General features: G+C 38.7%; 1 non-coding gene across 1 annotated transcript; it reads right to left on the bottom strand.

Annotated features, from left to right (window-relative positions):
* Positions 1-52,279: 52,279 nt before the first annotated feature.
* On the bottom strand, positions 52,280-52,386 carry LOC133091646 (U6 spliceosomal RNA). Its single transcript, XR_009700972.1, has one exon. It is a non-coding gene; the product is annotated as a U6 spliceosomal RNA (small nuclear RNA).
* Positions 52,387-72,089: the final 19,703 nt, after the last annotated feature.

Below are 72,089 nucleotides of genomic sequence, written 5' to 3'. Positions count from 1 at the left end.
ACAGAGAAGAGGGCCATGTGAAAACAGAGGCAGAGGTAGAGTTTTGCAGCCACAAGTCAAGGATGTCAACAGCCCCTAGAAGGTGGAAGAGCCAAGAAGGCTTCTCCTCAGAGCCTCTGGAGGGACTCTAGTCCTACCAACACCTTGATTTCAGACTTCTGGCCTCCAGAACTGTGAGAGAATAAATTTCTACAGTTTTAAGCCATCAGGTTTGTGGTAATTTGTTACAGCAGCCATAGTAAACTGAGTCTTTCATAGACCTACATTCCTGTAGGTTCCCTTACCTACTCTGCATTTAGACATGACTTCAAATATTAATGGCAGTTGAAATAACTGCATTTGTTAATAACTCATTTCCACCTTATATGACTCTCCTTGGATCTGCTGATCAGGATGAGATAACCCCCCAAACTTGATTAGACTCCCAGTAAAGCAAAGGTCATCTGTGAAGTCCTGTGCTGGTGGATAAATGTACAATCCTACTTATACATTTTGAAATACAGAAAATCAATATCAGGCCACCATTTTGGTTTTTTCAGAGTTGAGGAGGAAGGGGATATCAGGCTGGAAGGATTGTTCTGGGGCTTCCATGGTTTCAGAAGGTCTTAGCCCTGATAGAAAGGAAACTCTACTTTCTCCTTATAGAAGGAGTACTGTCATTTACTTATATTACCACTTTTAACTTGGGACTCTTTCAAGTTGCATTTTTATTAGCAGGCTATATCACAGGGTGCACAAGGAAACTCATGTTGGGCTCAGAGCCTGGGTCAATGCTTGACAGGTAGTGGGCACTCCATAAATATTTTGTTAAATGACAGAGGAATGGATAAAGAAGATGTGGTACATATGTACAATGGAATATTACTCAGCCATAAAAAGGAACAAAATTGGGTCATTTGTAGAGATGTGGATGGACCTAGAGACTGTCATACAGAGTGAAGTAAGTCAGAAAGAGAAAAACAAATATCGTATATTAACGCATATACGTAGAATCTAGAAAAATGGCACAGATGAACCGGTTTGCAAGGCAGAAATAGAGACACAGATGTAGAGAACAAAGGTATGGACACCAAGGCAGGAAAGCAGGAGAGGGGGTGGTGGTGGGATGAATTGGGAGATTGGGATTGACATATATACACTAATATGTATAAAATAGATAACTAATAAGAACCTGCTGAATAAAAAATAAAATAAAATTCAAAAAAAATAAAAAAAATTAATTAAAAAAACGAAATTGATTACATTTGTTTCTGAATCTATTTTCAGTATTCTCCACACATTTGTTCTCTCTTACATGAGACCATTGCTGTTATTTCTCTTCTAAATCAAGAAATCAAAGACAGGCAGAGTACTATGGAAATTGAGAAGAGGACAGAATTACTTTTACCCGGAGAGACCAAGACTTGCCTGAACTTACAGGGCACTGGGTTTTTCCTTCTTGTATGGCTCTGAATGGGCTCTGCTTTGTAGTAAAGACTTGAGTGTGTGTATATATCTGATCTCATAAATCCCTTGAATGCAAGGACGTATCTCATAGCACGTTCATAACCTCCCTCCTTGCACCCAGAACATCCATCAAAGTGCCTTCATGCGGAAGAGGCTGAAAACCCCTTTCTGAGTAAAAGCTTCCAGGTCCTCCTGATTTTCTCATCTAGAGATGGTTCAGGGGCTCTGGCTGCCAGCTGGATAGGGTGGTAGATGATGCAGGGAAGCAACAAATATCTGTGGCCTCATCATGTTACATTTCTCTTTTATAAACTTTCCATTTCTGTCAGCATTATTCTTGGAGGCTTTCCTCCTCGGTGGTTACAAACTAAGATGCTACTGCCTGACCTGGGCTGCTGTGTGGGTCATTTGAGATCTCCTCCCAAGAACAAATTGGAATGCCCTGAATTTTGTCTGTTGGTCCCAACCATAATTTATTTAAACCCAGCCAGTTGCAGTTTATTTATCTCAGTTGGCCCATTCTGTGGGATGCACACCCCTGTGTGTTCTTGCTCTGTTTTCAGTCTCACATGCAAAGATGTTTGGCAATTGAGTTTATCACTCTTTAAATTTGAGTCCTGCCCCTGTTAGGAACCGATGCTTTTCAGCTATGGTTGGACTACATTGTTTTAAGGATTTAGGGGGAACAGCACACTTTTCACATAAGTTTATTTTTATATTGGTATTTTACTCCTGAATTTTGAAGGAGCTTTGTCAATTTCTGGGGGAAAAAATTTGGTTTTCTTTCTTCTTTTCTTTATTTTTTTCTTTTCTCTTTTAGAATTTGGTTGGTCTTCTTGGATTGCATTCCATCAGATTTTTGTTTCAGGATTTTTCTGAAATTGTTCTATCCTTTTTCCTTAGGAAATGCTCTGCTTTTTTAAAAAAATTTTTATTTTATATTGGAGCATAGTTGTTTAACAATGTTGTGTTAGCTTCAGGTGTACAGCAAAGTGATTCAGTCATACATATACATGTATCTATTCTTTTTCATATTCTTTTCCCATTTAGGTTGTTACATAATATTGAGCAGAGTTCCCTGTGCTATACAGTAGGTCCTTGTTGGTTATCCATTTTAAATATAGCAGTGTGTACATATCAATCCCAGACTCCCTAACTATCCCTTCCCCCAGTAACCATAAGTTCGTTCCCTAAGTCTGTGAGTCTCTTTCTGTCTTGAAAATAAGTTGATTTGTGTCATTTTTTTTTAGATTCCACATATAAGTGATATCACATGATATTTGTCTTTGTCTGACTTACTTCACTTAGTATGGTAATCTCCAAGCCCATCTATGTTGCTGCAAATGGCAGAATGCTTGTTTTTACACACTGCAAAAATGCAGGCCATTTTGGTGATAATATGCACTAGGAAATTATCCTGTTGTGAGAAAACTGGTCTCTGGAGGGCATTGCAAGCTTTACACCCCACACACCTTGTGGCTATTGCTTTCTACTTAAAGTACTGTTAGTGGTTGGATTACATAGAAAATGCTTCATTCAACTGTAAATGTGGTTATACCTAGGTTCCCATTGGGTCTACCAAGCTTATCTCCCCATCTCATGATCTTTAACTTGATTACCTCTATAAAGACCCTTTTGTCATGTAAGGTAACATTCCCAGGTTCTGGAGATTAAGATGTGGACATCTTTGAGGCCATGATTCAGTCTTGCAATTTGAAAATAGAAATTGAGAAATGTCTAGCTAGACCATAGGTTGCTTTACAGAAGGCTGACCCATGGATGCAATGAGAGGCACAAAGTGACTTTGACCCAGGTGTTGGCTTCTCAGTTTTAAAATGGCCCTAGCAGTGGAAATGCACAGCCCAGGTGAATCATTCGATGTTTGCGCTGCCTGGTTGATCAACTTGCAATAAATTAAGAAACGAAAACAAAACACTTTTTACTTCTGAGTACTCAGTACATATTTATTCAATTCAATTAAGTAAATGAAGACTTGAGAATTTAACTATTACTTTAAAAAATAAATAAGTTTATTATTTATTATTAGAGGAGATAACTAGTGTGCATTTAAATCATGCATAAGAAAAACTTCTTAAGCTACACTCCACAGTTTAAATATTTGTACCATGCAAACATTGCTGTAACCCTGATTGACCAAGACTCATATTTTTATTATAGCCCCCAAAGAGAAACCTAAATCCAAGATCCATTCATGAGTAATGTCGATTTCATGGGGCAGCAGATATCACATAGCAAATTGTAAATGGATTTCCCAATGCCTCTTCTTTCACAAAATCCATTCCTATGGACTTCCCTTTCCCCCTTTTGTCCTCAATCCCTTTCACAACCAGCTCCCCTAGTCTGCTCCAGGACCAGCTAGGGAGTGGGTGAGTGTTTCAACAGCCCTTTGGTGAGAAGGTGAGGTCCTTAAGGGGAAATCACTGATGCTTTTTTCTAAGGAATGATGTTTTTTCTGGGTAGGATAAATAAACTTTGACCTAGAGCTAAATTTTGTGGGGTGCAGAACAAATTTTGGAGACTCAGTGGTGGAGAGAAGGGGGGCTGGGCTTTGGGGGTGAACTTGGAGGTCTCGGCAGCACTCATTCGGAAGCTAGTCTTGATTTACAGTTTCTATATGCAGCCAAGTTACCTATTTATTCGGAGGTCCTGGTCCACCTCTCCAGGACACCTCTTATGGTCACAGAAGTGTCTGACCCGGTATGAGATATATCCCTGGGTGCCTCTTGAGGTAACTCTGTAGTGTTATGCCTCTCTTCATGGGGCAGACCCTTCCTTGCAGTCTCCTCAACTATAATTCAGCTCCAAAGGGCTGTAATTTCTGCTTGGATTTCTGTGATACTGAGAGAGTTTTTAATCAGTTACATAAGACTTGAGGGTGAACTGCTTCCTTGAGATTAAACATATCAATATCACGATTTAGTTGTGTCCAGCAGAGTGGACTGGTGCCCAGGGTGACCTCTGGCTTCTTCTTCATCAGGACAGAACTGGACATGAGCAGCTCTTATCCCTCTGGGGGCCGCGAGTCCTTCTGTGGGACTCAGGGCATTAACAGTGGGGTTCACTTTGAATTCACCCAGAGGTGGCCTAGTATAAGGGTGATGGGTGTGGACATGGCCAGTCTCCCTCACTTCCAAGCTCTGATCACATGGCAGGCATTCAGGTCTCTTCCACCCTGCGTTAATTTACTATTATTGATTCCATGACACATTCCCACAAGCTTAGCAACCTAAAACAATATAATTTTGTTAACTTACAGTTCCGGAGGCTTAAACGAGTCAGCAGGGCTGCAGTCCTTCTGGAGATTCTAGGAAAGAATTCATTTCCTTGCCTTTTCTGTCTTCTCAGTTTGGCCCGTATTCCTTGGCTTGTGGCCTTGCATCACTCTGACCCCTGCTTTCATTGTGACATCTCCTTCTCTGATTCTGACGCTCCTACCTCCCTAATTATAAGCACCCTTGGGATTACATTGGGTCTACCAAGCTTATCTCCCCATCTCATGATCTTTAACTTGCTTACCTCTATAAAGTCCCTTTTGTCATGTAAGGTGACATTCCCAGGTTCTGGAGATTAAGATGTGGACATCTTTGAGGCCATGATTCAGCCAATCACACACCCCTTCTTCAGCTTCCCATGGTCTACGCCATGAGAGGTCTTCAGTACTGCTGAGTCTAATCTCTGGCAAAACCAAGGCATCTCTGCCTGAGTCCTTCTCATTTCTTGAAGTTTTCAGGCTCACCTTAACTTTTCTATCATTAGCAGTGGAGTCTCCTGTGCCAAGCCTACAAGAAAATAACCATCTTCTCCAGAAACAAAACAGCAAGACGGGTACGTCCATTTCCCTGCCTCCCAAGGGGTTATCTCAGAAACGCTTCCCTTTCGTGACAGTGCATCCTGCCGTGTGAGGGAAACATTCGCTAAAACTTTTTGAGCCAAGCCCTTGACAGGCTGTTGCCTTCTTTCCTCTTCTCTGACAATTCTTAAAATACTTAACCAGCATATCTGTGGTTAGAGATATGTAGGTATTGCCTGTCTGGGAAAACTTGATGACTCCGGGGCAGACCACTTAAGGGTCCCAGTAGCCCCTGACATTCTCCCAATCCACTCATTGCCACTCTTGCAGGCTTCTGTTAGGGTAGGTCAGCCAAGGTTCAAACATCTTTTCTCCTGGAGCTGATGTTCTCTTGCTTGAAAACAACTTCCATTTCTGGTGCATCACTATTTCTTGTGCAGACAACATGACCTTTCCTATCTCCTGTCTCTGTGTGTCAGCCACGTTTCTGATGGACGTTCCAGACTTTGGGTGATGGTCTGAGACAAGAGTGTTAAAAATATCTCTCCATGCATTCCCCTTCTCAGTTATCTCCCAGAAAGGGTGTATAGTCACAGAGAAATTATTTTCAACAACTTGACTCAGTACTTTATCCCTTTTTTCCGACCCCATTTTATCTTCTAAAGACTTTGAGTCACTCATTCTTAACATCGTCCAACTGTATTAAAAAAATGTACACTGTATAGCCATTGTTTCCAACTCAGATGACTCTCACTGCAGTGATTTTTAATTAGTCAGTGATAGAGAATCATACTGCCGAGGACCCCTAAATCCAGGTCTTGAGCTCTCTCATGGAACTTCCATGAACTGCCTCCCAATGCAGGCTACACGTATGTTTTTCTCTCTTTCATTTGTTCAATTAAATGCTGAGCACTCATTTGCCTTTTTAGTGGGCAAGACTGTATGTCACTTTTGAACCATCTCGCACAAATATGGATGCAATTCCCTGATGGGTAGGGCTTCTGTCAAGTTGCCAGGCCTAAGTGAGGAAAAGATTAGGGTCTCATTAGCTCACAAAACTTGTCATGTCTCAAAGCTACAGTTGTTTTCTGAGTTGCAATGATTCCTTGCTGGCCCAGATGCCGTCACAGACCTCCTTGTTCCGAGGAAGCAAGGACCCCTTGGTAGTGCCAACTCAGCCCTGACATCTCTAGGCTTGGGATCCTGTGATTGGCTTGTGGTGGTCAGCTCCTGACTCCCCAGCCTTGCGGGCGTTCCCAAGAGGGTGAGGTCTCCTTACAAACCCATAACCATCACCAGCTTTATTTCCAGAAGGTCTTCTGAGGAGGACCAGATGCTTGTGCTTTCCAAACTTGGATCTGATTTTACACTCTTTCCGCAATCAACCTTCTGCCCAGCTTCTCGAGAAAAGTTGTGATTCTAAGTGGTGCTTTGCTCATCTCAATAGTGGCTACCAAAGTGATGCTAAAGTGCGTGCAGCTACTCATCTAGGTGAGCTACTCTTAGTGGTTCTAAGTTGATGTCCCGACAACTCTTTTATAGAGCAAAAGTTTATGACACATGTAAATTTGTTCAATGAGGAGGCTTGAACCCCTTTCTCTTCATCTCTTCCCTGCTCAGTAATTAACTCCTTAATGAGCAATATTTGCTCAGTTCTATCACTTTCTAGTAACTTTGAATTATCAGAAAAACTATGTCTGGTTTTAAAGACTCAGTCTTGATCACTGAGAAATTTCAGTCGCATATTTCACTTAAAACTCTCCTTCCTCTCCCTTCTCACACTTAGAGATCCTAGGAGGCTTGGGGCAGTGAAGGAGGGTGGTGTCTGATCTCCAACACCCACTTTCCCTTTCCCTGGGCTTTCCTGCAGAGCAGGGAGGAGGGAAAGGGGAAATGGTGCTCCTTATCTGTCTGCATGTATGAGGCTGCAATCTTCCTTGGTTGAATATAACTTCTACTCTAACTCATTGTCTTTTTGGGCAATGAGGGAAGGTGGTGGCCAGGTGTCCCGTGCCTTGGAGACTACTGGTGAGATTCAGCTACCTCTAACTGATTACTAGCTAGCAGCATCATACTGCAGACCTCTTAACAGGGATCCTTTCTGTCTTTAGGCTACCTTCATCCCTAGCAAGCCTGTATCACACTATCTCCCACCCTTCAGAATCTTATCTACCATCTCAATCTCCTAACAATTTGCAGGATCTGTCTTCCACATCACTCAAGAACAAGGAATGGAAGAACAACCTTGCTCCTTCTCCATGTGGTCATACCTTACACAATTTCTCACTAATGCACGTTTCCCTGAAGGAATAATGGGTGAAGGTTAGTAAGCATAATGGCCAAGCAGACAACTAACCATGGAATTAAATGTGTTTCCCTTCTTGTGGATAACTCTTAAGTTATTTATAAGTAGATGACATGAGTCTTCCTCCCTAGACTATGGAAAGTGGAATAGCTTCTCTATGTGAACTCTGCATTAAAGATGCTAAAATTATATACAGTGAAACTTTAATAACTCATCCTCTCTACTATCCTGCCCTACTGCTTTTTATTTATTGTATCTTTAACTGCATAGTGGTATTTATCTATCCTTTCATGTTATTAAGTATCTTAGTCTTTATTTTATTGGGTCTGGATACTTTGTCTTCCTGAGATCTTTACCACTTTCAAATAATAAAAGGATATCCTTATTTGTTTCCCTAACTTAAATTTCCTAACTTAAAATTTAGATATTTAATCCAAATGGAATTTATTTTTCTGTATGGTGTGACATAAGGATTGAAACATATTTTATCCATTATGACTTCATGAAATTCTGAATCTTTTGCAAGATTTGCTATTTTCACTAAAGTGGATTTGTCTAATTTTTACATTTTAGTTTGCACAATACTCAGGATCTGCCTATCAGCTAAGAAGAGCTAACGCTGACAGAGAAACTGACATAATTGGAGGACAAGTGGATTAAAAAAGGGAGATAAGAGAGTTTATTTCTCAGTCTCAGCACTTTAGTCAATACTTTTGGTTATGATGATGTCTTTCTTCTATATGTAATCTTTTAAATGCCTACTTGGGTAAGGAGGACCCTGTACCATAACACACGAGCGATGAAGCAAGTGAAATTTGCAAAGTAAAAAGTGCTGTTGCTTCACAATCAGTTTCGTTGGGTGAAAAGTACCACAGACTTTGCTTCTGAAGTCATGCGGGTGCCATGAAACCTCTCCAATATTTGGAGCAGAGGAGACAGGCGTGTTGCACAACATGGTCCTAAGATTCTCTAAAATCTCCAATATTCAGTCTATTATTCAGTGACTTCCCCAAGTGGAAAAAAAATAAGGCTCTTTAACCTCAGGCAATAAAATGAATCATACAGATAGAAAACATATATCTTGGCAGAGAAGAAACTTTGGTATATATGTACTATGTTAAAGAAATTATGTTAAAGCTACTACTACATTTTTATGTTCAATCAGTAAATACCAGTTGAGGGCTTCCCTGGTGGCGCAGTGGTTGAGAATCTGCCTGCTAATGCAGGGGACACGGGTTCGAGCCCTGGTCTGGGAAGATCCCACATGCCGCGGAGCAGCTGGGCCCGTGAGCCACAATTGCTGAGCCTGTGCGTCTGGAGCCTGTGCTCCGCAACAAGAGAGGCCGCGACAGTGAGAGGCCCGCGCACCGCGATGAAGAGTGGCCCCCGCTTGCCGCAACTAGAGAAAGCCCTCGCACAGAAACGAAGACCCAACACAGCCATAAATAAATAAATTAAAAAAAAAAAAACCAGTTGAGTTTACCTCAACTGGTAAACCAGTTGCATCACCAAAGCTTTGCATCATCAAATTGCAAAGCTAAATAGAGAGGAGAATTCAGAGGTAAATAATAAATAGTCATCATTTTATAGCGTTCTCTTTTCACAAAGAGCTTTTTTTTTACTTGATATGAAGACAGAACCTTTATTTATGAAACATCAAATGACTCTGCAGGAAAATAAATGTTGTGAGAGTGATGATCATTAAAGGCAGTAATGACAAAGAGCAGCTTCATAGAGGAGGTGAAAAGTCAGTGAGCTCTAAAGAACCAGAATGCATAGAAAAAGGAGGAAAGGCTATTTCAAAAGGGAGGAATGTGAACAAAACAAGCAGATGGAAATTCACAGGTGTCATCTTTTTATTTGATTTGACTTTTCAAAAGTCAGAGGTGAGGTAAAAATGCCATATTTTGCTGCAAAATTGGCATGAAAAATAGGACTTTTTGTTCTATAAGCATAATGAATATCTATGAAGATTCCTTTTTTTCCAACTTTGCTCTAAAGAATATTTGTTCTCTAAACAGAAGCTGTCTGATTTGCTCAGCAGTGTAATAGATCCTCATCTGCTTTATTTTTAGTACCTTCTCCAGCTTTACAGAGAATGAAAATAATATAGGAAACACACAAAATGTAATCTTAAAGGCACAGTTCTTAGAAATTTAAAAGTTACAGACTGCTCCAAAGAATAGATCATCTCTGAATATACTATGTGACAGACAAGTCCATTCAACATCAGGTATTAGTGAAAGAGGCTTAAACAGAAAGCAACAGAGTTGAAATAATTATAGAGTCAGCAGTTCATAAAAAGAGATTCCATGTTTATTTACCATGCATAATAATGCTTTGAATGCACACCTGAGTTGGTCTGATCAGCAAAGTTCCTTTTGGTTTTTTTTTTAAAATTAATTAATTAATTTATTTTTAACATCTTTATTGGAGTATAATTGCTTTACAATGGTGTGTTAGTTTCTGCTTTATAACAAAGTGAATCAGCTATACTGATCCTTTTGGTTTTAAACTATTCTTTTTTTTAAAAAAATTAATTAATTAATTTATTTACTGGCTGTGTTGGGTCTTCGTTTCTGTGCGAGGGCTTTCTCTAGTTGTGGCAAGCGGGGGCCACTCTTCATCGCGGTGCGCGGGCCTCTCACTATCGCGGCCTCTCTTGTTGCGGAGCACAGGCTCCAGACGCGCAGGCTCAGTAGTTGTGGCTCACGGGCCTAGTTGCTCCACGGCATGTGGGATCTTCCCAGACCAGGGCTCGAACCCGTGTCCCCTGCATTGGCAGGCAGATTCTCAACCACTGCGCCACCAGGGAAGCCCGATCCTTTTGGTTTTGAATGGCATGTTTTCTTTGCTCTTCGCATCTCAGTGAGTTTCTACCTTGACGATGCATCCTTTCCCCACTTTCAGATCTCCTCACAACTAAGCAAGCCCTTTGCAACATCCTGGCTTTTATACTATTATCCTTTCCTCCCTTTCCCCTCCCAGCTGCCCAGACATCTCCCCACCTATTTTTTGTCTCCTCCAATACCCTCTGACCACATGCCAATTCTAATTCTTGGAACCACTTCCCAATTAATGTACAGCAATTTCCCCTACCCCAGCTCCATTTAGAGAGTCTCTGGGGAAAAAAATGCCCTGCAAAGCATTCCAGCCCCAAGAATGCTGCGTGGCAACCCTTTTTCTGTACTGGTTTATGCCATTAGGATGAAATAATGGGGGAGGCATGAATAATTCTTTTTCCTGGGTGCCCTAGGAACACTTAAGGTGCCATGTCATTCATGCAAGATTACCATGGAAGAATTCTCTCTCCTGAGCTGTTTTGTCCACCGCAGGACACATCAGTTCCGAGAATGGCCCTGGGCCTCACAATTCCAATGTAAGTTCTCCCTTTGGATATACCTGCTTTGTTCACTTTTCTAAAACCAGCAGCCTCTTACTATTTTTCCCCTCAAGTGCAATATCCAGGCACAGAGGTTAATGGTGGGAGCTTACAGCTGTTCTGTTGGGCTCATCCTTGAGTATGTACACATACAAAGCATCCATGGGTGCTAATGAAATCACTGGAGGCCTGGGCCTTTATTTCAACTTTTAAACCTTTTGTGAGGTTTGGCCCGCTAAGCTTGGGTTTTATAATGTCCCCTTAAACAAAACTGAATCCACACTCTGCTGGCAATTCCCACAAAATCTCTTACCCTGGTCAGAAAGGTTCCAGGGGGGAATAAAATGTGTAGTAGAAATTCTCAATGTCTCTCATTTGGGAAGGTAGAACCATTTGTGTTTTTCTTATTCAGAATGAGTGACTAGAAAATCAAAAATTGTTTTTTTAGTCCACAAAGCAGTAAGTTTTCAGTTTAAACTATCCCAAAACACACTGTTTCTGTAAACCTTGAAATGTTTTGTAAGTGAATGCCAAATAATTAAATAAGTGAAGTGTTCCTGTGCTCTGCATTACTCTTCCCTTCTGGACGGGCACCAGTGAATCTGTACAAAGGGACCAGTTGCGGCAGTGGAGGGGAGGGGCAGTAAGTTAGGGTTGTCATTTCTCTACCAGCCACTCTCTCATCTATATCATCATCTTTACTTCTTCATTCAAGAGCTCCTGTTCCTCTACTTCCTGCACTGTTGGTGGGAATGTAAATTGGTGCAGCCACTATGGAGAACAGTATGGAGGTTCCTTAAAAAACTAAAATTAGAGTTGCCATATGGCCCAGCAATCCCACTTCTGGGCATATATCTGGAAAAGACGAAAACTCTAATTCAGAAAGGTACATGCACCCCAATGTTCGTAGCAGCGCTATTTACAATAGTCAAGACATGGAAGCAACCTAAATGTCCATCAACAGATGAATGGATAAAGAAGATGTGGTACATATAGACAATGGAATATTAGTCAGCCATAAAAAAGAATGAAATAATGCCATTTGCAGCAACATGGATGGACCTAGAGATTATCATACTAAGTGAAGTAAGTCAGACAGAGAAAGACAAATACTATATGATATGTGGAATAAAAAAAAAAAAAAGACATAAATGAACTTATTTCCAAAACAGAAAGAGACTCACAGACACAGAAAGCAAAGTTATCAGTTTGGGATTAATATATACACACTACTATACATAAAATAGATAAACAACAAGGACCTACTATAAAGCACAGGGAACTATATTTAATATCTTGTAATAACCTATAATGGAAAAGAATTTAAAAAAGAATATATCATATATATATGTAAAATATATATATATAATATATGTAAAAAATATATATATATAAAACTGAATCACTTTGCTGTACACCTGAAGCAGTGTAAGTCAACCATACTTCAGTTTTTTAAAAAAACCTTAAAATTAATTAATTAATTTAAAAAAAGAGCTCCTGTCCTTCTGAAATACAGGCCATGCAGCTATAATTGCCTCCTATGTTTCTTCATCGCTGCGGTCTGTTGACCTCCTGGTCAGTTGTACTCACTGAATACTTTAAGACCTGATCCACTTACTTCTTCTATGACAATTCTTAAACTACTTAGCCAGCGTATGCTGTTGTTCTGTAGGTTATTAAGTTGCTACGTATGCTAGAGCTATGTAGGTATTGCTCATCTGGAGAAACATGACCTCCAGGTGATCTCTTTCTACTCCTGCGTGGCAATGCCATGTAGAAAGTGCATTTGGAAACTCAGCCTTGCCTCCTTAATTCCAATGGCCTTTTAGTCTTTTGATCACTCACCATCCCTAGGCTCACATCCTAGATCTGGTTATCACCAAACGGAATATCGCCTCGAGTCATAGGTACCTGAAATTTCTCTTATCTTAAAAATAAAATCCCTCCCTTGATTCTCTAGTTATACTTCAGACTTTACTTTGCATCTAAATCCCTCTAAACAGTGTTCTACACTTGCTGTGTTCCTTTCATCGCTCCTTGTAATTCTTAAATCTGCTGTGACATGACATCTGTCCCCGCTATGCTGCTGAAAGCGTTCTCACTGTAGTACCTCCATGGCTTGATCACAAAGCCAATGGGTTTGGCTTTTTTGGAAAATTCCACAGCATTTTGTACTACAGAACACCTCTCCTTTGTCTTGCACATGTGACAGAATATTTGTTTGTTTCTGCACACATCTCTCTCTGTTATTTTTCTTTGCCTCCTTCCTGGACTTTCTTAAATGTTGTTTTCCCCAGGGTTCCATCTTGGATTTTCTTCATTTCATTTTCACTATGCTTTCTCTGGATGATGTATGTACTCTGATCCCAGCTTTCAGCTAATTCATGTTTGTATGCCAATGAATCCCAAATCTATATCCTTAGCATTGTTTTCAAGTTTCAGACTCATAATAAATATTACCATCTTCTAGATATTGTCACCTAACTGTCACACAGACCTAAATCTCAACATGTGCAGAAGAGAACTCATCATCTTCCCTCAAAATGCCCCTCATGCTCCTGTGTGTTCTAGCGGGTCAGTGGTCACAGCCAGGGACAAAAGCTAAAAGCATAGGCTTATCTTTATTTCTCCCTCTTCTTCATTCCCTACTTCCAGGACATAGAAAGTCTTTAGCCTGGCTCACAGTAACTGGTCAGTATACTTTGTCAGTCGACATAAAAACAAATTTCTAGTTTAGTTTTTTTTTTAAGAAAACACAATTAATTTGGAATGCTTAAATGCAAACATGTGTCAGTTTTAATAAATAGTTTAACCATAGATTTACCTAAAACAAGTAGCAAATAGTATATGTGGAGCTGATATTAATTTATACCCTTCCTCCCTAGGGAAGTCGTGAGACATTATAATTCTAAGGAGGTGTGCTGTCTTCTGAGGTGTGCTTTTCCACAGAAATGTCCCCTCCATTTTCTTGTCTGGAATTGACTTCAGACTATGGGTGCTCTACTGTATCAGCTTCTTGCCTCTCTCTGTTCTATAAGGTCTTTGCCAACTTGTGGTGCTGACGAAGGGGGATTTTATATCCTTCTTAATTTCCCCCCTGGAAAAAGAGACACTTTTAGGCTAAGCCTGGTTGCTGTGGGCTGAAAAATACTTCTTCAGAATGTAGAAGTCATGGGCTCTGTGTGTTTCTGAAGCCAGGCTGCCAACACTCCCACTGGCTACAGATGCTTGGGGAGAAGACAGGGTTGCTGTGAATGGCCACATGTTCCCCACTAATCAATTTTTAACTTTCTACTCTGGCCGTTCTTTTTCACCCTGTTACCAATCACAGGATTAAATCATGAGGTCTTTAGAAACAAAACTGCAGGACTATACTTTAGTACATTTGCATGTTATTCCACAGTATTTTTTTTTTTAAACATTTAACACATATATTTTTTAAAGTATTTGTTTATTTATTTATTTATGGCTGTGTCGGGTCTTCGTTTCTGTGCGAGGGCTTTCTCTAGTTGTGGCAAGTGGGGGCCACTCTTTTTTTTTTTTTTTTTTTAAACATCTTTATTGAAGTATAATTGCTTTACAATGGTGTGCTAGCTTCTGCTTTACAGCAAAGTGAATCAGTTACACATACACATATGTTGCCATATCTCTTCCCTCTTGCATCTCCCTCCCTCCCACCCTCCCTATCCCACCCCTCTAGGTGGTCACAAAGCACCGAGCTGATCTCCCTGTGCTATGCGGCTGCTTCCCACTAGCTATCTATTTTACATTTGGTAGTGTATATATGTCCATGACACTCTCTCACCCTGTCACATCTCACCCCTCCCCCTCCCCATATCCTCAAGTCCATTCTCTAGTAGGTCTGTGTCTTTATTCCCATCTTGCCACTAGGTTCTTCATGACCTCTTTTTTTTTTTTTCCCTTAGATTCCATATATATGTGTTAGCATACTGTATTTGTTTTTCTCTTTCTGACTTACTTCACTCTGTATGACAGACTCTAACTCCATCCACCTCATTACAAACACCTCCATTTCATTTCTTTTTATGGCTGAGTAATATTCCATTGTATATATGTGCCACATCTTCTTTATCCATTCATCCGATGATGGACACCTAGGTTGCTTCCATGTCCTGGCTATTGTAAACAGAGCTGCAATGAATATTTTGGTACATGACTCTTTCTGAATTATGGGGCCACTCTTAATCGCGGTGCGCGGGCCTCTCACTATCGTGGCCTCTCTTGTTGCGGAGCACAGGCTCCAGACGCGCAGGCTCAGCAGTTGTGGCTCACGGGCCTAATTGCTCCGCGGCATGTGGGATCTTCCCAGACCAGGGCTCGAACCCGTGTCCCCTGCATTAGCAGGCAGACTCTCAACCACTGCGCCACTAGGGAAGCCCCTCCACAGTATTTTTAAGAAATTTGAGCAACAAACTTGGACGTCCCAACCTTAGCTCTCCCTAATAATATTTTATAGATATTGGCCCAGGTTGAGGAAAACTCTTCTTTTCAGTCTGTTTAGACAAGTTGACAAGGAATCGGTGGCTTCCCCTGCACTTGGCAATGACACAGTATCAGAGCATTCAGCTTCTGTGCCTGAGTGATCATTTCCTTGCTAGTAATTTTGGTGGGTAATTATTAACTTGTTCTACTGGTAATGAAAGTAGTTCTATACCTATACCTCTTTTGGTTTTGATTTCATGTGTTGATCAAGGACATATACAACCACTTGACCACAATGTGTGTGACCTATGCAGTGTCCTGTCTTGACCTCTTTCATGGCTGGCCCCTGCTGGTAAGCACTGGGGTGTACAATGTCCCACCCATTGGTAAGAGGCACGCATCACCCCTGATGATCTCTGCTTTTGATCTGAACCTTAGTAGCAAACTGCCACATCACTCCTCTATACCAGGGTCTCTGACTCAGACTCATATTTAATAGATGGAATCTACTTCCCAGGGACTGATTTATTCATTAAAACTCTATGTTTCCAACCCACATTTTTTTTTTTTAACCTGGCTCTTTGACATTTAGAAATGTTCAGCCTTAAAGACTTTTTCTGCTAGAAATAGATTGTTCCTTTTAAGTCGTAGGTCTTAGGATGCCAAATGCGCCATTTACCTGCCTGCCAATCGATCCACTTTAAGCAGTTGATCTTGCCTACAATTTTATGCTACTGTCTTAATCGGCTCTGGCTGCCATAATAAAATACCATACATTGGATGGTTAAACAACAGAAATTTCTCTCTCACAGTTCTGGAGGCTGAAATTCTGAGCTCAGTGAGCCATCATGGTTGGTATCTGGTGAGAGCTCTGTTCTTGACTTTCACTTGGCCATTTTCTCACTGTGCCCTCACATGGAGAGAGAGAGAGAAGGAGCTCTCTGGTGTCTCTTCTTATAAGGACACTAATCCTATCAGACTGGAACCCCACCCTTATGACCTCATCCTTTCATAACTAACAAATCTTAAAAACCATCTTGCTAAAAAATCCTAAAGGATCCAGGTGAAGAAACTGAGGCCCAAAGAGGTTCTAAGACTGGGAGTCCTTGGCCAACCAAGATGAGTTGGACATCCTATTTTTCCAATATGGCACAATATTATGTGTATGTTAAAAAGGAGATGTTCCTCAAAGAATATTAAACCCCCAAATGCACATGAATTGTGACAGGGTGATGCCATAATGACAAATACAGAGCTGTATTTTCAGAGAACTTTCCTCTGCAGAGACTGGCAAATTCCAAACTTCCAACAAGTTTTCCACACACATGGGGCTTATTAGAGGCCCTGCATTTCCCTTGGTGAGGGAGACTAGTTGAATTTGAATACGGCCGCAAGCTGCTCTCCATAATGTATGCAGAGTGGGCTTCAACCATGTGTTGGAATGACATCAGCAATCCACAGACCCGCGCTGCAGAGGTTCAGAATCATTGCATGCCAGAAAGATGAAAAGAGTGGGATTGTTATATGTCAGGGGAAAATCAACAAACTTACCCACTCCAGCTAACAGAGGACTCTCGGATTTGCCTCAAACTGAATGAAGACTTAAAAGATCTCTGATCTTAGCTAGAGTATTTATCTATACATTACTTTCATTAAACGTGAAGAGCAAGTGAGGGGAAATAAGTCCTTCATTTGCATTGTCAAATGAGTTCCGTGGCAAAGCCCTATTAAGAACTTGATATATGTGGATCTGCCTCTGAGACCCCAAAATGTGCACCACACAGGAAATAAATAGACTATAGTTGGACACCTTCCTCCAGACACAGAACTTAAATCTTCCAGATAATAAGTAGGGACATGCTTTTATTTAAAAGAATGGGCTAACACTGTGGCATCTCAACATTTTTTAATGACTTTCCAAGTTTTCATGAAATAAAATGGTTCCCACGATCTCTTTAGACTGATAATATTCAGTCATTTTCTTTCTCTTTTGTGGTGGAAGTTTTGACACCTGCCCACGTGCAAGTAGAAGCCAAGAGTCTGGAACTCTTGCCAGCAGGGAAGAAGATAAATTGACCGGGCAGCTGACATTCTATCTGTGAATAATATTCATGTAAAAAAATCATGGTTGGTGCAATAAATCGGCTCATTCTTCCTGCTTGAACATGTTACATGCCATTTAGGCAAAGTGAATTTCACAGGATTTCTAAGTTGTGGAACTTGGAACGTTTTCAGTCTGGAAAGAGCAATAGGTTTAAGATTGGAAAAACTGATTAAAAATTGCGTCTAAGAGTTACTGGCTGTCTGACTTGTGCAAAGTGTGTCATCTCTCAAGTACAAAGTCTCCTCACCCAATTTAATGGGACTAGTGCATTGGGTCATCTCTGGTCCCGTCCACCACTCGATTTCTATGATGCTAAGATCCCCAACACTGGATTTCAAAGCACTGGGGAAACTGCTCTTCCTTCTTTTGTACAACACCTGCATGAAGACACACTTAAGCAGACCGAAAAGGATGACCCATACACTTCGTTATAGACTAAATGTTGTGTCTTCCCAAAATTCATGTGTTGAAACCCTAGCCTCCAATGTGACTGTATTTGGAGGAGATAAAGGTTAAATGAGATCATAAGGGTGGGGCCCTAATCTAATAGGGCTGGTGCCCCCAAGAAGAGGCACCAGAGACAAGAGAGCACTCGCTTGGTCGCTATCTTTCTCTCTCTCCCTCTCTCTCTCTGCCATGTGAGGCCACAGCATGAAGAGAGGCATTTGCACCCCAAGGAGAGATCTCACATCAGACATTTACCCTGCTGGCCCCTCAAACTTAGACTTCCAGGCTCCAGAACTGTGAAAAAATAAACGTCTGTTGTTTAAACCACCCAGTCTATGATATTTTGTTATGGCAGCCCAAGCAGACTAATACATACATATATTTTAAAAAATTACTTAAGCCTCAATTCCCACTCTCATACCCTGATTCCAACAACTAGATTCAGGTTCTGTCTGAACACATGCCAATTCAATACTACTAACACTTTGGATTTGACCATTTTAGGCAAATACTTTAAAATAAGACTTCTCTGTTCTTTTCAAAAGCTATAAGCTTTTTCACAAAAGTGAACTAAGGTGGTCAATTGATTTTTGGCAAGGATGCCAAGACCATTCAACGTGGAAAGGATAGTCTTCCCAAAAAACGGTTCTGGGAAAACAGAATATCTACGTGCAAAAGAATGAAATTGAACCCTTTCTTACCCCATGTACAAAAATTAACTCAAAATGTATCAAAGGTCTAAACTTGAGAGATAAGACTAAAAAACTCTTAGAAGAAACCATAAAGGAAATCTTCATGATGTTAGATTTGGCAATGATTTTTATGACAACAAAAAACAAGCGACAAAAGAAAAATAGATAAATTGGACTTCATCAAAATTAAAAACATTTGTGCATCAAAGGACACTATCAAAAAAGTGAAAAGACAACTCACAGAATGAAAGAAAATACTTGCAAATCATATATCTGATAAAGCACTAACATCAGGAACATATAAGTACTCCTACAACTTAACACCAAAAAAAAAAAAATAAAACCCACCATAAAACACCCAAAAACCCCAATTTCAAAATGACCACAGAACTTGAATAGACATTTTTCTAAAGAAGATATACAAATGGCCAATAAGCACACAAAAATATGCTAGCATCTCTAGTCATTAGAAAAATGCAAATCAAAACCACAATGGGGTACCACTTCACACACATTCAGATGGCTATAATATAAAAAGATTTGGAAAATAACAACTACTGGTGAGGATCTGGAGAAAGTGGAACACTTGTATACTATTGGTAGGAATGCAATATGGTGCAGCCACTGTGTAAAACAATTTGGCAGTTTCTCAAAAAGTTAAACGTAGAATTACCCTATAATCCAGCAATTCTACTCCTAAGTATATACACAAAAGAAACGAAAGCAGGGACTCAAACAGATACTTGTACACCAATGTTAATAGCAATATTATTTACAATAGTCAAAAGGTAGAAACAACTGAAGTGTGCATCAACAGGTGAATGGATAAACAAAATGAGGTATATGCATACGATGGAATATCATTCAGCCATAAAAAATTCTGATACATGCTACAACATGGATGAATCTTGAAAACATTATGCTAAGTGAAATGAGCCAGACACACACACAAAATTAATATTGTATGATTCCACTATGTAAGCTACAGAGAATAGGCAAATTCATAGATACAGAAAGGCAAATAGGGGTTATCAAGGGCTGGAGAGGTGGAAATGGGGTAATATTGTTTAATGGATACAGAGCTTCTGTTTGGGATGAAGAAAAATTCTGGAAATGGATAGTAGTCATGTACATACGACATTGTGAATGTACCTAATGCCACTGAATTGTACACCTAAGAATGGCTAAGGTGGTAATATTACATTATGTATACATTATAACAATAAAAAAAAATTTTTTTAAATAATCCTGAATTGACTCAACTCTTTCTCCCTACTACCAATCTAGCCCACGTCACCACACCTGTCACTAGGGCCCCACTAAGAGCCTCCTAAAGCGTGTTCTTGTTCCCACTCTTGCCTTCATGGCCATCAAATTTCTTTAGAGCAGCCACAGGAGTCTTTTAAACATAAAAATCAAATTTTGTCATTCAGTCTCCCAGTGGCTTCCATCATATTTATAATGAAATCTGAATGCCCTTCATGTCCTCCCAAGCCCACATCATCTGACCTGCTGCCCCATCTGGCATCTCATCTCAGACTCGGTCCTCCTCCTTGCTCCCTCTCCTGCCCCACATAGGCTGTCCAATGGCTCCCTCCTCCGAGTCTCTGCTGTTTTGATCACTCTTCCCTCCAGAGCATGAGCGTGACTACGCTCCTCAACATCCAATTCTCAGCTCAAATGTTATATCCATAGAGAGGTTTCTCCAACTCCCATCTAAAGCAGCCCCCAGCCTTTAGCACTCGTTATCTGGTTGCTCTGTTTTATTTTCATCATAAGAATGATCATTATCACTATCTGGAACTATATTTTTTAATTAAATTAAATACCTACATTTTTAAGTATTAATTTTATTGGAACTATCTTGATTATTTACATACTTAAATGTTTATCTGTCTCCCTTTAGACTACAATCCAAGAAAGCAGAGACTTTGCCTATTTAGCTTACTGCTGTATCTTCATTGCCAGAGACTATCACATAATATTGACAGACACTCAATCAATATTTGCCAGAGAACTTAATTTTTTTCAAAGTGAGCTAAAGTATTCCCTATTCCATAACTATAGTTTACAAGAAAACAGCCCACAAATTTACCATTTCTGTCTTAAATTAGAAGTGAGTGAATTCTTTTTTGGTCCTCATGTTTTTCTTCGTTCCTATATTAGTATGTTTCAATGAACTCTTAGCGATGTCCAAGTGTACTACTTTATTCTTTAGGGTTCTTAAGTCCTAAAGAATGACATGTCAAAGAAACAAATGTAATCCACTTATATTTTACACATAGAAAGTATCTAAAATTACTAAATATAAAAATATTTTGTTTATCAAGATATAGTTTCAATATAAATAACATTTGCATATAATTTCTTAGAAGCTACTTAACAATAATACACTGGAGAAACTGTAAGAATAACTTGTTTATAAAAATAGGTCCAACTGATAAAGCCTTCAAACCCACCAAACTATACAGCTGAACATTCCCACAACAGCCATACTACAGGACCCCAATCATTTCAGAATTAAAACCTTCCATTTCAGGAAAAATACATACTATTTCTTCAGAAAAATATTATAACTTTAAGATTCCTGGAAAAAATAATCAAACTGGTTTCCTTGGGTATGTGTAAGAGATTAGAGGATTAGTTGCAAAGGGAAAGATAAAAACTCTTATGGCCCTACCCAGAAGATATATTAAGTAAGCAGGAAGCAAACAGACCAAGAATTCACTAAGTCTCAACATTTCTTGAGCTCCTACTGTGTTGAGGATTTGGGAGGAACAAATGTAAGGATTCTAAAAGAGTATAAATTTTGCACCTGGGGTTGCCATGCCTGTGATGGAGGCAAGAAACAAGATTGCATCTATGTTTCACTTGGGACTTTGAGTAAAAGCTCAAGATTTCTAGCTAGACTGTCTTTCATAGAATTTTAATCAGAGCTTCAAGCAGAGCTGTGAATCCAGCTGAGCCCCATACTACTCTCCCCAAGGCATGCTTGACCCTCACCCCAAATATAAGTGTCATGGTTGGTCTGTTCTATCCTCTGCTCCCTTTGCCTGCCTTTTCACCCAAGCTGCCATTTCCCCAACATGCTCTGTGATATCCTCTGCAGCCCCCATTCCTCAGCCTGATCTCAGGAGGCATCGCTTTCCATCTGTTTCCCTCTTGAGTACCTGCTCCTACTACTTCCCATGAATCTCGGGATAGTAGTGGGAGGTTTCTCAGTCCACATAGCTGTTTTCACACTATTTTATCCTCATTGAAAAGCATCTTTGGGCTCAGAACACTCAGCTCTAATGTCCTCTAAGTAGTCTATGTTATGACCATATGCCAACCTCTTATGTATGCCCACTTTTAGTCGAGGTCCTTGGCACTTGGTCCACCCCCCTTCCTTTCAATACCAAAAGCCGCAGGATCCCAGCTGACTGCAACATCTAAGGGGGTCAACCTCTCAACTTCATTCTCTTTAGTAAACTATTTCCAGGACCAAGTCCTGGACTGGATCACTGTGCAAAAGCACTTTATCTCTGAAGTCATAAATCTCTTAGCCCATCAACCATGGGTGTCTTATAAAACTCCAGTCTCAGATTAATCTTAACAGACTTTTTGCTCCAACAACTAAGCTGCTGCTCTCTGCTTGGAAAAGCCATTTGTCTGGGAGGGAAAAAAAGTCATTCTTGACCTTTAGCTCTACCCAGTAGTCCCTTTAAGTGTCCTTAGTCACTAACTTCTCCTTCGCTTCCCAAGACCTACTTTATGCTTCCATCTTTCTCGTCTTCCCTTGGCCCCGCCTTGACTCTCAGCTGGTGCTTTAGCTCTTGCTTCATTGAGGCAATAGAGACCCTCCAGCCAGGAACACCCTCAACCCCCTGCCCATCTAGCTTATCAATTTGCATGTATCTGTATGTATCCACACTCCTCCTCTCCTCGTTCAGGGTAAGGCGCAGCCATCCATCCCTCAGTCTGCTCTCTGGATCCCAACCCCACCTGCTTCCTCAGGGATTTTGTTCCATTAGCTCTCCCCACTCTCTCTTCGATCTTCAAACTCTAACTTCTGAGGGCCCCTCCATCTCAGCATACCAAAAAAAAAAAAAATCTCAAAGTATACCCGTCTCTAACCTTTTCTTCACAGACAAGCTTGGTGAAAGAGTAGCCATTGCTTGCAGTCCGCATGCCTCCTTTTGCCATTTTACTCCTCAATCCAACCAATGGGTTGGTGAATGCAAAGATGTGCATGCAATCCGAGAGGGAGCATGGTGCAAAGAGAAGTACGAGGCACGAAAGATCTCTGTTCTGGTCCTGGCTTGACCACTGTGTGTCTTGGGTAAATCACTTCTTTCTCTGAGCCTCAGACAAAGTACGTGAGCATATTCTGTAAACTATAAAATTAGCATTCAAACACCTATGTGTGTGAAAGTGTTAATTAATTTTAAAAGGCTATTTAAATATTCATTTCTAATTATTTTTTCCTAATATTATCGATGCTTTAGCAAGGATCTGGTTTTTCCAGGTGATAAATCTCTTTAGCAGAAAAGAACACTTATGTGAAGTTTCAGACACTGAAGTGGGTTAGCCCAAAGGGTATTTTGGGCAAGTGGTCATCATTTTAGTACAACCTCACCTTGTTAGCCACTCACCCTTGACTTAGGTTCCACTGGATACATGCAAAAAGGAGTTTAGAATTGAGCTAAGGTAACAGTCTGTTGAAGGTCACAAACTACTTTCCAAATATTTGGGGTTCAATAAAATTCCAGACGTATTTGGCCCTGAGCAATTTTATTTTGTTTTTAAACCCATGTGTGTTTTAAAGAAAATTTTATCCATATGTTTTTGATTCATTTACACTTCAGTCATTAAAATTTGGTTTATTTCATAGTTATCTAATGTCCAAGAAGGGTTTTTTTGGTTTGTTTTTGTTCTGTTTTTTGTCTTTTTTTAAAATAAGTGTTTAAAACCACTTTCCTTTAAAAAGAAAAATCCTCTCTAAAGAAAAGGTCAGATGACAGGAAGCTGTGTTTTGCCAAGAGTAAATAAATTTTACCCACCCAAAATTTCCATTTTGAGTCCAAACTCAAAACCTGTCATCTCTGTGTTGTGTCTAAAGAAAACCTTAACAAAACAAGTTCTACTCTCCAAAATAAGCAGAAAAGTGCCAGGTGAACACAAACTTAAAATAATTAAGAAAACATGACATTCATATCTACAACAGCAAACAGCTACCAGCTGATTTGTAAATAGATACTGGCCATACAGCATGGAATCAGGAAGAGTACTTAAAGTCAGTCATTTAATTTAATAGGGTCTCAGTTGCCCCCTTAATAATATGGAGTTAATAAGATCTGCCCTACCTATATCGAAGTGTTGAAGACACAAAGAATATATAGGATATGACAGCCCCTTGGGAAATATCAAATGCTATGTAATTGCATTATATCTAAAGGACAGTAATTTAAAAATGTATAATTATTACTGTGGAACAAAGAATTTTGCAAAATTGTCAACTTTTGGGAATTACAATGGAACACTATTAGCGAAAACTTTTTAATTTGAATTCAACGTTTGGATTTCTTTCATTTATAATCATTAATTTTATAATGCTGTGGCATTTATTCACCCTTATTTTTTCTTGGTCCAGAGGTATTCTAGAACAAGTTTTAAGAATTTTAAATTTACAGGGTTGTAGGAAATACTCATTAAATACTTACAATGTGCCAGTCCCTTTAACATATATTGTTTTATTCAATCCTCACATAATCCTGTGAATAGATAACATGATCCTCAATTTACAGGTGAGGACAAGAAGAGACGAGTTGAAGGTCACATAGCAAGTGAGCAAAACAACACTCAAACCAGCAAAGCCCTTACACTCCAGATATTTTTATTTCCTTTAATAAAGTTCTTTCCAACCTCTCAAAACGTTCAGAAAAAAATTCAATATAAAAAAATTGTATTCCTCTTCCTGGATACACAAAGGTAATAAAAATAAGTGAAACAACCATCTTTAATGCTTTCCTGATTCAATCTTTTCTTGCCTTGGAGGAGTGGCTATTTACAATGTATCTTTAAGTATTAAGTTCAAGGCAGGTAAACATCACTGTGATTTGATTAACAAGGGACATTTCATTGTTTCTCTAATGTTGGGCTTTATATCCCGTTCACTACCTGGGTAGACATCTTCTTTAGTTTTATAATGTACCATTTTGCTGTTTGGTATTTCTTGAAAACCACACACACACACACACACACACACAAACACACAGAAAAACCTATCATAACCTTTACCAGAGTAAATAAGCCACCTCAAGAAATATTTTTAACAAAGTCCTAGAGTGTAGAATCAGGTTATCAGTCTCTTCTGTTTGCCCAAGTGTGCAATGTCTGTGGGTCTGCAGCCTGCCTCTGGTTTCCGGCTTCTACAATTCACCAGGTTTTTTTGTTTGTTTGTTTTTAAAAAGAGCCCTGTGTCAGTTAGCTCCTCTGGCATAATAAACTACTGTACAGCCTAACGGCTTACATCATTTATGTAGTCCCTGACTCTGTGCCTCGGCTGAGTGATTCTTCTGATTGGGGCTGGCTTGGCTGACTTCTGCTGGGACACCATACACGTATGTCGTCAGCTGGCTGGTTAGCTGGTGGCTGGATGGTCTGAGCTGGCTTCACTAAGCTGTCTGGCACTTGGCATTGGTGGTTCTTAGCAAGAGGAGTGATGGGCCACGTGAGTCTCTCATCAACCAGAAGGCTGGCCCCAGCTTCTCCCGATACTGGAGCTTCTTCTCAGGCTCCAGAAGAGAAGATGGGAAGCCTCTTGAGGCCTTGGCTTGGTCCTTGTGCAATCTCACTTCTGCTGCATTTTACTGGTCGAAGCCAGTTACTGGTATAACCCAGATTTAAGGGTGAGGGAAAGAGACTCCACCTCTTCCTGGCTGGAGCTATAAAATAAGTGGCCATTTTGTCTATCACAAGATTTCTTACTCATTCTCCAATTTGAGGACCAGTTCCAAAAGCGTAGTAAAACTGTGCATTAGTCAAAGAACAATGGAGACATTCAGTCTAAACTACCTTTGGAATTTTGTTTTCTAAACAAATAATGAAAGAAAAATCTTATGCACAATTCTGCCATTTGATTCTGAGTTACCAATGCAGGTTGTTTAAAGACAAGTGAGAAAGCAAACCTTTAAATGGGTTCTTTTTTTTTAAACCTCAAAGAATTGATAATCAAGTTCCAGTTCAATGACCCCAGCAATGCAATTAAGATGGTTTAGCATTTTGGGGGTTGGGGAAAGCTGAGATGGAGGCCAGGGAGTTAAGCGTTTTGTTTCCCATTTCCTGTGAAAGAGCAGGGCTCTTAGGAACAATTTCTGGGTTCTCTCCTCATCACCTACACTCCCTCTCTAACCTCTCTGCTGTACAGTTCACCTGACTGTATAATTCACCTGACTTTATTGAAATAACCAACTCATGTAAAATACACATAAAATCCCAACATCATATTCAAATAAGTGCTCTATCTAAAGTTTTTTTCTTTTTTTTTCTTTCTTTCTTTCTTTTTTTTTAGCTAAATAACGTTTTATTTATTTTTATTTTTTAACATCTTTATTGGAGTATAATTGCTTTACAATGGTGTGTTAGTTTCTGCTTTATAACAAAATGAATCAGCTGTACATATACATATATCCCCATACCTCCTCCCTCTTGTGTCTCCCTCCCACCTCCCTATCCCACCCCTCTAGGTGGTCACAAAACACTGAGCTGATCTCCCTGTGCTATGCGGCTGCTTCCCACTAGCTATCTATTTTACATTTGGTAGTGTATATATGTCCATGCCACTCTCTCACTTTGTCACAGCTTACCCTTCCCCCTCCCTGTGTCCTCAAGTCCATTCTCTATGTCTGCGTCTTTATTCCTGTTCTGCCCCTAGGTTTTTCAGAACCATTTTTTTTTTTTTTTTTTTTTTTTAGATTCCATATATATGTGTTAGCATACGGTATTTGTTTTTCTCTTTCTGACTTACTTCACTCTGTAAGACAGACTCTAGGTCCATTCACCTCACTACAAATAACTCAGTTTCATTTCTTTTTATGGCTGAGTAATATTCCATTGTATATATGTGCCACATCTTCTTTATCCATTCATCCGATGATGGACACCTAGGTTGCTTCCATGTCCTGGCTATTGTAAATAGAGCTGCAGTGAACATTGTGGTACATGACTCTTATTGAATTATGGTTTTCTCAGGGTATATGCCCAGTAGTGGGATTGCTGGGTCATATGGTAGTTCTGTTTTTCATTTTTTAAGGAGCCTCCATACTGTTCTCCATAGTGGCTGTATCAATTTACATTCCCACCAACAGTGCAAGAGGGCTCCCTTTTCTCCACACCCTCTCCAGCTTTTATTTTTTGTAGATTTTTTGATGATGGCCATTCTGACTGGTGTGAGGTGATACCTCATTGTAGTTTTGATTTGCATTTCTCTAATGATTAGTGATGTTGAGCATCCTTTCATCTGTTTGTTGGCAATCTGTATGTCTTCTTTGGAGAAATGTCTATTTAGGTCTTCTGCCCATTTTTGGATTTCTTCCTTCCTTCCTTCCTTCCTTCCTTCCTTCCTTCCTTCCTTCCTTCCTTCCTTCCTTCCTTCCTTCCTTCTTCTTTCTTTCTTTCTTTCTTTCTTTCTTTCTTTCTTTCTTTCTTTCTTTCTTTCTTTCTTTCTTTCTTTCTTTCTTTCTTTCTTTCTTTTTCTTTCTTTCTTTCTTTCTTGTTGCAGGATGCTGACTCTTAGTTGTGGCATGCAGGATCTTTTAGTTGTGGCATGCAGACTTCTTATTTGCGGCATGCATGCATTGTCTAGTTCCCTGACCAGGGATTAAACCGGGGCCCACTGCATTGGGAGTGTGGAGTCTTACCCACTGGACCGCCAGGAAAATCCCTAAAGTATTTTTGGAATAATACTGATTATTGTTTCATATGCTGTTATAGTAATTATTTAGAAATGGTTTGATTAATATGATAATTCCCTAGGAAGTTTACCATGACATTGTTTCATGTAGCACATATGGAAATTACATAGAGCATGTTTCAGGGTTCAAAGTTACCACCGTTTCAAAGGTTAGTTTAACTGTTATTATCTAAATAACTTTTATTTCAGTGTCTGATTAGGTACATTGTATCAGAGAGCACTTCATCTGTATTTTTAATCTAGCCTCTGTGGAAATGAGCAGAAATCTCATTTGTAAGTTTTCTTTCTTTCTTTTTTTTTAAAGAAAGGCAGACTGCCAATGCAGCACATCATCTGGAAGTATCTGGAGTCTTGGAAGCTTGACTATCCTACGTTCTCCTACAAATGGACTTTGAGAACTTGTTTGGAGGTTTGAGCAGAGGAGCACAGATACGTCTATACCCGTGACTGAAGAATGGTCCTCCTCCATCAGAGAAGATCGTCCTCTTGGACCGAGCATGCATCTTCAGGAGGGATACGTATGGAGTGGAGAGGGAGACAGGGGACCCCCACCTAGCCAGCCAGATCAGCCAAATCAACCCTATCAATGGGATGACAGATGTCACAGCCAGATTGCCTTCACATGCATAAAAATATTTTTTTTAATGGGAAAAACACTCACAACACATATATTTTATAAAGGTCTTGTACCCACACAAGAATTCCTATAAATCAATAATTAAAAGATGATCAACTGGGAATTCCCTGGGTGGTCCAGTGGTTAGGACTTGGCGTTTTCACTGGCGTGGCCCACGTTCAATCCCTGGTCCCTGGTCAGGAAACTAAGATCCCACAGACCTCATGGTACAGCCAAAAAAAGAAAAAAGAAGAAAAGACGATCAACCTATTAAAAAGTGGGCAAAGATTTTAAAAGACACTTTACTAAAGAACATATGTGAATAACCAATAGATATATGAAACTGTACTCATTATGGTAGGAATTCCACATCCCTGAGCTCATTGCTACTTTTTATCCTTTGTAAAATGAGTTCCTTGATCATAGTCAACACTGTGAAGATTATCATAATAGTGAATAAGGCTTCACTGGTGGTTCGGGCAAAAGCATTACAAATAAAGAAGGCAAAAATTCCTATTCAGAATAAATGTCTATTCCAGTGAGAGCTAAGCCCTGTCCTTTTCATGATAGAATCAGTCCAATGGAATCAACCTGCCATTAAGTGTCTGACCGATGCCCCGGGAGAGTGGTGCCACCAGTGGCTTAGTGTCATCTTTGCTGTTGACAAGTGGTGTACACAGCAATGTCCAGAGTAAGATCAACTTTGGAAATACATCTTTTTGATCCCATGCATAACTTTCATCCTGCTGCCTTGGACACATTGCAACTACTAGGCAAAGACAGAGGATGCCTGGCAAAGAGATTGATGGATATTTACAGAACAAGTGATTTTGTTTACCCATTTTTTTTGATCTTACTCTGCTCTTTGTTGAGCATTCATGGGACCTATATATCTTTGAAATCTGTGCCTGTTCAGAAAAGCCTATCTAAATACCTATTCCTCATACTTCCCTATCACCCCTTTCCTAATCATCTTCCTTCTAAGTCCTAAACCGTCTAGCCAAACTATATTAACCACTACCCATAAATCAATGTAGACCTGAATCTCTGGCTTCTCCTTCCAGGCAAACTGAACAACCATGCACACTGCTCAAAGTTATGCTCGCTAGGAGGGTTTTCCATCATCAACGTCCTTCAAGTGAAATGCTGCAACCATCTACATTCAGCCAGTGCTAGTATACTGTTGGGAGACAATTTTCTATGGATTTTTTGCCTTTCTGTATCTCTTGTGAGCAGAGGCATTGATGGCCTTTGTTCTAGACTATCTATTAAAGGATGTTTGCATAGTAAACATCTCCATCCAGATCAGAGGGCATGTTTGTTTGTTGTCTGTCAATGACGGTGAAGGTTCTGAGGTTGCACCTAAATTCTCCTGCCACAGTTTCATGTAAAGGCGTGCTGCTGGGACAGGCCAACTATGTTCTTGAGCATGACATTTCCATTTGAAAATTGAGACTTATTGGGCCCTTCTCACCTGATTAGTCATTAAGTCCAAGTTAACCCACCCCTAAGTGGGAATATCAGGTTTGTGGGTCACAAGGTCTCCGTGGGTCAAGCATTTGGTTTTAATGAGAGGCTAGGAGAAGCCAATAACTGCTTTTCAGAATGGGTGTATGGAGGCCAAGTCAGAAAGGCGATGAGTCCAAATCCCAAGAGGTACCTCTGAATGCAGGCTCTCTCCCTCTACTAGGTGGTAATATCATCAGTCACACAGACTCGTAGCTTAAAGGGATCATTCGGGTTGTGCGACCGCAAAGGTAAAGAGCATGCCACAGCTTGCTGGATGACTTCCTCTGCAGTCTGTTGATTTGGCTACCACTCAAAGCATGCTGATTTGGGCATTGGAAGATATAAAAGACTAAGCAGGTAAGACACATATTATCCAATACCTAAAGAATCCAGTAATGTGCTAGGACTCTTTTTGATGCTGCAGAGATTGAAGAGAGAGCAGTAGTTCCTTAACTGCCATAGGGATTGAGCATTGTGAATTTGTCTTCAAGTTCTAAGAAACAACTTGGCAAGCAGGACCTTGGATTTTATTAGGGTTTATCAGCCACCCCAGATAGTTGGGTTGTGTAATAACATCAGAGTCAGGGTTGTTTCAGCTGAGGCTTCTTACTTGCCAACCAACATCAGAGGTTAGAGGCATTCACTCTAAATCCTGACCCTTCACTGGTGGCAAGAGGCAATGGATTTTGTGCCACTAGTACTTCTTTACATGTGACTCTTCTGATGGAGAGAACCCCTTATGGCACTTATGGGACACATCAATACAGCAGTTGCTATTATACATTCGGATGTAGAAGCAACTGCAACAGTTCATTGGATTAGCCCAAGAGGCCTCATCCACAGCATCCTTTCCCCACCCAGAGTTTTCCTGTGTTCCCAGATGGTTGCATATGGCCTTCAGTCCAGTTTGGAAACCAAGAGTCCTCAGCCTCACCTCTAATCATCTTTCTCTTAAAGCATTTGAGATTGCGTAGATGGAGAGGGAGAGATGAGGGGCACAGAAGGAGCCAGAGCTCCATGACAGTAAAGAAGGTAGATTTACTTTCTGCCTTGTCGGGGGCTGCTGTGGCTCAACCAGATGAACTTCTAATGTTTTTGATCCACCCAGAGTTCTTTATTCTCATTAATAACACCAATATTTCTACTCTGGAGACTCCTTGACTCAGCAGCCATAGTCATATTATCTTTTGTCTGGAGTCTAAGGACTTCTTGCCCAATTGTCATGATAAATGCCCCTTCCTTCTCTACTCAAAGGAAAGCAAGCAAAACCCAGAGCACCATTCAAAAGACTTGTTTCAACTCTAGTGTTCAGCCTCTAAACATTCATCAACAGGTAGTCTAATGGAGGACCCTTATTCTACACCCCTCCAATCACTTGGTTGAGAACGTTTGCTACTGGATCATAGGAAGTCTAAGTTTCCCTAACCAGACCTACAAGGCTCTCATCCATTCTCTTCCAGAAAGCCATGTCTCTATCAGCATCCCATCCTCATCTCCAAAAACTTTCAGGAATACGAAGAGCCTGAGATTACTCTGTACTTGTGTGCTAAGAAATTAGTCTGCCATGGTTTAATGGGTTCTGGCAGAAGACATGAGATTCCTGAGTCAAAGACAAAAACATTTATTACCATGGCCCAGCAAGGAGCATGAGTTTCATGTCTGCATCAATATTTCTTGGCCCCATGTCCGTCCCACTGGGACATCATGAAGCAGCGTAGGTAGATGCTGCACATGTACTGAATTTGTGTTAAGGCTGAGGAACCCCAAGTTTAGGGAACCCAACTATTTTACAACAGGCTGCAAGCAAACCCGCCTGAACTTTGCCTTAGAGGGAGACATGACTTATATTTTACCTGACAGTGTTGGGAGACAGCTCTCTCACATTTCTGCTTACCTTGCTGTCAGAGACACTGACTGCCTTTTTTCCGGAATATCTTTCCAAGAATGTTCCATATAACATCCCTATGAGCCATAGACATAATGACAGAAAAGCTTTCATGGCGACCTGGACATATTATGGCATTCTCTTATTTTGGTCCTACTTAAATTTTGTAGCTTTTTTTTTTTTTTAGGAGTATAAGAAAATACTTTATTTTTTTAAAACAGATTTCTATTGGAGTATAATTGCTTCACAATACTGTGTTAGTTTCTGTTGTGCACCGAAGTGAATCAGCCATATGCATACGTATGTCCCCATATCCCCTCCTTCTTGAGCCTCCCTCCCATCCTCCCTATCCCACCCCTCTAGGTCATCGCAAAGCACCGAGCTGATCTCCCTGTGCTCTGCTGCTTCTTCCCACTAGCGATTTTACATTCGGTAGTGTATGTATGTCGATGCTACTCTCACTTCGCCCCAGCTTCCCCCTCCCACCCCGTGTCCTCAAGTCCATTCTCTATGTCTACATCTTTATTCCTGCCCTGCAACTAGGTTCATCAGTACCATTTTTTTTTTTCAGATTCCATGTATATGCGTTAGCATACGGTATTTGTTTTTCTCTTTCTGACTTACTTCACTCTGTATGACAGATTCTAGGTCCATCCACCTCACTACAAATAACTCAATTTCATTTCTTTTAAAGACAGTAATATTCCATTGTATATATGTGCCACATCTTCTTTACCCATTCATCTGTCAATGGACATTTAGGTTGCTTCCATTTCCTGGCTATTGTAAATAGTGCTGCAATGAACATTGTGGTACATATCTCTTTTTGAATTATGGTTCTCTCAGGGTATATGCCCAGTAGTGGGATTGCTGGGTCATATGGTAGTTCTATTTTTAGTTTTTTAAGGAACCTCCGTACTGTTTTCCATAGTGGTTCTATCAATTTACATTCCCACCAACAGTGCAGGAAGGTTCCCTTTTCACCACACCCTTTCCAGCATTTATTGTTTCTAGATTTTTTGATGATGGCCATTCTGACCAGTGTGAGGTGATACCTCATTGTAGTTTTGATTGGCATTTCTCTAATAATTAGTGATGTTGAGCATCTTTTCATGTGCCTCTTGGCCATCTGTATGTCTTCCTTGATGAAATGTCTATTTAGGTCTTTGGCCCATTTTTTAATTGGATTGATTGTTTTTTTGATATTGAGCTCCATGAGCTGTTTGTATATTTTGGAAATTAATCCTTTGTCTGTTGCTTCATTTGCAAATATTTTCTCCCATTCTGAGGGTTGTCTTTTCGTCTTGTTTATGGTTTCCTTTGTTGTGCAAAATCTTTTAAGTTTAATTAAGTCCCATTTGTTTATTTTTGTTTTTATTTCCATGACTCTAGGAGGTAGGTCAAAAAAGATCTTGCTGTGGTTTATGTCAAAGAGTGTTTTTCTTATGTTTTCCTCTAAGAGTTTTATAGTGTCTGGTTTTACATTTAGGTCTTTTATCCATTTGGAGATTATTTTTGTATATGGTGTTAGGGAGTGTTCTAATTTCATTCTTTTACATGTAGCTGTCCAGTTTTCCCAGCAGCACTTATTAAAGAGGCTGTCTTTTCTCCATTGTATGTTCTTGCCTCCTTTGTCATAAATTAGGTGACCATATGTGCATGGATTTATCTTTGCGCTTTCTATCCTGTTCCATTGATCTATATTTCTGTTTTTGTACCAGTACCATACTGTCTTGATTACTGTAGCTTTGTGGTATAGTTTGAAGTCAGAGAGCCTGATTCCTCCAACTCTGTTTTTCTTTCTCAAGATTGCTTTGGCTATTCGGGTTCTTTTGTGTTTCCATATGAATTGTAAAATTTTTTCTTCTAATTCTGTGAAGAATGCCATTGGTAGCTTGACAGGGATTGCATTGAATCTGTAGATTGCTTTGGGTAGTATAGTCATTTTCACAATATTGATTCTTCCAACCCAAGAATATGGTATATTTCTCCATCTGTTTATGTTGTCTTTGACAAGTCTTTTGCCTCCTTAGGCAGGTTTATTCCTAGGTATTTTATTCTTTTTGTTGTGATGGTAAATGGAATTATTTCCTTAATTTCTCTTTCTGATTTTTTGTTGTTGGTGTATAGGAATGCCAGAGATCTCTGTGCATTAATTTTGTATCCTGCAACTTTACCAAATTCATTGACTAGCTCTAGTAGTTTGCTGGTGGCATCTTTAGGATTTTCTGTGTATAGTATCATGTCATCTGCAAACAGTGACAGTTTACTTCTTCTCTTCCAATTTGTATTCTTTTTTTTTTTTTAATTAATTAATTTATTTAGTTTTGGCTGTGTTGGGTCTTCGTTTCTGTGCGAGGGCTTTCTCTAGTTGTGGTGAGCAGGGGCCACTCTTCATTGCGGTGCGCGGGCCTCTCACTATCGCAGCCTCTCTTGTTGCAGAGCACAGGCTCCAGACGCGCAGACTCAGTAGTTGTGGCTCACGGGCCTAATTGCTCCATGGCACGTGGGATCTTCCCAGACCAGGGCTCGAACCCGTGTCCCCTGCATTGGCAGGCAGATTCTCAACCACTGCGCCACCAGGGAAGCCCTCCAATTTGTATTATTTTATTTCTTTTTCTTCTCTGATTGCCATGGCTAGGACTTCCAAAACTATGTTGAATAAGAGTGGTGAGAATGGACATCCTTGTCTTGTTCCTGATCTTAGTGGAAATGCTTTCAGTTTTTCACCATTGAGTATGATGCTTGTTGTGGGTTTGTCATATATGGCCTTTTTATGTTGAGGTAGGTACCCTCTATAGCCCTCTATACCCATTTTCTGGAGAGTTTTTATCATAAATTGGTGTTGAAAATTGTCAGAAGCTTTTTCTGCATCTATTGAGATGATCATATGGTTTGTATTCCTTAATTTGTTAATGTGGTGTATCACATTGACTGATTTGCATATATTGAAGAATCCTTGCATCCCTGGGATAAATGCCACTTGATCATGGTGTATGATCCTTTTAAAGTGTTGTTGGATTCTGTTTGCTAGTATTTTGTTCAGGATTTTTGCATCTACGTTCATCAGTGATATTGGTCTGTAATTTTCTTTTTTTGTGACATGTTTTTCTGGTTTTGGTATCAGGGTGATGGTAGCTTCATAGAATGAATTTGGGACTGTTTCTCCTGTAATTTTTTGGAAGCGTTTGAGAAGGATCGGTGTTAGTTCTTCTCTAAATGTTTGATAGAATTCACCTGTGAAGCCATCTGGTCCTGGACTTTTGTGTGTTGGAATATTTTTAATTACAGCTTCAATTTCATCACTTGTGATTGGTCTGTTCATATTTTCTATTTCTTCCTGGCTCAGTCTTGGAAGGTTATACCTTTCTAAGAATTTGTCCATTTCTTCCAGGTTGTCCATTTTATTGGCATAGAGTTGCTTGTAGTAGTCTCTTAGGATGCTTTGTATTTCTGCAGTGTCTGTTGTAACTTCTCCTTTTTCATTTCTAATTGTAATGATTTGAGTCCTCTCCCTCTTTTTCTTGATGAGTCTGGCTAATGGTTTACAATTTTGTTTATCTTCTCAAAGAACCAGCTTTTAGTTTTTTTGATCTTTGCTATTGTTTTCTTCATTTCTATTTCATTTATTTCTGCTCTGATTTTTATGGTTTCTTTCCTTCTACTGACTTTGGGTTTTCTTTGTTCTTCGTTCTCTAGTTGTTTTAAGTGTAGGGTTAGATTGTTTATTTGAGATTTTTCTTGTTTCTTGAGGTGAGATTGAATTACTATAACCTTCCCTCTTAGAACTGCTTTTGCTGCGTCCCATAGGTTTTGGGTCATTGTGTTTTCGTTGTTATTTGTTTCTATGTATTTTTAAATTTCTTCTTTGATTTCTTCAGTGATCTCTTGGTTATTTAGTAGTGCACTGTCTAGCCTCCATGTATTTGTGTTTTTTTACAGTTTTTTTCCTGTAATTCCAATCTCATAGCATTGTGGTCAGAAAAGATGCTTGATATGATTTCAATTTTCTTAAATTTTCTGAGGCTTGATTTGTGACCCAAGATGTGATCTATCCTGGAGAATGTTCTGTGTGCACTTGAGAAGAAAGTGTATTCTGCCACTTTTGGGTGGAATGTTCTATAAATATCAATTAAATCTATCTGGTGTATTGTGTCATTTAAAGCTTGTGTTTCCTTATTTATTTTCTGTTTGGATGATCTCTCCCTTGGTGTAAGTGGTGTGTTAAAGTCCCCTGCTATTATTGTGTTATTGTCAATTTCTCCTTTCATGGTTGTTAGCATTTGCCTTATGTATTGAGGTGCTCCTTTGTTGGGTGCATAAATATTTATAATTGTTATATCTTCTTCTTGGATTGATCCCTTGATCATTATTTAGTGGCCTTCCTTATCTCTTGTAACAGTCTTTATTTTAACGTCTATTTTATCGGATACGAGTATTGCTACTCCAACTTTCTTTTGATTTCCATTTGCATGGAATGTCTTTTCACTTGGGGGTTCCTCCCATCTCCTTGGGTGTAAGGTACCCCACCAGTGGCTGGCAGGTACCCTAGTTGTGGGGAGATGCTAACTTGGCACCTTCCCATGTCACCATCTTGACTCCGCCCCCTAAACTTTGTAGCTTTTTGATGTTCTCAATAAATGGGTCAGAGCACACACCCAAATTAAGTATATGTTACTTCAAGGATCCAAAGAGGCCCTCTAAGCCCACTAGGCCCTCTTGATCCTTCTTAGTATTGAAAGGGACAGTTGCAACAACTTGTCGTTCACTCTGGAATACTTATCTTGATATTACTCAGACTGTAAGATTCCTAGAAATTCCACTGAGGTGGCAAACCAATGTAATTTTATGAAACTTTTCCCCATCCTCAGGCAAACATGTATTTTACCAAGAGCAGTTTTTACTTCCTGCTCTCAGGTCCAACCAGCATGGTGTCATCCATGTAATGGATCAGCATGAAGTCCTGTGGAATAGAGAGGTGATTTAGCTCTCCATGGATTAGATTCCAACATAGGGCTGGAGGGTGGATGAGGTTGGAGCTTGGGCAGTCAGTGGAAGTGTATTGCTGTCTGTGTCAGGTGAAAGAAAACTGCTTCTGGTGGTCTTTACTAAGAGGTAGAGAGAAGAAAGATCTGCCAGATCAATAACTGCATATCAGTTGCCAAGAGATGTTTGACTTGCTCTAGAACAGTGGTTATCAATAAATCGGGTGAGGGGAGGTTTGACTCCCAGGAGACATTGGCAAAATCTGGAAACAGTTTTGGTTGTCACAACTGGAGTTGGGGGTGATACTGGCATCTAGTGAGTAAAGGCTAGGGGTGCTGCTAAATATCCTATAGTGCATAGAACAGGCTCTCACAACACAGAATTATCTGGTCCAGAATGTCAATGCCAAGTTTGAGAAAACCTGATCTGAGTAAAACCCTGAATAAAATTGGAACAGGAACAAAGCTGCAGTTAGAGTCGATGCCTGGTTTAGTTTACAATAATCCAGTATCATCCTCCAAGGTCCAGCTAATTTCTGAACAAGCCAAATAGGTGAGTTGAGTGGAACTATGGTAATAATCACCACAGTTGAATTTTTCCAGTCCTTGATAGTGGCACAAATCTCTGCAATGCTTCCAGAAATGTATTACTTCTTCTAGTTTATTGTTGAATTAGGTAGAGACAGTTCCAGACACTTCCCCTTGACCTTTCCTACTGTAATAGTCATCACTCCAGGGATCAAGGAACCCAAATGGGGATTCTGTTTGTTGTTGGCTGTGCATATTCCAATTTGGCATTCTAGAACTGAGGAAATAACCATAGAATGGACTCAGGGACCCACTGGACAATTTGCTAAGTGTAACCTTTACGTTGAAGATATGGAGTACCGAGTGGATTTATAACATAAGGTCTGTTCATTGATCTCCAAAATATGTCCCCTGAGGATATTCTCTTTAATAAGGCTGTGAGAAATATATTTCTGTTGGAAGCCTTGAAAAGTGGTGTGGCTAATATGTTCTGTAGGCCAAAAAGAACAACAGGAATGGCTGTCTTCAAACTAGGCTCCCTAAATTCAGTGGGGATTAAGGAGTCCTGGGGAAATCTCTGAGACCGACACAAGCACAAACTCTATTGTTTATCCAACCTCCATAAGCAGCTACTTTGATCGGTGAGGAAGTCATTTTTAAAATAGGTATTTGGAAAAATGTCCTTTGTGTTGTGCTTTTATTGCCAAAAAAATAAAATAGTGTATAGTTATCACTTATAAAGACTCTCATATTTGCACATTAAAAATGGAAACAAAACTTCTAAACAACTTAAAAATCATCCCAAGAATTTAAGGAAGTCATAAAACCACTTTATAAAAATTTAACACTTTTTTATTACATTGACAATGAGTGATGGACATCTTGAAATTTGACTATTGACTAGCTAAACTGCAACAATAAATTACAAACTTGGGAATGGACTGAGAAATATCAGTCAATAATTGACTAGCAAAGTGTAGCAGAACTTCCTGATGATGGCTACATGAGATTTGCTCTATGTGATATGTTATAAGGCTCAGAGCATTAAGAAATCTTTCAGGGCCACAGAACTAGTTATTTATTGAGCTCAGCTAGAGAACATGTATCAGAACCCAAGGTTCAATGCTCTTTCTACTACTTCAAAAAGTGATATTTTCCAGTATGTATAAGTGTTTGTGATCTCATGATCATGATATACTGCTTTTCTAAACACCCTAGGCTAATTGTTATGGCTCTTGGTGTATTTGTGCATGAAAATGGCATAAGATGAAAGACAAGCATTTTAGGTACAACTCAATATTAAGATTTCTGGTTAATATCATTCTCCCCTCTCAATATACTCAGAGGTATCCTCTGAGCTGTTAGAACTTTGAATAAATAATGACTTCCTTACAATGTAGAAAACCTTCAGCATTCCTTACTCAGGGTCTAGCCACCAATCTATTGAGTTCCAAACTGTCCAGGAACTCTTTCTTTAGTAATCCTAGGACACTCCCCAATTGGTAGTATGTTTTAAAAGATTTTTATTTGAGCCCTTGTTCCATACCTGACTCTGGGCCCCTTTCTTACTTGTGTGAAGTTTCTGACTGTCTGCTTATTTTATCCCAGCATATGGGCTAAATTACACCTTCCTCTAAATACGTAATTTAAATCACCTTTCCTGCCCAGCAACTTGTCAAGATTCGGCCACCTGTAGGGATCTAAAGAGATTATATGCTGAAAATCCTGAGTTCTATGCCAATCCTAACTTCTGCTCTTGAGCCTGGGGCTGGATAATTCCACAACTCAACATTTCAACAAACATTTATTGATTATTTGAAAAGTATTATGTAAGTTACTCTGGGGGATACAGAGATGAATTTTTACCTACATCCTCCAGAGATTCCATGAACCATCTGGAGAACACACATGTGTTTGACACAACATGAGGCTGACTGTGATACAAGCCATGGTAAATGCACAATTTGAAGGGTGAAATTTGGTCGAGGTCCTGAAAGACTCACGGCATGTCAAATGCGATCATGGGGCCAAGAGGACCTCAGGGTGTGTTAGAGGAATGGAAGAATTACCAGTGTCGCTGAAATGAAGGTTTGCATGTGTGTTCTGGGGTACAAGGCTGCAAAAGAAGGTAGGAAACAAATGACCAACTGCTTTGAACTTCAACCTTTAGATTGTGGCCCATATTCTGATTGCAACTGTGACTCATACAAGTTTTGGGCAGAAGTGTGATACCACCAGCCCTGTGTTGCATGAAGACAGAGTGCATGTGGAGGACAATTTAAAGTAGGGAAAGCCTGGAAACAAGAATGCTAATGAGTTGGCATAGAGAAGATCTATTGTCTTTTGCCTTTCAGCACAATATCAAGCACTCATGACCTTTTCCTCTGGAAACAGTTCCTCAGTTTCCCTTTGGGGACACCAATGCTCCCAGCTAATGCGCTTCAAGTGGCATTGACTCCACTCTTGGTTCCAGATGTGGAAATGTGACTTCTGTGGCATCAATCAAAACAGTGTGTTCCCCTAAGTAAAATGATTCGTTTTACAATGACTGTGTCTGGGTTCCTGAAAGAGAAACAGAAGATTATTCATATTGGGATGAGATTTGGAAGCTAGAATTGACTGCCACACAGTATGTGCTCAATTATTATACTTTTAATAAATGAAGGCAACTGTTTGCCACACAAAAAAAGAAAGCTTGAGAATAGAACTTAAACTGGGATGGAGCAAGAGAAACTGGGACCTGATGACATGGTCTGAATCAAGCCTTGCTTAAAGCTATCTCTACTCTAAGACTTTCATCAACGAAAGACTCATAACTGATAAAGCACCATAAAACTCCAAGAAAAGGGAGCTAGTTCAGGGAGGTGGTTTCAAACATAGGTCCACTTGTATCAGTCAGCTATTGACACAATAATTCTGTGTGACAAACCATCCCAAAACTCAATGGCTTAAGATACAGAAGCAAGCTAAGTGTCCATCAACAGATGGCTGGATAAAGAAGATATGGTAAATATATAAAATGGAATACCACTCAGCCATAAAAAAGAATGAAGTTTTGCCATTTGCAGCAAAATGGATGGACTTGGAGGACATAATGCTAAATGAACTAAGGCAGACAGAGAAAGACAAACACTGTATGATATCACTTATACGTGGAATCTAAAAACAATAAACCAGTGAGTATAACAAAAAAGAAGCAGACTCACAAATTTAGAGAACGAACCAGTGATTACCAGTGGGGAAAGGGAAGGGGGGAGGGACAACACAGGGGTAGGGGATTAGGAAGTACAAACTATCAGGTATAAAATAAGCTACAAGGATATACTGTACAACACAGGGAATATAGCCAATATTTTATAATGACTATAAATGGAGTATAACTTTGAAATTGTGAATCACTATATTGTACACAATTAACATATAATCATCAACTATATTTCACTAAAAAATTAAAACAAATTTTTTAAAGATAAGAAAAACCTAATGGTTTAAAATAATAATCACTTATTCTTGTTCACATGTCTGTGAGTTGGCTGCAGGAAAGCTGAAATAGACTGAGATCAGCAGTGCGAGTTTGCTTCGATCTGTGTATTTGACCCTTCCTGACTCCTCACTGTAGATCTGACTCGGATCTGCTCCACGTTTGTTTTTTCTGGAGTCTATAATTGGGCAGTAGCTACATAGGGCAAGTTTTCACACTGATGGCATAAATGTAAGATGACAAGTCCAAACATATGAGTACAGGTCAAGCCTCTGATACTGTCACAGCTGCTAACTTCGTATGACTGAAAGCAAGACACATGGTTAAATCCCAAGTCGTGGCTCAGGGAAGCACATTCTATATTAGATCAAAGCAAAACTCACATGGGCAAGCCCAACATCAATGGTAGAGGTAAGTACACTTTGCATATGAATGTGAAAAGGAGATTAAATATTTTTGAATAAAAATATATTCTGACATGGTATTCTCACGAAGTCGATGGGCATTTACTAAGGATTAGAAAATAGCTCAGAGAATGAAGAGGAAGTCCATCCAGAGGCCATCACAGGATTAGTCCATACAGACCAGGACTGCTTCAGTCCTGATCACAAAATAATAAACCCTGAAATGGGCATATTAAAGTTTAAGTACAGTGAGACTTCAATCAGATAATGATGTCTCTTAGAAGGTTGGAAATGACTAATATTCTAGGAGGAAATTTACACGTTGAGAGAGAAAGGGGCCAGGGACCAAAACTTGCGGGAACACTTCATCTCAGCGGAGGTGGGAAAGCCCACCAAGGGGACAGAGCAACAGGAGTTGGAAGGGCAAGAGACCCAAAGGCAGCACTGACAGAAGAAAACAGCAACTTGGAGATAGTTGAAGACGTTGTTGAAGGTTAAAGTTTTAAAGACTTTTGAAGGGCTCAAAAAGATTAAGAACTCAGATAATGACATCTTTAGTATCAGAAAAGTAGGTTATTAATGTCCTTTAAGAAAACAGCTACGTAGCAAGTTGGGTTCAGAAACCAAATTACAAAGCATAGGAGAGACTACTGGAGTAGAGGAAGTGAATAGCTATTGGTAATATCTTAGGGCATTTTCACTAGACATTTTCTTTTTTCTTCTATTACAAAAGATTCTGTATTTTGCTTTCTAAAGCAATATTATAAATGGGTTTATGTAATGAAAAATTCTTTGAAAATGCCATTTCTATTTCAAACATGGTATCTGTTTACATGTGTGTCAAACTCATTTAAGCATTTCCTACGGTAAAACATTTAGATTCTCCTTTTTGTCAGAAAAGTGTATAAAATATTACCATGTATACCTTATTTAAAACTAGCATATATTTCTGTCATTTCTTTAGAAAAGATCCCTGGAGAATAAATTATTTGATTAAAGTTTATGAACTTGTTATAGACTCAACACAGACTAAAATTTCTGAGCCAATTTAACCTCCCACCTGTAGAATGTTGCAAATACCATCCTTATTAGTACTGAGCATTTTCAATTTTAGATTATTTGATATGTAGAAATGAAACTTTTTTTGTAACTCATTTTGATAGCATTTTATTTTTAAATTTTATATAAGTATTTTTTATTGGCTTTCAAAATTTCTTCTTTGTTAATTGTCTGTGTTTTTTACCCATTTTCCATTGAAGAATATGTATTTTTTCAATGATTTATAAGATCAATTGTATAAATATTAAAGTTATTCACTCTTGTGATATTTCCCAAAAACCTCTGATCAACTATATTTATCCCTCTAGACAATGCCAACACTCAATTGCTCACAAAAATCATTTATTTCCTGTGTACAGCTCTTCAGGCAGGCTTTCTCTCTGCTGGGTTCAGCTGTGGTTGGCTGAACTTGTTCCAGGCTGCAAGTTGATCTTCAAGATCAGCTCCATTTGTCTCTGCATCCTCCTTGGACCAGTGGCTACAGAGAACTTCTTCTCATGGGAGATGAGAGGAATGCAAAAGACAAAGCCAAACCATGCAAACACATTTAAAGACCTCCTTACCATTTTCCTACAAACTTTTGGTCAAGTTGTATTCATCAGCTGTTGCTGCAATAATGCTGCAAAACAAACAACCCCAGTACTCAGTGGCTTACCTATTTATTGTGTATAGGGCTGCTGGTATGTTGTAGCATTGTTCATTTCACTTCTGCTAACATTCCATCTGCAAAATAAAATTGTAAGGCAAGCTCATCATCAATGTGGCAAGGGAATATAATTTACTTACCCTAGTGAGAGTACCACAGAGTTACATGGCAAAGGGTGTGGATTTTTAACTCTAAAATGTGAAGAGAGTGAAAAATTGGGAGGCTCTGATCTGCTACCTCAAAGTTTTTAGATTTGCTGTTGGGTTATGATTCTTCAGTGTTAGCATTTTAATGAGGTCAGTCTATTATCAGTTCTTTTGTGAATTCATCCATGATATTTATGCATAAATATTTTAAAATGAAGTGGTTTCCCTAATATTCTAAAAATAAAAGTTATAGGTTTAATTTATCTTTAAAATAATATTTATTAAATGGAGAAACCACCTAAAAGTTTCTAAGTTGGTAAGTATTTTTATTAATTTCTAGTGTTAATACAGTCTAGTATATATAATTTTTGCTTTGTGGAATTACTTCTTATTAAGATTTTATTTGTGGAGTAGTATATGAAAAAATTTTTATAATACATATATATTTGAAAAAAGTGAGGATAAAATGGTACAACCATGCTTATCTCTTTCACTCTTTAAATAAATAATAGCATCAGTCTAATCTCATATTTTTGTTTTATTCCCTTGAAAGTCTCTAGAAAAATTTTTGTTTTTATCAATGGGCTCTGTAATCCTAATGTATTTTCATTTTTATATTTTGATGCTATGTGAACTACACTAATGATTTCTAACTATTATATCTTTGTTTTGTTAATCATTATAAATGACCCTCTTTTAGCCTCTTGAATTTTGTTTTGACATCTATTTTGAAACTAATGTTGCTTCCCTTGATTTCTTACTGCTTGTGCCTGGCTGTGCCTCACACTGCAGATTGCCTTTTGCAGTGCCCACTCAGCCCCCTTCTAACATGCTTTCCTATAAGTGGATTCACCTGAGCAAAACTTGGAAAATGGAAATAAGTCATATGCTAATACCTAAGATGCTAATTGGGAAATTGACATGCAAAGTGAGAACTAGTTTTAGTATGTGGCTAGCTATTAGGAAGATCTGCAGCCTCTTAGGTGCAAGCAGTGTGGAGAAGTGAGGTTGCTTCCAGAAGAGTCTTGTGGTGCTGTTGGATGTTTCTACAGGTCATGTTTGCACCTGGACAAAAGGCTGATGGGTATAAAATTCTTGATTTACACCTGCTTCCTCCAATTCTCTTTGGATGATGTTCCATCATTCTTAACATTCAGGGTTGCCAAGAAAAACTGTGAGCTCAGTTTGCTTTTTTTTCCCCTTTTTAGGTAAGTCAGATATTTTAGAATGAATGAGTAGTTAGGTGAATGTTCACAGGATTCTTTATCTTTACTTTGCAGAGTGTTTCTATGGGAATGTGAGAAAGGGTCATAGAAACTAGGTGAACACTGCCACACCTGGAATTCAAATAATTTACTTCAAATAAAGTGTTATTTTCCATATACTCTTAGCTTCATGGATCCGCAGTTGGTTGAATTCACAGCTGTAGAACCCGCAGATACAGAGGGCCGATTGATTACTGGTGAGATAAATCAAGGTTCAGAGGAATATGTAACTTAATGAAAATTTCAAGCTAGGAGCAGCAAAATCAAGACTTAAACCGAGGTTCTTTGATTTTGTGTGTGCTGATGTTCCCACAATATCATATAACTCTCTGATCTTACCAGCTAAATGAGATGAGTTCTATCACTCTTGCACCCTTGATTTCTCTGATATATATGGTAAAACAAATAAACAAGCAAGCAGAACCCATGGAATTATTTGTTACTCACTGCCTGGCAAAGGAAAGAAATTCAAACACTTTGCAGAGACTCTATTTCTCTATGAACTAAATTAAAGAATATACAGATTCCTTTCTAAGGAACACCAAATGACATAACAGATGAATAACTTTACAGATTTGCAAAACATGCAGAAAAACTGATCAAATGCACGATTCTCAATTTGTCATTTCCATAGGCTGAGCACATAATGATTTAATTTTTACTCAATACAAGCGTTTTTTGAGGAGTCTACAATAATAGGACCTACACATTTACCTTTAATGACTTACCTGAATGCAGAAATGGCACTTGGGCATTCTGGAAAATAACTTCTTCCAATATCAGGTTTATTACATGAGCAACTTAATCAGCAGAAGCTGATCAGTCCAACAGTGATGAAATTTTCTAGCATGTATTCGTAGTGTTTGTGTGATTAAAGTGGGAATACTCTATGCTTTAGACATCATAGGTAGTGGAGGAGACTTTCCATAGCTCTGAAAATATAAGTGCTTGGCTTGTGTTTTCATTACCCATAAGTCCACCCAACCCACATCTGCAGCAATACTAGCACCTGATGGAATTTGTTAACCAGTTGAAAATTAAATCACAAAGTAGACCATTGCACCAGGAGGTCTTGGTTCATGGCAAAATTAGTCTTTCTTTCACATGAGGAATCTGATGCCTTAAGTAGAAACTAAAAGTGAAAATTGCCATTTTCTCTCACAAAATAAAGAGGACATTTAAACTAGTCTATACCACTTGTAAAGATGCCACAGTTGAAATCCTCCTTTAAAGGGTATATTAACTTTGACAGTCTTAACGTTTCTATTTCAAATTAAGTGTCTGTATGGGGCAATCTTACTCATGTTGAAATGTTTCCCAAACACAAAGTGTGATTATATTTATTTGACATTTTCTCAGCAATATGTTTAACATATATACAAATGAGAAAAATTTTTAAGTCAATTCACATAAGTTATATCATTAATAAAATTTTTCTAGCATTTAGCATGTCTGGAGAGTATCATCTCCAACATACTTTGTCAACTGAAATGATAAATAAAGCTTAACCCATTGTAACGATGCTATGCTAACTAAACATTATGACTCTTATTTGTTTATACTGCATTAAATTTACTCTCTTGTAGTTGGGGAGCACTCCCCCCACAATGGCCCAGCTTTGATTGTAGACCTTGTTTGGATCATTCTACTCTCTACACTCAAATTTCCAATTGCGTGAATTAAATTTAAATTCTTTAAAATGCCCAGAAATATGTGTTTCTCTCAGATATCTCCTCTCATGTACAAAGGCTAGCCTAGGCTTTGCCTAGTCCTTGATTGACACAGAAGGAATGAGAAGAGTTTAGATTCATTGGCAGCACCTGTTGGAATTTCTTCATATGCTGTTTAGTCCTGTTGTGGTTTCTTTCCTAGGCTAGAACATTACTGGTTAATTGGCTATAATAGTACAAATATTTCATATCCAGGTTAGATACAGTTAGGTGCAAACTAGATATCTAAATATTGAATGATCCATTAATACATATTAAAATATCTTAAAAGGGGGAGGGGCAAGAATTCTGCTTCTGTACCTTCTGCTGTGAACTGGATGTTTGTGTCCCCTCAAAATTCATGTGTTAAAATCTAATCCCCAATGCGATGGTGTTAGGAGGTGGGACATTTGGGAGGTCATGAGGGTGGAGCCCTCATGAACGGGATTAATGTCCTTATAAAAGAGATCCCAGAGAGATCCCTCACCCCTTCTGCCACATGAGGACACAGTAAAAACACGGCTGCCTATAAACCAGGAAGTGGGCTCTCACCAGACACCAAATCTGCCAGCACATTGATCTTGGACTTCCCAGCCTTCAGAACTCTGAGAAATAAATTTCTATTGTTAATAAGTCATTGTTAACAAAACAATGGTATTTTGTTATATTAATCCAGGTGACCTAAGACACCCTCTCAACATAAACAACTATAACACTCGTTGAAATATATTACAAAACCATTTCTGACATTAGATAACTGGCATCGAAGTACAGTGATCATTGAGAAAAGAAAAATATGAAAAGTTAATCCCACATTTGCTTTGGCATTCTGACTGCAAGCAGTTTCCTTACTATGGCATAGGGAAGTAGTACTCAAGCAAAACAAAATGAGAGTTTTGCTAACCTGAGAAGACAAAGAAAGAATTCTTGGCTGTTGATTCAGATGAAATTTTGTGTGTCAGGATACTTAGAAGGAGAAAGTGTACAGAGAGGAACCCTGAAGTCTGCACATTGGTTCTCTTGAGTCCTTAGCTGGGACTGAGCTGTACATGCACCAGGCAAGACTACGTCACGCATAGTGGGGTGTGGCTCCTGGAATGAGAGCTGCACAAAGATACAGAGATCACACAGCTCAAAGATATGGAAATTCCAGTTCAGCCAGGATAGAAAGAAATGACTGAGCAACTTAGATATTTAGTGTAGACCCAAGAAAAGTGATGTTTTGGGAATCAGGAGCATGCCCTAGAGAAGGGTACAAGCCCTAAGACAAAAGAAAAATCCAATCCATGTCTGCTTTAACAAAGCATAATTCAATCCTGATAAGATCAAGAGGATGTTCCAGTAATTTAATGGCTGTCCAAACAAAACTCAACACTCTTTAAAGGAAGACAACCTACCTCACACACTCTATAACAAAATATACACAGTGTTCTGTATATAGAAAAAAAAAAGAATTAATCATGCACATAAAAACCAGAAAAACTGACCAACAATCAAGAAAAACAAAAAGCCAACCAACAGAAACAGACCCTGAAATGACCAAGATGTTGGAATTAGCAGACAGGATGTTAAAACTCTTACTGTAATGCTATTCAAGAATTTAAAAGAAAATATTAACATAATGAGGGAACAAAAAGGAAATATTATGAGAGGAATGGTAAGTATAAATAAGAACAAATGGAAATGGTAGACTAGAATAGTATGATGTCTGAAAATTAAAAAGGTACTAGATAGGACTGAGTGGATTTTGGAAGTTCTAGTTCTAGGATGGTAGCAAGAGGAGTCCTGTGGACCCCCTACCCAGAAAAACAAGCATAGCTGATGAAAATTATTAGAAAAACCAAACCATTTACAGTCTTGGGAAATTGTCCTAAGGCATATAGGAAATGAAAGAGTATCAAGAATATCTACTTAAACTCTACAGAACAGGGAGAGTATGTGGCATTTGAACTACAACCCACTCTTCTCTTCACTCTGCCCAGCTCAGCAAGATGGAAACTCCACTCCAGGTGGTTGCAGAACACCAGGCTTCGTCTTCTTCTGGGTCCCTGTTGAGGGATATAGTATTGTTATGATCTGAATGTTTGTGTCCCCCTAAAATTCATATGTTAAAATCCTAACCCCCAAAGGTGATGGTAATAAGAGGTGAGACCTTTAGGAGGCACTTAAATCATGAGGGTGGACTCCTCATGAATGGGATTAGAGCCTTTATAAAAGAGGTTCCAGAGGGATCCTTAACTCCCTTCTACTATGTGAAGATACAATGAGAATTCTGTAGTCTGGAAGAGGGGCCTCACCTGACCATGCTGGAACCTGATCTCAAACTTCCAGCATCTAGAACATGAAAAATAAATTTCTGTTTTTATAAGCTATCCAGCCTGTGGCATTTTGGATAGCAGCCCCCAAATGGACTAAGAGAAGTATCTTCCTGGGATGGGCAGGCCACTAGTACTTCTCATTACTTCCACATATATGTTGCAGAGACTAAATTCCAGAGGAGCGCAATTGCAAGGGGATCACTTCTTCCACCAACATCCCACTAATAAGACAGAGGCTCAACCTCAAGCCTGGCATGCTGAGAACACTGAGACCCTCATGGCTTTCACCCCAGTTCATTTGTCGGGTGGGATCCAATGCCTGGAGAGGCAAGCCAAGAATACCAAAAGTTCCTTCACTCACCCAGAACCCTACTATTAATGCAAGACTGTGAGAGAAGTGAGCAACTATCCTTGCCCCAGATCCAGAGCCATGGCTCAGAAATTTTGTCCAGATGAAACAACAGACATAAAACAGAAAGCTTCAAAAATCTCCCCAAATGAATTAAGCTTTTGGGGAACAGAGTGTGAGAAAGTTCAAGCCAAACAATGCTCTCAGAAGCAGTGGTGGTTTTGGTACTAACCAATTAAGAGGAGGCTGGTAGCTTCATGAAAGGTACAAGCTAAACTATAGGCCAGTTAGTTTGCCAGTGAGAAGAAGTAAAAGAGACAATGAAGAAGAGCCCTCTTAGGGTCAGAACAAACCTCAAACATTGACCTCAAAAATTACCCCTGCAAAGGAGTCTGAATCTAATTGGGTCAATCTGTGGAGCAATGTATTCACCCGAGCATTGCCAAAATCAAAAAGGCAATCATCTGGAATTTAGTAGAGCATAACAGCTGGAAGCAATCAGGGAAAGAGAAAGTCAAAAAGAGCTTTGCTAAAACTACTGTCATCCCAGGGTGACTGTGCATGCCCCAAGGCTGTACTTTTTGAACAGCAACATCAGAAGCTTACACTGCAGAGCAAATAGAATTCACTAATATAGTCCAGTCAGTCACTAACAAATATTAGTTCTAATAGTTTTTAGTAGATTCTGCAGGAATTTTTGTATAAAAATAGGTCTTCTACAAAGAGATAATTTTACTTGTTTGTACATAAACATAAAAAGTAAAAAAGCATGCAATTATCTCAATAGAAGGAGAAAAAAATTGACAAAATGCAACATCCATTCATGGGAAAACTCTTAGCAATGTAGGAGTAGGTGGAAAGTTCCACAATCCGATAAAGAGATCTATGAAAACCTATAACATACATCATAATTAATGCCAAAATTGAACTCATTTCCCCTAATTTTAGGAGAAAAGGGTACCAATGGGAAAAGAAAAATTAGAACCATTTTTATTCACAGATGACCTTTTGGTTTATGTGAAAGTCCAATGGGATCTAAAATTTTTACTACAAATAAAATTTAGTAAGGTGATAGGATAGAAGATTAATATACAAATGTCAATTGTGTTACTATATACTATGAAAAAATAATTAGAAAATTAATTTTTAAATGCTATTTAAAAAAGCATCAAAAAGGTTTTCCAGGAGCATAAGGTGGAGTGCATAAGCTCCACAAATTGTTTTCTGCAGGTATGGCAAGATGCTACTGTCACTTAACCTGCAGTAGCAGGTGAAGTTTGAGAATTAAGGAGATGGGAGGTCCACCAGGGTGCATCCAGCAAGGAGAACTTCCTTTTGGAGTAGTCTCTGTGGGTCATACACTTGGAGGGCTTTTTGAACCCCAGCTCCCAGCCTGACATCATTAAAACACTTAGATTGCCCAGAAGTAAAAAAGACTGGACATTACAAAGCCCGTGCTTTCTTTGAGTTTGAATATGAAGATATTGCCAAGATAGTGACTGAAACAATGAACAACTACCATTTTGGCAAAGAATCTTGAAGTGTAAGTTTATGTCATCTGAAAAATTACCCAAAGAAAGTTTTAAAGACTGGGATGTTCTATTTTCAAAGACATCATATACTACCAGTGGAATAGTAGAAGAAGAAGTGAATACTTAAACAGAAGCTCAAAATGGAGAAGGAATTTAAAAACCAAGAAAAATTGGAAGGAAAGAGCTAAATTAGGAATAGACTGTGATCTTCCTTCACTGGTCTTATGGAAAAAGAAAAAAAAAATCTCTCAAGGACTGATTATCAGAGCTCTATGAATTGCCAGGTTTTATCAAGGAAGATAAAGAGGTTTTAGGTATTCTGACCCTCTAAAGATGATTATGGATAGCCAGGGCCACACAGTTAGTACATCAACGTTGATGGAGAAGTGAAAATTGCCAAGTGGATGAAACAGAGGGTGATAATGAAATAGTTTTCAAACAGCCCATATCTGATATAAAAGAGGAAATGCCAGGGATATAATCACCTTACACATTCTGGAGCATGAAAGATGAAGAGAAGGCCACCAGTATACATTGATATGCATTCTGAATACATTATGTATATTTCTTCGGAAGATGTGATCATTTTGCTGTTAGGACTGATTTCTTACATTTTGATACGTGCAATGAAATGAGACCATTGGCAAGATTCGGGGAATAGAAATATATTGTTGTTTTGAGTAAATAAGGGAAGTAGTAAGTAATTTTATCTTGCCCACCCTTGCTGAAATGCAAGAATGCATAACCAGCTCACAGTGGCTAGGCTCATGCTACCTCTTTGTTCTGTTGGTCTCTTCTAGTTTCCTTTGCAGATTTCATAGGTATTCTTTGTTACTCTACTTAGATAGAAGTCGTATGTTAACTGTAGGCTTCTGTACTAAACTGCAGCCTCTGTTGTCACCACCAATCCTGTTTGACATCTTTACATCACGTGGTCTATTAAGCAGTGTACACTTAACCATGAATGGTACTTAAGAGTCCAATATCCGATGGTTAATTTAGAAAGATAAATTAAGCTGGAGAGTGAAGAAGCATTTCAATACTACTACAGATTCTTTTATTGTATATGACTCATTTTTACTATTATTTTTTTGATGAGCTAGCATGGATCAATAAATACCATTTTATAATTTGTAGTTACTACTATTTTGTAATAGTTACATCAATGTGGAATTACATTCCAAGATTTAAACACTGCCCAACAAATAAAAATTTTTCTACAATTTATTTGAATGCAAGTGGGACTAAGAAATCTTGAAATAAGATAGTAGGATTTTGCCTTCTCAATTAAAAAATATAGCATCAAAAATACAATACAGGAATACTTCATTTTATTGTGCTTCACTTTATTGAGCTTGCTATGTACTATGTTTAAAAAAATATATTTATTGATTTATTTGGTAGTGCTGGGTCTTAGTTGCAGCAGGTGGGCTCCTTAGTTGCCGCTCATGGGCTCCTTAGTTGTGGCTTGCGAACTCTTAGTTGCGGCACACATGTGGGATCTAGTTCCCTGACCAGGGATCAAACCCGGGCCCCCTGCTTTGGGAGCACAGAGTCTTAACCACTGCACCACCAGGGAAGTCCCTGTACTACATTTTTTTACAAATTGAAGGTTTGTGGCAACCTATGTCAAGCAAGTATATTGGAGCCATTTTTCCAACAGTTTTTTTAAAGTTAAGGTATGTACCTTTTTTTTTTCCAGACATATGCTATAGCACATTGAATAGACTTCAGTATAGTGTAAACATAACCATTATATGCACTGGGAAACTAAAAAATTTGTGTGACTTGCTTTACTGCAATGTTTGCTGTTTTTTTTAAAACAAAATTCACCTTTTATTTTGGTTGAAATAAACTATACAAATTGATTTTCTTCACCAAAAATGACAGCAATATTTTCTGTATTATTCCTAGATAAACTACAAAACACTTATTTTTGTAGGTTTTCTAGGTTTTGCTTGTAAATCAAGATGAGGCAGTAGATACAGTCATGGAAAAAGACAGAAGAAAACAGACAAATCAGCTGTCAGTATCCGTGGCCTCTGATCTTGCCTTGACCATGAAACAGAAGTGTCCAACATATACCTGCCAAGAATCTTATGAAGATGTAGGCTCAATAAAAGAATGTAAACAGCAACAACAAGATGTGGAACAACAATGGCAGGCTCTTCCATTCAAACTTTAACTATAACTTGTTCCTTTAACTTCATTTGGTAAAGACAACATTTACACTGAAATCTTTGTTTGGCGAGTTCACGTTTCTCAAAAATATGGAACGCTTCACGAATTTGTGTGTCATCCTTGCGCAGGGGCCATGCTAATCTTCTCTGTATTGTTCCAATTTTAGCATATGTGCTGCTGAAGCGAGCACAGTGTTTGCTGTCTTGCAATGGTCTGGAACCAAACCCACAATATCTCCAAAGGTATGCCTGTTTTTAGGAATAAATTTGCAAAAAAGATGCATAATCTCTTTCACGAAAATAACAAGACACTGCTGAGAGAAATGAAGATTTAAATGAAGGAGCAGAAAAAAATCCATGTTCCTAGATTGGAAAGTAATATTGTTCACATGTCTTTTGTCCTGACATTGATCTATACATTCAATGAATTGCATGGTGTGATTTGTCAAGCGGATTCTAAAATTTATTTGGAAATGAAAAGGACCTAGAATAGCAAAAAACTATCTTGAAAGAGAAGAACACAACTGCAGGACTTATGCCCACTTGATTTAAAGACTTACCATAAAGCTGCAATAATCAAGACAGAGTGAGTTTGCCAAGACAATAGACAATACAATCAACAATACAAAATAGGGAGTACAGAAATAGACCTACTTATATATAATGAATTGACTCTCAAGAATGATGTCAAATCTACTAAATAGGGAAAGAAAAACTCTTCCATAAATAAATAATATTGCAACAATTAGATGAATATATGAAAAAACAATTAAGGTCAAGTCCTACCTCACACCATACAAAAAATTAACTTAAGTTGAAAATAGCCCTAAACTTTAAAGCAAACTCTATAAAATTTCTCAAAGAAAACATCAAAGAATATCTTAATGATTTGGGGGCTAGGCAAAGAGTACTTACAGACACAGAAAGTATTAACCATAAAAATTTAAAAAATGGATAAATTAGACTTCATCACAATTTAATATTTCTACTCATCAAGAAATACTAGGAAGATAATGAAAATATGTTCTCACATTCAGGGTAGAAATTTTAGATAGATAGATAAATAGATGATAGATAGATAGATATTTCATCTATCTCTCTGACAAAGACTTGTATCCAGAATTTATAAAGAACTCTGACAACTTAATAATAAAAAGTCAAATATAGATATAGAATATCTATACCCATAATAGAGGTACTATATAATTGCCACAATGGTGCTACTGTTTCATAAAGTGTTGAAATACTAACAGACAGAAGCAGCTGAAAAACTAGAGGGCTACTGTAGCTATTTGAATGCCTGAAGTTATAGGTACTTTTCTCCAATTATTTTTAAAATGTGAATGATGTCCCCAAGGATATTAGGAGTATCACAGTGAAATATTTAAAAAATGGACCACAATCTCTCCAAGTAAAATTCCAAATTAGCCAGGAGTGAAAGGGTAGAAAGGCCTCTGAATGGAGAGCTGAGATAACTGTGTTTCAGGACCAGCAGCGCTACTTTTCTACTGTGTGAGTTTGACCAAACCAAAGCCTCACTGAGCCTCATTTTCCTTTTGTGAAACATGGAATTTGGACAGTAAAACCCCTAATATTCCTTCCAAATCTAAAATCCTATGATTCATTCACTCATTTCATGTATTCATCGACCATTTGTTGGTAACTACGAGCTATATTTGCTAAGCACCATTAATACATAAATGAATAAAAGAATCTCTACACTTACTGAACTCAATCCAGTTGAAGAGACACACATAAACCACTAAAGACATTTACAGGTGGCTAACGGGATTCAGATCCAAGGGTTGCTCAAGCAGGAGCTGAAAGCGTTGGTATGTCCGGGAGCAGCAAATGGTCGCACATGGAAACGCTGTGGCGTGTGCCAGGCCACGGGGTGACGGAGCATCCGTAGAGGGGAGTGATGCTCTCAAAGTGTGGGCTACACCAAGGAGCTTGCGCTTCATCCCTTAAAGTCTTTCGAGAATCTTCAATATTTCTTTTCTTCTTTTTTTAAACAAACATCTGTTTTGAAATAATTTGCCTAGAAATATACTGGATTGATTATAAATTATTTGGCAGTTTTTAAAAAATGAATATATTCTTTAAAACGCTATTTTTAAAAAGTTTCCATAATGAATCTACTCCATTTTGAGATATTTGGTTTCCATCCTAGAAATATTTTTTCCTTTCTTTTAAATCGGCAGAGTGTCACTCAGAAAACGCTGACACACCATTAGAAATACAAAGTTTTTCCAGGCAGTTTGACTAAAAGACGTGGAGGAGAGTTAGCTTGTCTAACTAAAAGAAAAAATAAATACAGTCTTCTTTGCTGAAAGTAACTATCACTCTCCTTTCCTTTCCCCTTTGTGACACAGAAGAATAGGCAGTTCAAGTAAGATAAAAATAAATTTAAAATAATAATGTTTTCAAAAAGCATATGGTTGGATCTGTGATGATTTTCACACAACGAAACCTGTTCTTCTATTTCCATTTATGCTGGCAAACTCACAGTAAGTTAAACTGGCAGAAACTTCAGCAGGGTAACATTTTGGGACACCGACATAATAAACATGAGTTGGCTAAATATTCAAGCAGACCAATTAAATCTATTTTGTTTTGATTATAACTGAACCACTTGAGCTATAATTCACAATGTGCAGTATATTTAAATATACCATTTATGGGCTACCTTTGTATTGTAAGACAATGCTGCAGGTAAGCACTTATTTAGACGTACATTTTGAAATATATTTGGAAATTCATTTTCATTGTTCACCTCACATAGTCTTTTTTTAATAAGATTTTTAAAATATTTATTTTATTTATTATCATTTATTTTTGGCTGCATTGGGTCTTTGTTGCTGTGTGCGGGCTTTCTCTAGTCGCGGCGAGCGGGGGGCTACTCTTTGTTGTGGTGCGCGGGCTTCTCATTGCGGTGGCTTTTGTTGCGGAGCACGGGCTCTAGGTGTGCGGGCTTCAGTAGTTGTGGCTCATGGGCTCAGTAGTTGTGGCTCGCGGGCTCTAGAGCACAGGCTCAGTAGTTGTGGCGCATGAGCTTAGTTGCTCTGTGGCATGTGGGATCTTCCCGGACCAGGGCTCGAACCCGTGTCCCCTGCATTGACAGGCGGATTCTTAACCACTGCGCCACCAGGGAAGCCCCACACAGTCTTATAAAGTCTTCGTAGTAGCCAATGGCCAAATATAGGAATAAAGATACAATATATATATTAGGATTTGATCAGAAAAATAGAAACTATTGCTAGGTATTTTAAGCAGGAAGGGGTATAATACAGAGAATTATGATCTGACACAATTATTGCAAGGTCAAGGAAACTAAAAATAACATCAAACAATCAGAAAGTAGAAGAATCCAAATAAACCTCCACCAATGATGTATGCTGCCCACAGCATTGCAGAAGGACACCTGACAGCCACTGGCAAAACCCCATATCTGCCATCTGCAGATGCCCAGCTGCTCCTGGAGAATAGTGGCTTCTCTGTATTTCCTACTTCCAAATCTCACACAAATGCCTTCCGTTGGCAGAATTTAAACCAAATCCCCATTGGCCAGTAAATCTAGTTAACGTAGCTTCCAAACTGTCGAGCCCCATGTTACAAGACACAGTTTAAAAGAACAGGGATCATACTACATATCAAGACACAATATCTAGTTGATTCTCCATATATCTGTGTTTAAATTTCCAAATAGCAACGATGTTTTTCTTTTCACTGACCTGCTGCAGTCATCCCTCAGTCTAATGAAGATGTACTCACTCTCTCCCTCCAAAGGCAAGGCATGAAAATTCAAATGTCACTGTACCCATCTCTGGATATTCATTCTTTTTCAGCTCAGTCACAATCCCTATTTAATATCCTATAATTTGCAGACTAAGCTAGAGATGTAACCACCAACACTCCTTACATAAACTAGTAGGAGAAGATGAAGGAGAAAATTAACTTGGCTAATATAATATATACATAATATAGCAAGCAAGAATATAAGCTCAATTACTGTAGTCCTTTCTGTGACTGATCATAATGCTATAATTGGTTTAGAACCTACTTTTTCTATTACCTATTTCATATTCACTTTGTCCTTAGTCAGCATTGAGGTGGTTACGGGCTTTTGCTGGGCAGAGTAACCCTAAACTTCATTCCTGATTGGTCCAAGCCATTAGTTGGGTAGCTCTGATTTTTCATTAACAATATCGGAAGTATTAAGAGACGCACTCAGATAATCCCTGCATTTCATGTACATTTTTCATTCCTTATGGTAGCATCAGTCCTATTTCCCCTTGATAATCAGGATTAGTCATCCCAGTCAGTACAGTATTTCTTTTTTCTGTTGTTATTTCAATGACATTGGAAATCCAATATGGCCGGGTTGCAATCTGAGCTTCAAGTTAAATATGCTCCCTGGTAGAAATTCTCCATTCTTAGGAACCAAGATCTCAGAATCTGCAGAACCCGAGTTATGGACACAGGAAGCATAACTTTTGACAGAAGTTTATTAAGTGAGAAGATTGAGAAGAATCATGCCCACTTCCACTCCAGTGATTTCCTACTAAAGGAGAAAGTGAACCATATCATGTACACAGGTATAGGCATTTGGCGTAGCTTCTGCAAGGTAGTATCTACCCGGCAGCGTAAAACTGAGTCTTCCATAGGCTATTCAATTTTCCTATCAAGCTAGTTTCTATTATTGTGAAATTGATTCCTTGGTCATGGGTGGTGAATGCATTATCATTATGTAATAGTGAATAAAGCATCATTAATCTATAGATGATAGTATAGGGAGAAGCATTTACAGCAAGGAGGCTAATCCATAGCAAGAGGAAATATCTATTCTAGTGAGGACATATCACTATCCACTCCATGATAAAAGGGTTCCAATGTAATCAACCTGATATCAGATGGTTAGTTGCTCTGGAAAATGGTACCATATCAGAGGTTCAGTGTTGGTCTCTGCTGTTTGGCCACTCAGCATTGATCGTGGCCAGGCCTTCCTTTGTTAGAAGAAGCCCAAGGTTTTGATCCCGTTCATAACCTCAGTCCTATTGCCATTGCTGTTTAGTTCATGGACCCATAGAGCAAGCACTGAGGTGGTTGAGAAAAGATGCTGATTGACATTCACAGTGAGTAACTTTTGATTAGCATTCCCATGGAAAACAAATATTTTCATACTTTCTGTGTATTCTGAGAGCTCCATTCTTATACCTTCTTGTCACCTAATTCCTTCTAAAGCTTTGACCATCTGGCCAGATTGTTAGATATCACCCATGAATTAGTATAGATCTTTATCTCTGGTCACTCTCCTCTCATGCACAATGGAAAGTAAGGTGACTGGAGTTCTTTGAAAGTATTTCTCTTCCCTTTTACCGTTTAGGGCATCCCCTGAGGGAGCTATGAATCTGCAACAGTCCAAATATGACCAGTGTTAGCATGTCTCTTGGAACCAGCTTAAACCAAGAGCAGTTATTTTATTCCTCAGTCAACTGGTTAGAGGAAACTCCACATGAGGATGTAGTGTGAGTTGAGGGAGAGGTAGCAATACATTAGGAATGGTTTCATGAGAATTTGAGTGATCAGCACATTAAATTTTTTAGCCTTCGGAACCTACTGATCTTGTATGTATGTCGCTCCCAGTTGAATTGAAGTGTTTCCATACTGGCCCATCATTCGGTGCATTCTATAATATATCAAGTCATCTTGATATATCAAATACATTATTTCACGGTCATGTGATCATGAGTTTCCTGTGATCAGACAATTAGTCCCTATGAGGGCCCAGTAGCAAACCAGGAATTGTTTCTGAAAAGGAGAAAGTTGTGTGCAAACGAGGTTATGTTTTTGCTCTAAAACCCTAGGAGTCTTCACAGTGGGTCTCCTGTGGGAGTGTGCCAGTGACTCCTTAGAGCATTCCTGTTTGCATCATAGACAGTTCAAGTTCCATTGGATCTATAGGTCATAAGCTGTAGTTGGCAGAGTGGCCTGGACAAATTGGCAGCCTTGAGGAATGCTTAGTAAATGCATCAGAGCAGCGCACTCAAATATAGTATCCAAAATCCAAAGACGCTCCCAAGCATTTTATTTCTTTCTCAGGGATAAGGAGTAAAAGGTTCAACAACTTGTCTTTCATATTGAATGTGATACCTCAACCAGACCAGACCACTATGCCACTAAAAAACTCACTTAGGTGGCAGGTCCCTGAATTTTAATGAGGTTATCCCTCATCATCTGTCATACAAGTGTCTCAGCAAGGCATCTATGGTATTGTCTACATCCTGCTCATTATATTTTATCATCAATAGAGTGGACAACCTTAATGTGTTGTGGGACAGTGACACAATGATTTTGTGGATTGGATTATGACAGATAACTACAAAACTGTCATAGTTCTGAGATAGATCAGTTAAAGTGTACTACTGTTCCTATAAGGTGAAAGCTAATTGCCTCGAATTTTCTGAGTCAGTGTACGTAAAAAACATTTTATAGATCAATAGCTGAATACCAGGTTCCAGTAGTTGCTGTAATTAGAGTGACTATCAGCTTCCATTTAAAATAATCCCTTTATTCTCCAAGATCCATCTGTTTTTTCCACAGGCTAATTAGGGAAATTAAGTGAGGGATGTAGTTAGACTGAACTCCCTGCCATCTTTCAATGCTTTGATGGTGATATTAGTCTTTGCAGTCTCCCCAGGGATGTGTTGTTGACTTTTGCTTGCTTTGATAGTGGTTGTTAGGTTTCCAATTGTCACTTCCTCCTAAAATAGCCCTGTCTCCATGAAGGAATTCTGTCACTTACTATGTCTAAATCAAGTAGGTATTCAGGAACAAGGAAAATAACCTCTGTGGTTTTGCAGTTCCGCTGGGACCTCCACAAGTCTCCTCTCTGACAGGTGGAACAGAGTTGAATTTCAGTTTCCCATTTCATCTCAGGGAAACTGTCCAATAAATCTCCAAATGTCCAGGTAACTCCATTTTTCAGGGCACAATCACTATGTTGAAAAACCAAATGTCTTGTGAGGAAGGCTAGAAGGCAGATTTACAGTGAACGTATGTGGCAGTGTCACAGGGTCTTCTCTCAAGAGAACATGGTCTTCCTTTAAGCAAAGCACTCTCGGTCCATGAATTGATTCACGTCTGGGAATGGATTAGGGGTGAGGGTGCAGCACCACTTTCTACTGTGTTGAATTAAGACCTAGATTTTATTGGATTATATATTTTAAGTAACACTTTAGCAGGCTTCCCATTTTGTTTTTCAGCCTTACAGACACCATAATCAATTAGCCACTGCCAAAAAGTTTGCAAATCAAACCATTTTGATTACCACCCCAACTTTGCAGCGAATTTCAGTAACAGTCCCCATTTGTTCCTGGTGCTTGAGTGTAGCCAGAAGCTTCTGCTACTCTGGGATGTCCTTATTTTTTTAAGTATGGCGCCATTTCCTTGATAGTATCTCCCACCATCATCCCTGATTTGTAAAGAGCACTCACTAAAAGCCTCAAGGATGTTTTGTTCTCCTCATCAGTGTATTTTCCCAAAGTCTTTAGGAAACAATTATTATCTGGATCCTCATGGGACACATAGTAAGGGAGCTAATTAATTGATTGCACATGATAAATTCATTCCAACATTCCTGTCTCCTTAAGCCTTTGGGTTCCTTCCTCTCCATTGTGTCAAGGAAGTTCTGATATCTCAACTTCATTTAGTGTAGGACGACTCTGAGTCTAGGTTTCAATCAATCAATCAATGAAACTGTAAGAGTCATTCCCAGCTATTTGAACCACATATTAAATCCAGAAACCCTTGTGTGTGCAATGAATAACAATAAATTTGACCTATATCAATGTTATGTTCCTTATTCCCTGGTCTTAATGGTTTAGAATCCATTCCTCACACATATTCCCTGAGTTTCCCTTAATATAAATTAGCAAAAATTTTACAGTTCTTTTGGTGTGTATATTATCTCCTATTGGCTCTCAATTTGTACTCAAATCCTTGTCACTGGGCTCTAACTATGGGCTAGAGACAGGAGAGACATTGGGAGTGGGCTGGGAGGAGAATCCCATGTCTTTGTGCATGATGGTCTCAGGTGAAGTCATTGTAGGATCATCAAGGAAGGGGAGAAATGATTGAGGAAGCAGCTCGGCAGTGGCCCTGGCTTCTAGAATGGGAGGCTCAGTAATTACAGGGGATCAAAATATTCAAAGTCATTAGAATCCATACAAAATCCATACATTCCAGTTCCCAGGATCCCACTCTTGCCTAATCCCTAATTTTCACAAAAGAGACCTGATGAAACTGTGAAATCAATTGGTGTTTAATTTCTATGACCTATAGGATCAAATCTTAAGCCTGGTTTTTGGAGACTTTGGTTGTATGACTGTAAGAGCTGAGAAATATCTTTAGGAAAGTCATTAAGGCTCTCTGCTTCTTTGAACCATAAACCTGTCATTGTCTGACTCACCTTTCCATTGCAGTAAGAAGCAATCAAATGATTCCAAAGTCAGTATAACAATCATTTCCACTATAATATTGTTTTGGAATAGCTACTGCATCTTCCAATGTCCTTCCTTTCAATAGTCATGTAGTTACAAGTGTCTTCAGATGTTACTTTAAGCAAATGTTTTGTCTCTGTATGCTGAGAACTACCAAAAGCCCAGTTTTCACTGGCAATGAGATAATTACTGCCTTCAAATCTAACCCAGTCAGATAACCAATTCCAGATTCCCATCTATGAGGTTCTGTATCTGTATCAAACTTTGGTATCAAATTCTTTGTCTAAGAGCTTCAGTCAGGAAATAGGAAACAATTGTTGATATGCGTAGGCATTAGAGGCTTGCACAGTCATTGGGAAAGTCAGAGGAGTGAAAATCAGGGAAGCTGCTACTAGCCAGAGATCAGAATGCTGGGATCCCAGAAAGCAGGCACTGGATGAGCTCAGGTGCCAGCAGCATGGCAGCAGGTGATTCTAAGAGATCACCAAGAAGCCATTGGCAACATTCTGTAGACATCTGCCACTAGAGAATAGAAGCTTCTCTTCTTCTAACTCCCAAATCTCTCCAAGAACCTCTAAACAGCAAAGTCTAAATGGAACCCTGCTGACTAGGAAGTCTGGGCTTTCCACCCCTGCAATACATAAAAGTGTTTATAAAGTAGGGATGGTACTGAGTTTCAACATAGCGTTTCTGACACAATGACAGTGGAGAAAACATAAGGTCTCAAGTATTGAACTTCTTTTCAGAATGTCTCAAATCAAATGAACTAATCGTAATCAAATGTGAATTCAATTCTATAATTCTAGGTGGGTGAATTTGGTCAATATTCTTAATCCTTAAACTTTCATTTCCTCCCCTATAATTGGAGTTAATTATGCTGAATTTTCCTAATTTTTTAAAAAATTAATTTATTTATTTTTGGCTGAGTTGGGTCTTTGTTGCTGCGTGCAGGCTTTCTCTAGTTGCGGCGAGCGGGGGCTATTCTTCATTGCCGTGCACGGACTCCTCACTACCGTGGCTTCTCTTGTTGCAGAGCACGGGCTCTAGATGTGCGGGCCTCAGTAGTTGTGGCACACGGGCTCAGTAGTTGTGGCTCGAGGGATCTAGAGCGCAGGCTCAGTAGTTGTGGCACACAGGCTTAGTTGCTCTGCGGCATGTGGGATCTTCCCGGACCAGGGCTCGAACCCGTGTCCCCTGCATTGGCAGGCGGATTCTTAACCCCTGCGCCACCAGAGAAGCCCCCTGAATTTTCCTAATTTTGTTGAGAAGATTTAATATGCATACAAAGAGTCTGAAACAAATGTAAGCAATTATTATTGAATAATATGATATAATAATGTTTCATTTAAGTGAATGTTTTACATCTAAACACATTTCTGTGCATATTATGTTTTGTATCTTAATAAAAAAACACAGTTTTAGAGCTGGGAATAACTTATTATAAATGATATAGGCAGAAAAACTAATATATATATATAAATAAGAAAATTCCAGGTAGAGTGAGATTAAATATCATATCTCTAACAATGTATAGCTAAACTTAAACCATCTGCTTTGCAGTATCTTATTTTATTTATAAATACAGATTTTTGATGATATCAGAACTATATTTTTGTGAGCAGTTTATGTGCAATCTGGACTAAAGTAAAATAATTAATTTTGAATGCCTTGCCTTAGAAAAATAATACCATATGGATCATGAAAACATGCCTTATATTAGTTTTAAAGCCAGAAATTAAGTAGACATTAACATTGATAATTCTAATTCAAGATGTGATATTTATTCCAATTTAAATATCCTAAGAGATTCATTCAAGAGTTAAATGGGCAAGTTACATGATAGCTTCAGGCTGTGATATTGAAAACAAGATTGATAAGTAAAATTTTATATTTTCTACCTCTATAAAGAAGACTTTAATTGATGTTAAATGTTTTGCTTTATTGGAAACTTTCCATTTTATTACCCATCTGATAATCTAAATTAGTCATCATTGAGTTGTAAACAGAACTACATGTTTTATAACTTTGTTCTTTTCTCTTGTGTTTAAAGTTTTTCTAATTATAACAGTAGTCTAGAATGAAAAATGAACAAGCGTGTGCATGTAACTAATTGTATAATAAACTTTTACAGTCAGCTATTTAATTATTCCCCTTTCCTATTTTAAGCTTATTGTCTCTAGTTACATGCTCCAAACGTTGATTAGGGGAACCATGTTTCAGTGTAATGGATTTTTTTTTCTTTAAGAAAATGGCAGCAAATGCAAACGACATTTACTGTTTTCTGAAGGTGACTTTTGAGTGGAGGAAATGTTACTTATTGATGTATAAATTGCCCCTTATTTTTCTACTTCACACATGTGTTCTTTCTCCAATGACATTAGAACAGAATGTGTATTGGAAACATATCTGTCAATATGCATTTCCAGATCAAGTTGTACAGAGATAAACGTGTAACCCTATGACTGGTTTGTTTCAGGATCTAATATAATGTCTAAAATATATGTCGTCAATGAATTAGAAATGGACATATACTCTCAGAGAAAAAAGTGCAATGCTAATAACTGACAGACAAAACTTAATTTTAAGATAAAAGTCAGAAGAAAACATAAACAGTACACTCTTTGACATTGGTTTTAGCAGTATTTTTTTGGATCTGTCTCCTCAGGCAAGTGAGACAAATGCAAAAATAAACAAATGGGACCTGATCAAGCTTAAAATCTCTTGCACAGTGAAAACCATCAACAAAACGAAAAGGTAACCTACTGAATGGGAGAAGATATTTGTAAATGATATGACAAATAAGGGGTTAATATCCAAAATATACGAAGATCTCATACAAATCAACATCAAAAAAACCAAACAACCTAATTAAAAAGTGGGCAGAGGACCTGAATAGACATATTCCAAAAAAGACAAACAAGTGGCCAACAGACACAAGAAATATGCTCAGCATCACTCATTGTCAGGGAAATGCAAATCAAAACCACAATGAGGTGCCACCTCACACCTGTCAGAATGGCTATCATCAAAAAGACCACAAATAAGTGTTGGCGAGGATGTGGAAAAAAGAGAACCCTCTTGCACTGTTAGTGAGATTGTAAATTGGGGCAGCCACTATGGAAAACAGTATGGAGATTCCTCAAAACATTGAAAACAAAGCTGCCATATAATCCAACAATTTCACTTCTGGGTGTTTACCTGAATTAAACAAAACCACTAATTTGAAATGATAATAGGCACTTCAATGTTCATTGCAGCATTATTTACAATAACCAAGGTATGGAAGCAACTTAAGTGTCCATCAATAGATGAATGGATGAAGATGTTTTATATATATATATATACACATATATATTATTTATATATATAAATAATGGAATATTACTCAGCCATAAAAAATGCAATCTTGCCATTTGCAACAACATGGATGGATCTAGAGGGTATTATGCTAAGTGAAATAAGTCAGACAGAGAAAGACAACACGTGATCTCATATGTGGAATCTAAAAAACAAAACAAACAAACAAAACAAAATGAAAACAGACTCATAGAGACAGAGAAAAAATAGGTGGTTGCCAGAGGGTCAGGGGATGGGACTGGGGGCGAAATAGGTGAAGGGAATTAAGAGGTACAAATCTCTAGCACAAAATAAATAAGCCACGGGGATGTAATACACAGCATAAGAAACAAAGTCAATAATATTGTAGTAGTTTTTTATGGGGACAGATGGTTACTAAACTTATCATGGTGATCATTTCACAATGTATGCAAGTGTCAAATAATTAGGTAGTACTGAAACTAACATAATACTGTACATCAACTATACTTCAATTAAAAAAAAAAGTCATTCCTAAGAGGATCAAAATCTCTGTCCTCATATCACATAAATAGAAAGCTAATGATATGAATGAGTCCTGACATAAGGGAAGGGTCCCTGGGAATTGACAATGATTCTTCTAATGATTCCAAGTTGATTGCATCTTGTTTCTCTAACTAGTCCATATATACTCTGGAATTATAGAGAGCATGATTTTTTACTCCTTAGTATAATCTAAATAAGAGAGCCATTCTTGAGCCAAACTAGAGGCCACTGGAGCAATATATATTGTGCTTATTTCCAGCTCCTTACCCCTATTAATTTAAAACTAATGAAAAAGTCAACCTCCAAGTTGGGGGAGGGTGAGAATAGTTATAAAAGGCCCTTCTGAAGAGGTGTTTCAAAGAGGGGCTTGGCAATTCTATCCTCTCACCTTAGCAATGATAGAGGTTGGGACTTATATTTGTCCAGGTAATCAACCCCAATTGCCACAACAGGTAAGTTTGAGGAACTTAACACACGAAAGGTTTAAATTTGCGTACATGAAGTCCAGGGCAGGTCCAGTGGCCTATCCTGTCCCTCTGCCACATTGATTTTCCCAAGTCACCGTGGCAAGAAAGGAGAGAGCTGAAGAATCTTGAGGGGTATATTAATGGGCCAGGCTTAGAAATGACACATCACTTCTGTCCATATCTCAATGGCCAGAACCAAATGCAATGGCAAGGGAGGCTGGGAAATGTGGAGGAGCAGAGAGATCAATTATCAATTACCCAATTCTCATGCCTAAGAATGAATAGTGTTATAACTCGTGTTTTCACCCTCTCTCTCTCTCTGTCTTTCTCTCTGTCTCTTTCAAGTATCAAATAATGAGAATGCCATTTTACTTTGGATTTACATTTGGGAACTTTCATACCCGCTAAGTCCTTTCCTCCCACTAAGGGGAGGTAGGTGGTGGGATTCCTCAGGTATCACACAAACCACAGTCAGCCACTATGTGCAATTGTTAGATGTTTTCTATATATCTGCATGCCTGGCTCTTCTGCTGCCCATAGATGTCCTTATGCCATTATCTTCCTAGCTGAGGAGTAATGTCACCGGCTCACCCGTGCTTCTGTCACAGCCTGCCCAACTTCATTTCTCCATAGCTCCTAAAAGGCTGCCATTTCTTAAAGACATCTATGCCACGCAATGAAACCCAGCTGCAGGGAGCTATCTAGTTTTTTTTCCCACAGCAATGGTGAAGAATGTGTCCCACTACAGCCTTGGCTTATTTTGATGGCTGTTCAATTTCAGTCCCCAAATGTGGGCAAGAATAAGGAATAAACTCGGCCCTCTTTCTTCCTCTCTTCTACTATGTGAGAGGAATAACACTCTCTCTCAGAATCATAAGCTACACTTTGCTCTCCTCCCAGTCTTATAAGGCTACTCAGCTTCTCTCAGGAACCCAGTCTTTTTCATGTCCACTTATTATCAACCACTTCTTATAGGATTTGACAGCAAGTTTATCTCAAGTTTTGTGGGTATTTCCTAGGGAATTTGCTACAATGGCTACAAAAATTGTGTTTACTAAATTTATAGCATAGTCTAGGACTTTTACATTTGCTTAAAAGCGTTCATTTCTGCCATATTAAGAGGAGGTTTTCCAGAAAAGTCTTGGTGATGTTCAAAATGTTCTTCATTTCCTTTATTTTAGAATCTTCTAGCTTGATGGAGGCTAATTACACGGGAGAGTATGACGGAAGAAGTGCAATTTGGAAACTTATGTTTTTTAAAGATCTCACCTTCAGGACTGACATTTAATACTTAGCTTATCTTCTTTATCTTGGAATTGGTCAACCATTTTCAGTAGATGGTGAAACCCTTAAGGGTAAGAATCGTACCTTCTTTACCTTCATGTGACTCAACAGAACATAGCATTGTTCTGTGCAAATAATAGAAATTAGGTTAAAATCATAGGAATAATTAGAAAAATAATTTCCCAACTATTAACCATCTTCATGCCTTTAGTATTCCAAAAAAAGACTTAGTAGCATGTGTGTGTGAAAGTAATGTTTTTGACATTGAGATTAGAGGTCTTTTCTGTATTGTTTCCTATTGTATCTCTATTACTCATACCACTGACTGGCATATATCAATAGTAAGCTCTCAAGGGTTAAATGAATAAATAAAAAGCAAAGGTTCATTATCGAATAAGAAACATTTTATTTTGGAGGAAGAATATCTTAACCTTGCCACCTAACTATTTGCATTTCTCTGAGTCATGCTTCACATGGTATCTTGATCTATATTTACTAAAAAAAATAAAAATGATATATAAGTTTAAAGATTTGTATAATTACTCTAAATAGGTTTTTAGGAAAACTTGTAATTATTGATGTATCATCTTTCTGCTTCTCTTTTGACTCATACTTAAGGAGAAACTTCTAAATTTTTGTTTATTTCAAATCTAAAGACATCAAGCTGTAAAACAAAGGTATTGGGCTTAGTTACCCATTAACAGGAGTAAGAAATCACTCAGTCTTCCAAGAAAATAATTAAGCATCCTTTCACAAATTAAATCTTGTACCTGCAAATTATAATATGCAAATCAAATATCACACATATCATTTCACATATTAAAAAAACTAGAGCACAGAAATTTCTGCAACTTACCCTGGCTTTGTTTCCAGGCTTACAAACTCTTTTTTTAAAAAAATTAATTAATTAATTAATTTATTTTTGGCTGTGTTGGGTCTTCGTTTCTGTGCGAGGGCTTTCTCTAGTTGCGGTGAGCGGGGCCACTCTTCATTGCGGTGCGCGGGCCTCTCGCTATCGCAGCCTCTCTTGTTGCGGAGCACAGGCTGCAGACGCGCAGGCTCAGTAGTTGTGGCTCACGGGCCCAGTTGCTCCGCGGCACGTGGGATCCTCCCAGACCAGGGCTCGAACCCGTGTCCCCTGCATTGGCAGGCAGATTCTCAACCACTGCGCCACCAGGGAAGCCCCTCATTTTTTGACTCTGTCTTGGCAATTCCATAGATGAGTCCTTTGGTCACCTCTTCTGCCTAACCCAGGACCTCTCACTGGACCCTGAATTTTCAGCAGCCCCTAATTGCTCTGGCCACGGCACAACTCAGCACCCAGCCAGAGCCTTGCATGGGATAGGAACTCAGTAAATGGCTTTTACTTGAATTGAGCTGCTGTGATTACTAGATCATTAATGATTGTACAGAGGAACTTCTATTTTCCTTCCTTTCCTTTCTGTCCACACTTTATAAAGGGAAGAATCAAGAAAGGTTGTTCACTCCATACAGATAAATATATACATGCAAGGATCACACATATTTAAAAAATATAAAATAAAATGAGAGGGGGGAACCAGTTCCCTTTTCATCGTTCAGAGATTTTAAGAAGTATAATGTTTCATATTATAATGAATAACAAAATTGATCCCAAGTGGAATTACAATGGTTTAGGTTTCAGGGAGACAAAATAGTTCTCAAATTATTTTTCTTCTGGCCCTGTCAATCAACTGGAGTCCAATTTATCATTCATAGTTAATTTTTAAAATCAGGATGATAAGCAAGTGTAGATCCAGAAGTTATCTTAAATTCTCCCTCTCCCTAACCCTGTTATCTAATCAGTTCCCAGATCCTGTAAATCCTCCTCCTTAATATCTCTTAAGCCTTTCCCACTGCCACTGCTTTATCTCAGAACCTTATCGAATCTCAGTTGATTTCTAACTCTTCTCCCTGGATCCAGTTTCATTTCTGTCCATTTCAGCCTCAAATCTACATCAAGAATGATTTCTCTAGACTCAGAATCAATCATGTCGTCTTTGGCCTAAAATTTCTCTGTGTCTCCAAGGAAACCATGCAATGAGTCCCCTGGTAAGACATTATGTCAAAGGAGGTTCCGTAAGCCCTGGATAGCGGTGTTGTCTGAGGCTCTGTGGACAGAAAGCAAACAGAGAAAAATGTTACGATGCATGAAAACTTTCAGTGCCCAAAGGTAGGGATTACTTAAATAAATAGGGTACATCCTAAAGGTGGGATGCCATGCTACCACTAAACTTCATTTTGAAAATGAATATTTAATAATCTATGGAAATATATTCTTAAGCTAGTCTTATGAGGAAAAGAAAAGCATGTTATTACTTCAAGGTATTTTCAAATTCAATTTATGAGCTTGATAGTACACAATTTGGTAATAGGTTATAGGTTTTAGGAAGAGGAAACTGTCGGAATTGAGCAACTAGGTCATTACAAGTGCCATTTTGCTGAGAAAGAAAAGAGAGGAGTAGCAAGCATCTAAGGGAAATGTTAAGTTCCATTACTGAATCCCTGACATTTCTTTTAAGACTTTGAAGTGGGTCACAGAGAGACTACAGCTACAATATCCCCCCTTTAGAGTAATTGTGTCATTCAAAGGGCGAAAGTCACCAGCACTTTTCAGCTATAGAAGCATGGTAGAGTTCAGACAGACTGGACCAGAATGTCTTGGTCCCAGTGAACTGTCCAAGTGAAACTGTCAGTGTTTCAAGTCCAAACTCTGCCACTCTTTAGTTTCCTGACATGGGGCTACTTCACTAACCAGCCCTCACCTCATTGTCCTCATCTACCCAATGCAGATGATAATAGTACCTACTCAGAGAATTACTGTGGCAAAGCACACAGACCAGTGATTTTCAACGGGGGCAATTATATCCTCTGGGGTCATTTGGCCTTATCTGTATACATTTTTGGTTGTTGCAACTGGAGTGGGACATTCTACTGGAATTTAGTGGGTAGAGGCCAAGGATGCTGTTAAACATGCTACAATGCACAAGACTGTCCCCTCCCCCAACTCCACCCAAAGTCAATAGTGCCTAGCTTTTTTTTTTTTTTTTTTTTTTAAACATCTTTATTGAAGTATAATTGCTTTACAATGGTGTGCTAGCTTCTGCTTTACAACAAAGTGAATCAGTTACACATATACATATGTTGCCATATCTCTTCCCTCTTGCATCTCCCTCCCTCCCACCCTCCCTATCCCACCCCTCTAGGTGGTCACAAAGCACCGAGCTGATCTCCCTGTGCTATGCGGCTGCTTCCCACTAGTTATCTATTTTACATTTGGTAGTGTATATATGTCCATGACACTCTCTCACCCTGTCACATCTCACCCCTCCCCCTCCCCATATCCTCAAGTCCATTCTCTAGTAGGTCTGTGTCTTTATTCCCATCTTGCCACTAGGTTCTTCATGACCTCTTTTTTTTTTTTTTTCCCTTAGATTCCATATATATGTGTTAGCATACTGTATTTGTTTTTCTCTTTCTGACTTACTTCACTCTGTATGACAGACTCTAACTCCATCCACCTCATTACAAACACCTCCATTTCATTTCTTTTTATGGCTGAGTAATATTCCATTGTATATATGTGCCACATCTTCTTTATCCATTCATCCGATGATGGACACCTAGGTTGCTTCCATGTCCTGGCTATTGTAAACAGAGCTGCAATGAATATTTTGGTACATGACTCTTTCTGAATTATGGTTTTCTCAGGGTATATGCCCAGTAGTGGGATTGCTGGGTCATATGGTAGTTCTATTTTTAGTTTTTTAAGGAACCTCCATACTGTTCTCCATAGTGGCTGTATCAATTTACATTCCCACCAACAGTGCAAGAGTGTTCCCTTTTCTCCACACCCTCTCCAGCATTTATTGTTTCTAGATTTTTTGATGATGGCCATTCTGACCGGTGTGAGATGATACCTCATTGTAGTTTTGATTTGCATTTCTCTAATGATTAATGATGTTGAGCATTCTTTCATGTGTCTGTTGGCAATCTGTATCTCTTCTTTGGAGAAATGTCTATTTAGGTCTTCTGCCCATTTTTGGATTGGGTTGTTTGTTTTTTTGTTATTGAGCTGCATGAGCTGCTTGTAAATCTTGGAGATTAATCCTTTGTCCGTTGCTTCATTTGCAAATATTTTCTCCCATTCTGAGGGTTGTCTTTTGGTCTTGTTTATGGTTTCCTTTGCTGTGCAAAAGCTTTTAAGTTTCATTAGGTCCCATTTGTTTATTTGTGTTTTTATTTCCATTTCTCTAGGACCTGGGTCAAAAAGGATCTTGCTGTGACTTATGTCATACAGTGTTCTGCCTATGTTTTCCTCTAAGAGTTTGATAGTGTCTGGCCTTACACTTAGGTCTTTAATCCATTTTGAGTTTATTTTTGTGTATGGTGTTAGGGAGTGTTCTAATTTCATACTTTTACATGTACCTGTCCAATTTTCCCAGCACCACTTATTGAAGAGGCTGTCTTTTCTCCACTGTATATGCTTGCCTCCTTTATCAAAGATAAGGTGACCATATGTGCGTGGGCTTATCTCTGGGCTTTCTATCCTGTTCCATTGATCTATATTTCTGTTTTTGTGCCAGTACCAAACTGTCTTGATTACTGTAGCTTTGTAATATAGTCTGAAGTCAGGGAGCCTGATTCCTCCAGCTCCATTTTTCGTTCTCAAGATTGCTTTGGCTATTCGGGGTCTTTTGTGTTTCCATACAAATTGTGAAATTTTTTGTTGTAGTTCTGTGAAAAATGCCAGTGGTAGTTTGATAGGGATTGCATTGAATCTGTAGATTGCTTTGGGTAGCAGAGTCATTTTCACAATGTTTATTCTTCCAATCCAAGAACATGGTATATCTCTCCATCTATTTGTATCATCTTTAATTTCTTTCATCAGTGTCCTATAATTTTCTGCATACAGGTCTTTTGTCTCCTTAGGTAGGTTTATTCCTAGGTATTTTATTCTTTTTGTTGCAATGGTAAACGGGAGTGTTTTCTTAATTTCACTTTCAGATTTTTCATCATTAGTATACAGGAATGCAAGAGATTTCTGTGCATTAATTTTGTATCCTGCTACTTTACCAAATTCATTGATTAGCTCTAATAGTTTTCTGGTAGCATCTTTTGGATTCTCTATGTATAGTATCATGTCATCTGCAAACAGTGACAGCTTTACTTCTTCTTTTCCGATTTGGATTCCTTTTATTTCTTTTTCGTCTCTGATTGCTGTGGCTAACACTTCCAAAACTATGTTGAATAATAGTGGTGAGAGTGGGCAACCTTGTCTTGTTCCTGATCTTAGTGGAAATGGTTTCAGTTTTTCACCATTGAGGACAATGTTGGCTGTGGGTTTGTCATATACGGCCTTTATTATGTTGAGGAAAGTTCCCTCTATGCCTACTTTCTGCAGGACTTTTATCATAAATGGGTGTTGAATTTTGTCGAAAGCTTTCTCTGCATCTATTGAGATGATCATATGGTTTTTCTCCTTCAATTTGTTAATATGATGTATCACGTTGATTGATTTGCGTATATTGAAGAATCCTTGCATTCCTGGAATAAACCCCACTTGATCATGGTGTATGATCCTTTTAATGTGCTGTTGGATTCTGTTTGCTAGTATTTTGTTGAGGATTTTTGCATCTATGTTCATCAGTGATATTGGCCTGTAGTTTTCTTTCTTTGTGACATCTTTGCCTGGTTTTGGTATCAGGGTGATGGTGGCCTCGTAGAATGAGTTGGGGAGTGTTCCTCCCTCTGCAATATTTT

The sequence above is a fragment of the Eubalaena glacialis genome, chromosome 4, assembly GCF_028564815.1.
Source record: "Eubalaena glacialis isolate mEubGla1 chromosome 4, mEubGla1.1.hap2.+ XY, whole genome shotgun sequence".
Classification (NCBI taxonomy): Eukaryota; Metazoa; Chordata; class Mammalia; order Artiodactyla; family Balaenidae; genus Eubalaena; species Eubalaena glacialis.
Note: the sequence above shows the minus strand (reverse complement) of the source record. Positions and strands in the feature narration are given on the sequence as shown.